We start from the raw sequence: 72,089 nt of genomic DNA, 5'->3' as shown, positions 1-72,089 counted from the left end.
CTCTGCTGACACCTCTGTCCATGTCAGGAATTGTCCAGAGCAGGATAGGTTTGCTAAGGGGATTTGCTCCTGCTCTGGACAGTTCCTGACATGGACAGAGGTGTCAGCAGAGAGCACTTTGGTCAGACAGAAAAGAACAACTCCTCTCCGTCTGTAGCATACAGCAGCTGATAAGTACTAGACGGATTAAGATCTTTTAATAGAAGTAACTTACAAATCTGGAGCCAATTGATATCGAAAAAAATGTTTTCCACTTGAGTACCCCTTTAACCCCTTAAGGACCGGGGTTTTTTCCGTTTTTGCATTTTCGTTTTTTGCTCCTTGCCTTTAAAAAATCATAACTCTTTCAATTTTGCACCTAAAAATCCATATGATGGCTTATTTTTTGCGCCACCAATTCTAATTTGTAATGACGTCAGTCATTTTGCCCAAAAATCTATGGTGAAACGGAAAAAAAAATCATTGTGCGACAAAATTGAAAAAAAAACGCAGTTTTGTAACTTTTGGGGGCTTCCGTTTCTACGTAGTACATTTTTCGGAAAAATTACACCTTATCTTTATTCTGTAGGTCCATACGATTAAAATGATACCCTACTTATATAGATTTGATTTTTTCGGACTTCTGGAAAAAATCATAACTACATGCAGGAAAATTAATACGTTTAAAATTGTCATCTTCTGACCCCTATAACTTTTTTATTTTTCCGTGTATGTGGCGGTATGAGGGCTCATTTTTAGCGCCGTGATCTGAAGTTTTTAACGGTACAATTTTTGCATTGATAGGACTTATTGATCGCTTTTTATTCATTTTTAAATGATATAAAAAGTGACCAAAAATGCACTATTTTGGACTTTGGAATTTTTTTGCGCGCACGCCATTGACCGAGCGGTTTAATTAATGATATATTTTTATAATTCGGACATTTCCGCACGCGGTGATACCATATATGTTCATATTTCTTTTTATTTACACTGTGTTTTTTTTTTATTGGAAAAGGGGGGTGATTCAAACTTTTAATAGGGGAGGAGTTAAATGATCTTTATTCACTTTTTTTTTTCACTTTTTTTTTGCAGTGTTATAGGTCCCATAGGGACCTATAACACTGCACACACTGATCTTCATTATTGATCACTGGTTTCTCATAAGAAACCAGTGATCAACGATTCTGCCGCATGACTGCTCATGCCTGGATCTCAGGCACTGAGCAGTCATTCGGCGATCGGACAGCGAGGAGGCAGGTAGGGGCCCTCCCGCTGTCCTGTCAGCTGTTCGGGATGCCGCCATTAGCCGCGGCTATCCCGAACAGCCCGACTGAGCTAGCCGGACACTTTCGGTTTCACTTTTAGCCGCGCGGCTCAGCTCTGAGTGCGCGGCTAAAGGGTTAATAGCGCGCGGTGCCTCGATCGGCACTGCGCGCTATTAGAGGCGGGTCCCGGCTTCACTATGACGCCGGGCCCGCCGTGATATGACGTGGGGTTACTGTGTAACCCCGCGTTATATCAGGAGAGCAGGTCCAAGGGCGTACCTGTACGCCCTTGGTCCTTAAGGGGTTAACCCCTTCCCGACCTATGGTATACGGGTACATCATGACTGGGAAGGTGTTCCCGACCTATGGCATACCTGTACGTCATGAAGATACCCGCCGCTATTTGCGGCACCGCTCTGGTCCCGGTAAGATGGTGGCTATCCCTGATAGCCAGCCACCTAACCTCGGAACCCAGGGGGCTTTCGTAGCCCCCCCCTCACCACAATCGCTGCCATCAGCTAGTCAAATCTGACAAGCTGATGGCAGCATTTCGCGCGGAAAATCCCGTTACCCTGCCCGGTAACAGGGATCATCGGTGGTGTTAGGTGCTGTAGATCACAGCACCAATCACCACCGATGTTTACATTACAAGTTTCTGTTGCGGTCCGGCTGCGATTGGCTGGACTGGAGGGACCGCACCAATCGCAGCCAAACCACCTAATGTAAATACTAAACACCGCTCTGCTCAGCTTCATTCTGTTTCCCCTTGTTGAGCAGGGCGGTGTTATCTGTGAGAAAAGCGTCCTCCAGTGTGCTCCAGTATCCCCCAGTAGCCCCCAGTGTCCTACCGGAGTCCCCCGTCCTGCCTGTGGATCTCCGGCAGTTTGCTCTCCTTCCTGTGTTCTTCCGTGTAGTGAAGAACATAAAAAAAAAAAAAGTCCAGCGTTTGCTGTTTAGCTGTTATAACAGCTCCCCCTACAGGTCAAAGTCTGCAACTACAGTCTCCCTGTAGTGCAGCTTCAGATTTTTTTTTTCTGTAAAAAAAAAAGTTTCAAAAAAAGTTAAAAATAACAAAAGTAACAAAAAAATAAAAATAAAATAAATATATAACAAAAAAAAAGTTGTTAAGTTGTTAGGAGTTTAGGTTCCTGTGTATAGGCAGGTTGTTAGGGTAGCCGACGTCTAGGTTAGGCGCATAGGAGTCGGGATCCGTTTTTTTTTTTTTTTCCCATAAATTCATCTTAGTAGTTAGGAGTTTAGGTTCCTGTGGATAGGTAGGTTGTTAGGGTGGCGGACGTCTTGGTTAGGCGCATAGGAGTCGGCGTCCGTTTTTTTCCCCCCCATAAATCCATCTTAGTAGTTAGGAGTTTAGGTTCCTGTGGATAGGCAGGTTGTTAGGGTGGCGGATGTCTAGGTTAGGCGCATAGGAGTCGGCGTCCGTTTTTTTTTCTCCCCATAAATCCATCTTAGTAGTTAGGAGTTTAGGTTCCTGTGGATAGGCAGGTTGTTAGGGTGGCGGACGTCTAGGTTAGGCGCATAGGAGTTGGTGTCCATTTTTTTTTCTTCTTCATAAATTCATCTTAGTTTATTAGTTTAGGTTCCAATTATAGGCAGTTAGGGTGACAACGTTTAGTCTACGTGATAGGAATTGGCGTTGTCTGTTTTAAAAAATAAATAAATAAATAAATTAGTTTAGTTTGGGTTCTTATTTTAGGTAGGGCATTAGGGACATTTAGCTAAAAAAGCTCTTATATTTTTCACATCCCCCACACGTGTTAAATCACCACATACACCCCTACCTGACATACCCCCCACACGTGTAAAAAAGCATTACATACCCCCCATCCCAAATTTGAAAAGCCCACCCTATATAATGTCCCAACCAACCCGGTCAGCGCAAAGGGTGTTTACAGTGGCAGAGGCGTACAACATTCTTGCCTCTGAAACGGAAACGGACTATGATTCAGAAGAGGAATATGCCCCATTCCTCTTGCCGTCCTCCTCCTCCTCTAGTAGTGATGAGGAACCAAGACAAAGGCGCCGCAGGACACTGCCTGAGCCTGCACCACAACCAAGTGAACCTGTTTGGACCCCAGTCCCTGAAAGTAATGAGGCCCAGATTCCTGATTTTGTGGCCAGCTCAGGTATCCAATTCAATACGGATGGCCTTACTGAAATAGATTATTTCAAATTTTTTTTTTCGGATGAATTGGTCAACTTGATTGTAGAACAGACCAATTTATACGCGCAACAATTTTTGGCCCAGAATACCACGTCATCATTTTCAAACTGGACCCCCGTCACTTCTAATGAAATGCTGAAGTTTTGGGGCCTTGTGCTCCATATGGGCATAGTGAAAAAGCCGGAAACTAGGCAGTATTGGAGCGCGGACATGCTGTACCACACCCCACTGTACAGCAACACTATGCTTCGCAAAAGATTGGAGGCAATCCTTAAATTCCTCCACTATAAACACCAGCGATGCCCGGTAACAGGGATCATCGGTGGTGTTAGGTGCTGTAAATCACAGCACCAATCACCACCGATGTTTACATTACAAGTTTCTGTTGCGGTCCGGCTGCGATTGGCTGGACTGGAGGGACCGCACCAATCACAGCCAAACCACCTAATGTAAATACTAAACACCGCTCTGCTCAGCTTCATTCTGTTTCCCCTTGTTGAGCAGGGTGGTGTTATCTGTGAGAAAGGCGTCCTCCAGTGTGCTCCAGTATCCCCCAGTAGCCCCCAGTGTCCTACCGGAGTCCCCCGTCCTGCCTGTGGAGCTCCGGCAGTTTGCTCTCCTTCCTGTGTTCTTCCGTGTAGTGAAGAACATAAAAAAAAAAAAAGTCCAGCGTTTGCTGTTTAGCTGTTATAACAGCTCCCCCTACAGGTCAAAGTCTGCAACTACAGTCTCCCTGTAGTGCAACTTCAGATTTTTTTTCTGTAAAAAAAAAAAAGTTTCAAAAAAAGTAAAAAATAAAAAAGGAGTTTAGGTTCCTGTGTATAGGCAGGTTGTTAGGGTAGCGGACGTCTAGGTTAGGCGCATAGGAGTCGGCGTCCATTTTTTTCCCCCCATAAATCCATCTTAGTAGTTAGGAGTTTAGGTTCCTGTGGATAGGCAGGTTGTTAGGGTGGCGGACGTCTAAGTTAGGCGCATAGGAGTTGGCGTCCGTTTTTTTCCCCCCCCATAAATCCATCTTAGTAGTTAGGAGTTTAGGTTCCTGTGGATAGGCAAGTTGTTAGGGTGGCGGACGTCTAGGTTAGGAGCATAGGAGTCGGCGTCCGTTTTTTTTTTTTCCATAAATCCATCTTAGTAGTTAGGAGTTTAGGTTCCTGTGGATAGGCAGGTTGTTAGGGTGGCGGACGTCTAGGTTAGGCGCATAGGAGTTGGCGTCCGTTTTTTTTTCTTCATAAATTCATCTTAGTTTAGGAGTTTAGGTTCCTGTGTATAGGCAGGTTGTTAGGGTAGCGGATGTCTAGGTTAGGCGCATAGGAGTCGGCGTCCGTTTTTTTTTCTCCCCATAAATCCATCTTAGTAGTTAGGAGTTTAGGTTCCTGTGGATAGGCAGGTTGTTAGGGTGGCGGACGTCTAGGTTAGGCGCATAGGAGTTGGTGTCCATTTTTTTTTCTTCTTCATAAATTCATCTTAGTTTATTAGTTTAGGTTCCAGTTATAGGCAGTTAGGGTGACAACGTTTAGTCTACGTGATAGGAATTGGCGTTGTCTGTTTTAAAAAATAAATAAATAAATAAATTAGTTTAGTTTGGGTTCTTATTTTAGGTAGGGCATTAGGGACATTTAGCTGAAAAAGCTCTTATATTTTTCACATCCCCCACACGTGTTAAATCACCACATACACCCCTACCGGACATACCCCCCACACGTGTAAAAAAGCATTACATACCCCCATCCCAAATTTGAAAAACCCACCCTATATAATGTCCCAACCAACCCGGTCAGCGCAAAGGGTGTTTACAGTGGCAGAGGCGTACAACATTCTTGCCTCTGAAACGGAGACAGACTATGATTCAGAAGAGGAATATGCCCCATTCCTCTTGCCGTCCTCCTCCTCCTCCAGTAGTGATGAGAAACCAAGACAAAGGCGCCGCAGGACACTGCCTGAGCCTGCACCACAACCAAGTGAACCTGTTTGGACCCCAGTCCCTGAAAGTAATGAGGCCCAGATTCCTGATTTTGTGGCCAGCTCAGGTATCCAATTCAATACGGATGGCCTTACTGAAATAGATTATTTCACTTTTTTTTTTCCGGATGAATTGGTCAACTTGATTGTAGAACAGACCAATTTATACGCGCAACAATTTTTGGCCCAGAATACCACGTCATCATTTTCAAACTGGACCCCCGTCACTTCTAATGAAATGCTGAAGTTTTGGGGCCTTGTGTTCCATATGGGCATAGTGAAAAAGCCAGAAACTAGGCAGTATTGGAGCGTGGACATGCTGTACCACACCCCACTGTACAGCAACACTATGCTTCGCAAAAGATTTGAGGCAATCCTTAAATTCCTCCACTATAAACACCAGCGATGCCCGGTAACAGGGATCATCGGTGGTGTTAGGTGCTGTAAATCACAGCACCAATCACCACCGATGTTTACATTACAAGTTTCTGTTGCGGTCCGGCTGCGATTGGCTGGACTGGAGGGACCGCACCAATCACAGCCAAACCACCTAATGTAAATACTAAACATCGCTCTGCTCAGCTTCATTCTGTTTCCCCTTGTTGAGCAGGGCGGTGTTATCTGTGAGAAAGGCGTCCTCCAGTGTGCTCCAGTATCCCCCAGTAGCCCCCAGTGTCCTACCGGAGTCCCCCGTCCTGCCTGTGGAGCTCCGGCAGTTTGCTCTCCTTCCTGTGTTCTTCCGTGTAGTGAAGAACATAAAAAAAAAAAAAAGTTCAGCGTTTGCTGTTTAGCTGTTATAACAGCTCCCCCTACAGGTCAAAGTCTGCAACTACAGTCTCCCTGTAGTGCAACTTCAGATTTTTTTTCTGTAAAAAAAAAAAAGTTTCAAAAAAAGTAAAAAATAAAAAAGGAGTTTAGGTTCCTGTGTATAGGCAGGTTGTTAGGGTAGCGGACGTCTAGGTTAGGTGCATAGGAGTCGGCGTCCATTTTTTTCCCCCCATAAATCCATCTTAGTAGTTAGGAGTTTAGGTTCCTGTGGATAGGCAGGTTGTTAGGGTGGCGGACGTCTAAGTTAGGCGCATAGGAGTTGGCGTCCGTTTTTTTTCCCCCCCATAAATCCATCTTAGTAGTTAGGAGTTTAGGTTCCTGTGGATAGGCAAGTTGTTAGGGTGGCGGACGTCTAGGTTAGGCGCATAGGAGTTGGCGTCCGTTTTTTTTTCTTCATAAATTCATCTTAGTTTAGGAGTTTAGGTTCCTGTGTATAGGCAGGTTGTTAGGGTAGCGGATGTCTAGGTTAGGCGCATAGGAGTCGGCGTCCGTTTTTTTTTCTCCCCATAAATCCATCTTAGTAGTTAGGAGTTTAGGTTCCTGTGGATAGGCAGGTTGTTAGGGTGGCGGACGTCTAGGTTAGGCGCATAGGAGTTGGTGTCCATTTTTTTTTCTTCTTCATAAATTCATCTTAGTTTATTAGTTTAGGTTCCAGTTATAGGCAGTTACGGTGACAACGTTTAGTCTACGTGATAGGAATTGGCGTTGTCTGTTTTAAAAAATAAATAAATAAATAAATTAGTTTAGTTTGGGTTCTTATTTTAGGTAGGGCATTAGGGACATTTAGCTGAAAAAGCTCTTATATTTTTCACATCCCCCACACGTGTTAAATCACCACATACACCCCTACCGGACATACCCCCCACACGTGTAAAAAAGCATTACATACCCCCATCCCAAATTTGAAAAACCCACCCTATATAATGTCCCAACCAACCCGGTCAGCGCAAAGGGTGTTTACAGTGGCAGAGGCGTACAACATTCTTGCCTCTAAAACGGAGACAGACTATGATTCAGAAGAGGAATATGCCCCATTCCTCTTGTCGTCCTCCTCCTCCTCCAGTAGTGATGAGAAACCAAGACAAAGGCGCCGCAGGACACTGCCTGAGCCTGCACCACAACCAAGTGAACCTGTTTGGACCCCAGTCCCTGAAAGTAATGAGGCCCAGATTCCTGATTTTGTGGCCAGCTCAGGTATCCAATTCAATACGGATGGCCTTACTGAAATAGATTATTTCACTTTTTTTTTTCCGGAAGAATTGGTCAACTTGATTGTAGAACAGACCAATTTATACGCGCAACAATTTTTGGCCCAGAATACCACGTCATCATTTTCAAACTGGACCCCCGTCACTTCTAATGAAATGCTGAAGTTTTGGGGCCTTGTGTTCCATATGGGCATAGTGAAAAAGCCGGAAACTAGCCAGTATTGGAGCACAGACATGCTGTACCACACCCCACTGTACAGCAACACTATGCTCCGCAAAAGATTTGAGGCAATCCTTAAATTCCTCCACTATAATGACAATGCCCAATGCCCACCCCCAAATGACCCCCCTTTTGATCGCCTCTATTCTATAAACTTCGGCCAATACTTGACCATTTTGCTGCCAAGTTTTCAGAGGCATACATCCCAGAAAAGAATATTTGTGTGGAAGAATTCCTAGTCCACTTCAAAGGCCGGCTGAAATTCAGTAACTGCCCAATAAAAGGGCGAGGTATGGAATTAAATTATATAAGCTGTGCGAAAGCATATCGGGGTATACTCTTAAATTTAGAGTGTACAAAGGAAAAGACAGCGTTATTGAGCCCCCCGAATGCCCCCCTCTCTTGCAGTAACTGGTAAAATTGTCTGGGACATGGTTTACCCACTTTTGGACAAAGGGTATCACCTTTACATGGACAATTTTTACTCTAGCCTGCCTCTCTTTCAGTGCCTTGCTGCCAGGGCTACGGTCGCCTGTGGCACTATTCACAAGAACCAGCGAGGCCTCCCAAAGACACATATTGCGCAACCACTGCCAAGAGGCGAGAGCAGGGCACTTTGCAGCAATAACATCTTGCTGCTAAAATACAAAGACAAGAGAGATGTCCTTATCTTGACATCCATCCATGGCAGTGGCTCCACCACTGTCCCAGTACGAGGCACAAGTTCCACCGTCTCCAAGCCAGATTGCATTCTGGATTATAGCAAATACATGGGAGGGGTGGACTTATCCGATCAAGTCCTAAAACCGTACAGTGCCATGAGAAAAACGAAGGCCTGGTATAAAAAACTTGTGGTGCACATTGTGCAGATGGCACTGTACAACGCATACGTGCTCTCATGTAATGCAGGTGGGACATGGACATTTCTTGAGTTTCAAGAAACTGTTATTAAGGCCCTCATTTCTGGAGACCAAGAGGAGGAGCGCCCCAGTACTTCATCAGCGGCGTGCAACCATATTGTACCTGGCCAACATTTTCCCAATGTTATCCCCCCTAGCGGAAAAAAAGGAAGGACCCAAAAGAGATGTAGAGTCTGCTACAAAAAAGGCATCAGAAAGCAAACCACTTTCCACTGTGAAACTTGCCCCGATAACCCTGGCCTGTGCATCAAAGATTGTTTCAAAGAGTTTCACAAATCCCTAAATTACAAAATGTTTCTTTTATTAACCCTAATATCACCTTTTTATCCCCATTCCTGCAGTTTCTATATATCCCCACATCTAAAATCCAACCTCAATTTGGCACCCATAACCCATTCCGTAATCATTTTAATTTTACCCCAAAACCATTCCAGCAAAATCTGCGGTACAGTGTGCCATAAGTTCTCATTATACCCCAAAACCATTCCAGCAAAATTTGTGTTACAGTGTGCCGTAAGTTCTCATTATACCCCAAAACCATTCCAGCAAAATCTGCGGTACAGTATGCCGTAAGTTCTCATTATACCCCAAAACCATTCCAGCAAAATCTGCGGTACAGTATGCCGTAAGTTCTCATTATACCCCAAAACCATTTCAGCAAAATCTGCGGTACAGTATGCCACAAATTTTCTTATTGTACCCCAAAACCATTCCAGCAAAATCTGCAGTACTGTATGCCGCAATTTTTACAGTTTTTCCACTGTACTGGTACCACAGTGGGAATACAGCTGGTGTGAGAAAATATATTTTGCAAAATCCTCATCCAAAATGCAAAAAAGGCGCTGCATTGCTTTTGTGCCCTGCTGTGTGCCCAAAAAGCAGTTTATGATGACATAAGGGGTACCGCCACATTCAGGAGAAGTTGGGTAATAAAATACTGGGTGCTATTATTCCCGTGTTCCTTGTGAAAATGTAAAAAATTGGGTAACCCCAGCATCTTTAGTGTAAAAAAATTAAATTTTTCAATTTATGGCTCACTTTTCAAAAAACCTGTGAGGTATTATTTCCCTCTGTACCTCTTGTTACCTTCCTTGAGGGGTGTAGTTTTGAAATTGTGGTCACTTGCCGGGGTATTTTTTTAATAATTTATGGCAGAACCTCAACCATTGCAGTGCAAAGCACCACTTTAGGCCTCAAATCTCATCGATGCTGTCTCACTCCTAAGGCCCTGTTTTGCACCCACATAGAGCTTTACAGCCTTATATGGGGTATTTTCTTATTCTGGAGAAATTGGGCTTAAAATTTTGGGGGGTATTTTCTGCTATTACCCTTTTTAAAAATGTAAAATTTTTGGGAAACCAAGCATTTTAGGTAAAATTTTTTTTTCTTTTTTACATATGCAAAAGTCGTGAAACCCCTGTGGGGTATTAAGGTTCACTTTACCCCTTGTTACGTTCCCCAAGGGGTCTAGTTTCCAAAATGGTATGCCATGTGTTTTTTTTTTTTTGCTGTCCTGGCACCATAGGGGCTTCCTAAATGCGGCATGCCCCCAGAGCAAAATTTGCTTCCAAAAAGCCAAATGTGACTACTTCTCTTCTGAGACCTGTAGTGCCCCAGCAGAGCACTTTTCACTCCCATATAGGGTGTTTTCTGAATCAGGAGAAATTGGGCTTCAAATTTTAGGGGGGGGGGGGGTATTTTCTGCTTTAACTCTTTGTAAAAATGTAAAATTTTTGGGAAACCAAGCATTTTAGGTCAAATTTTTTTTTTTACATATGCAAAAGTCGTGAAACCCCTGTGGGGTATTGAGGTTCACTTTACCCCTTGTTACGTTCCCCGAGGGGTCTAGTTTCCAAAATGTACTGCCATGTGTTTTTTTTTTTTTGCTATCCTGGCACCATAGGGCCTTCCTAAATGCGGCATGCCCCCAGAGCAAAATTTGCTTCCAAAAAGCCAAATGTGACTACTTCTCTTCTGAGACCTGTAGTGTGCCAGCAGAGCACTTTTCACCCCCATATAGGGTGTTTTCTGAATCAGGAGAAATTGGGCTTCATATTTTGGGGGGTATTTTCTGATTTAACCCTTTGTAAAAATGAAAAATTTTTGGAAAACCAAGCATTTTAGGTACATTTATATATTTTTTTTACATATGCAAAAGTCGTGAAACCCCTGTGGGGTATTTAGGTTCACTTTACCCCTTGTTGCGTTCCCCAAGGGGTCTAGTTTACAAAATGTAATTCCATGTGTTTTTTTTTTGCTGTCCTGGGACAATAGGGGCTTCCTAAATGCGGCATGCCCCCAGAGCAAAATTTGCTTCCAAAAAGCCAAATGTGACTCCTTCTCTTCTGAGACCTGTAGTGTGCCAGCAGAGCACTTTTCACCCCCATATAGGGTGTTTTCTGAATCGGAAGAAATTGTGCTTCAAATATTGGGGGGTATTTTCTGCTTTAACCCTTTGTAAAAATGTAAAATTTTTGGGAAACCAAGCATTTTTGGTAAAAAATTTTTTTTTACATATGCAAAAGTCGTGAAACCCCTGTGGGGTATTAAGGTTCACTTTACCCCTTGTTACGTTCCCCGAGGGGTCTAGTTTCCAAAATTTAATGCCATGTGGGGGGTTTTCTGCTGTCCTGGCACCATAGGGGCTTCCTAAATGCGGCATTCCCCCAGAGCAAAATTTGCTTCCAAAAAGCCAAATGTGACTCCTTCTTTTCTGAGACCTGTAGTGCGCCAGCAGAGCACTTTTCATCCCCATATGGGATGTTTTCTGAATCGGGAGAAATTGGGCTTCAAATTTTGGGGGTATTTTCTTTTATTACCCTTTTTAAAAATGTAAATTTTGGGGGAAACCAAGCATTTTAGGTAAATATTTTTTTTTTTTTTTTACATATGCATAAGTCGTGAAACACCTGTGGGGTATTAAGGATCACTTTATTCCTTGCTACATTCCTCGAGGGGTCTAGTTTCCAAAATAGTATGCCATGTGTTTTTTTTTTTTTTTTGCTGTTCTGGCACCATAGGGGCTTCCTAAAGGTGACATGCCCCCCAAAAACCATTTCAGAAAAATGCTCTCTACAAAATCCCCTTGTCGCTCCTTCCCTTCTGAGCCCTCTACTGCGCCCGCCGAACACATTACATAGACATATGAGGTATGTGCTTACTCGAGAGAAATAGGGTTACAAATACAAGTAAAAATTTTCTCCTTTTACCCCTTGCAAAAATTCAAAAATTGGGTCTACAAGAACATACGAGTGTAAAAAATGAAGATTTTGAATTTTCTCCTTCACTTTGCTTCTATTCCTGTGAAACACCTAAAGGGTTAAAACACTTACTGAATGTCATTTTGAATACTTTGGGGGGTGCAATTTTTATAATGGGGTCATTTGTGGGGTATTTCTAATATGAAGACCCTTCAAATCCACTTCAAAACTGAACTGGTCCCTGAAAAATAGCGAGTTTGAAAATTTTGTGAAAAATTGGAAAATTGCTGCTGAACTTTGAAGCCCTCTGATGTCTTCCAAAAGTAAAAACACGTCAATTTTATGATGCAAACATAAAGTAAACATATTTTATATGTGAACCAAAATTTTTTTATTTTGAATATCCATTTTCCTTACAAGCAGAGAGCTTCAAAGTTAGAAAAATGCTAAATTTTCAAATTTTTCATTAAATTTTGGGATTGTTCACCAAGAAAGGATGCAAGTTACCACAAAAACTTACCATTATGTTAAAGTAGAATATGTCACGAAAAAACAATCTCGGAATCAGAATGCTAAGTAAAAGCATTCCAGAGTTATTAATGTTTAAAGTGACAGTGGTCAGATGTTCAAAAAATGGTCGGGTCCTAAGGTGTAAAATGGGCTGGGTCATGAAGGGGTTAAGCAGTGGTGACAGATGCACTATTGCCCCCTTTCTGTTACCTCCTTCTCTTCTTACATTTCACACGCTCCTCCTATGGTATCCCATGGCATTACCTGAGAGCTCCTCCCATTTCATCAGCCCCACAGATACTTGGGGTCCACTCCTTCCAGCTGGAAGCCAGAAAACCCATATTTTTAGTAGCCAGTGACACCATATGTGTTAGATCTTGACCCCACTTGCTGCAGCCTGCCGGAAAGAAAAATAGAATGGCAAAGCTTACCCCACATACAAGGGATTTTCTGTCTGTGTTCTTTGACAATGTGTGTCATGCCCCTTAGGCCATGGACTTAGCATAACAGAGTGTATATATTTTGCCCAGAATGTTTGAGAGTGGCTACAATTGGGTTTTTAAATTCTAAGGACCATTTTGGAAGGTGTGAAGATTTTTCATGGATTTACCCTTGATTTTGTGTAACTGACATATGTATTATTTATATTATTACTATCAATATCATAATTCATAATGTATTGCAATACATGCACTCTTCAGTGCTCAGATTGGCTACCAGCAGCTGAGCGCTACCAAGTGAGTAATTTAAAGCTCTATGTCCATAAGATTCATGGCAGATGTCCCTGGAGGGCAGCCCAGTCCACAAGCTTGTGCAGCATTTATGGTCCAGTCCTGAGGTTCATTAAAAGGCCTCTCTGAAAAAATACTTAAAGGGGTACTCCGCTCCTAGACATCTTATCCTCTATTCAAAGGCCAGACCACCAGGGGCCAGACCTCCTGCGATCTACGGGCTGGCACCATGGCATTCTGAACATGGAAGCTTGGGGCTTCTATGTTTGTGATGTCACGCCCTCCATTCATGTCTATGGGAGGGGGCGAGACAGCTAGTACACAGCCATTATGCTCCCTTCCATAGACATGAATGGAGGGGGGTATTGTGACGTCACAAACATGGAAGCCCCAACCTTCCATTTTTCAGAACACCATGGTGCCGGCCCGGAGATTGCAGGGGGACCCTCCGCTGTGCAGTTGTAATGAATACACACATAGAAGCCAAATTTACATTAATCTAGTAACAGGAGAAACACAATGGAATTTCCATGTGGAATTCTGCTTTGAAATTCTGCTTGACAATTCTGGTGCATTGCCTGGAAAATCTCCTGGAAAAATTCCGCTCTGCAGACATTGCAGTCTATAGGTTTCCACCGCCCGCACTCTGAATCTCCAGACGGATTTTGTCCTGAGATTCTGCAGTGTGAACCTGTCCTAAGGATATGTTCACACAACAGAATGTCTGTGCAAAATTCCGAATTAATATTCTCTGCAGCACAATGTTTAGAACTGCTAAAAAATGCACTAAATGGTATCTGGCGGGTACTTTTTTTGTTTGTTTTTTTAATTTATTTTTTCTTTAAATCAACTGGTGCCATAACATTAAACAGATTTGTTCGCTAACCATATGGGTGATTGGACCTATTCTGAATGTTTGCAAGCCGAGGTTGTAAATACAACCTCGGCTTGCAAACATTCAGAATAGGTCCAATCACCCATACGGTTAGCAAACTTATTACGTGTAAGTCAAAAAATTTTGTTTACGTAATATTCTGCCCATGTGGCTTCTACTATATAGTGAAGACAATTAGACAAATGTGCGCTAGAATAAGAGAGCACTTCTACTCTCTGCGTACTAGAAAGGGGGCTCCCAGGTTTATTTCCCATGTAGTGGAAGCCCACGGAGGAAGCCACGAATCTTTAAAATTCGCAGGAACAGAAAAAGTTGCTGCACGACCAGGACTTAGATCTGATAAACACCTCCATAGAAGAGAGACGCAATGGATAATTGCTACTGATGCAACAGGAGTCTTATGACTTAATGATAAAGTTGACGTCTCAGTTTGCTTCTAGGAAGGTTTTAAAGGTACCAGTCTTAACAGTCTGAACAACGAGCTAGATCGAAGTAGGAGCAAGCTTAATAAAGCAACCTCCCCTCCTTCTTTTAACGTCACAAGGTGTGTCTATTGGTGATAGGTCCAATTACTAAGCTCACCTGTATAAGAAGATGACACATTCCGGTGTAGAGTCAGGCCCATTGGAGCACTACTAAGTGCGAAACACCGGTGTCGCCTCTCTGTGGTACCCCCCCTTTGTTACCATCCGTCGTCTCCCCTAGAACTGTACTTTTGGCTGTGAGTATTGTGCAATAAAACCTGCTGAATTGGAAATCCGGTGAGTGACGACCTTTCATTCTTCTTCTTATGCATATTTGTAAATTACTTCTATTTAAAAATGTTAACCCTTCCAGCAGTGGCGTACCAAGGGGGGGGGCGGGGGGCATCCCGCCCCGGGTGCCACTCACAAGGGGGGTGCCAGGGGCAGACTGACCTGCTGCCGCCGCTACTGAGGTCCGAGACACTCGTCCCAGATCCCCAGCAGACAGCGGTGCCTTCTCCTGTATGTGCAATACACGCACATACAGGAGAAGGCGTCCCCTCTGTGTGAGCCGCATCTGCAGCTTACACAGAGGAGACGTGACCTCCGCCCCCACGCAGCCCGCAGTACAGGCGCTGGTGATGTCACTCATCCGGCGCCTGTACTGTGGAGGGGAGAACACGCGGGCCCCTGCTGCTGAGGGGAAGAGGGGGGTTACTCTGCATATACCTATGGGGAAGAGGGGGGTTACTCTGCATATACCTATGGGGAAGAGGGGGGGGGGGGTTACTCTGCATATACCTATGGGGAAGAGGGGGGGTTACTCTGCACATACCTATGGGGAAGAGGGGGGGGTTGCTCTGCATATACCTATGGGGAAGAGGGGGTGTTACTCTGCATATACCTATGGGGAAGAGGGGGGAGGGGGGTTACTCTGCACATACCTATGGGGAAGAGGGGGGGAGGGGGGGTTACTCTGCATATACCTGTGGGGAAGAGGGGGGGTTACTCTGCATATACCTATGGGGAAGAGGGGGGGTTACTCTGCATATACCTATGGGGAAGAGGGGGGGGTTACTCTGCATATACCTATGGGGAAAGGGGGGGTTACTCTGCAGAGTACTATGCAGAGTCTGACATGTTTTTCCTGCAGATGTTAAGAGATCGACATGGCGGTCTTATCCGGACGGAGAAGAAAAGGAAAGAGGACGCCGCTGATCAGAAAAGACGTAATTGTGAGTCCCAAAATGTAACTGTAATCGTGGTTTTATTCAGTACAGTATGGCAGTATTATCCAGTTATTGAGTGGTGGTATATATTTCCTCCCTGTATACCAGTATTATTGGTTATGGAAATGTACCTACGTTTAAAGTGTTTCTTACATACATAAATTTTAGTTTATTGTGTGTGTGGATTTGGGTGGAATAGGTGCGTGGCAGAAGATTGACAAGCTGCCGAGCCTAACAAGGGCCCTTGCTTTTTTTTTGGTCCGAGGGCCCCGAGTGTTGTCAATCCGCCCCTGGGGGAAGGGGAGGGAGGGGGTGTAATTAAGGGGGGGAGGAGGGGGTGTAATTAAAGGGGGGAAGGGTGGGGGGGTGTAATTAAGGGAGGGTGGGGGTGTAATTAAAGGGGGGTGTGGTGGGGGGTGCCAAACAAAGGGTCCAACCCGGGTGCCAAATGCTCTAGGTACGCCCATTCCTTCCAGTACTCATCAGCTGCTGCATGCTTCACAGGAAGTTCTTTTCTTTTTACATTTATTTTCTGTCTGACCACAGTGCTCTCTGCTGACACCTCTCTGGAACTGTTCAGAGCAGGATATGTTTGCTATGGGGATTTGCTCCTACTCTGAACAAAAAATAAATTTAAAAAGAAAAGAACTTCCTGTGGAGCAAGCAGCAGCTGATAAGTACTGGAAGGGTTAAGATTTTTAAAAAGAAGTAATTTACAAATCTGTTTAACATTCTGGCACCAGTTGATTTAAAAAAAAAATTTTTGTGGGAGTATCCCTTTAAGACAATTTATGTGTAAGTGTGTTGTGATCCTTTATGACAGAAATTGTCTAAATTTTATGAATTCGGGAAGTCATCCAGATTGGAATGCCTATGAAGAGGAAATCAATAACAGGTGGTAAAGATGGGAGAAAAAAAAGATTACAGTTACTGTCCTTTTTTACCAAATAGATTCACTGGCAGAATGCAGGAATGTCTATTTTATTGTCTGCAAGTCCTAAGTTACATTAATGTGTAATTTTAGTTTCTCAAATTTGCATAAATAAAAAGGGATGATTAGGCTGATTCATTAGAAGAAAACACATTTTAACTTCAGGTGTCATGTATATAGCAGGAGTACAACTCAGATGTCACACTGGGTAGGGAAAAGTGTGGCCCTGAACTGAGTCACACCCTCTGTCCCTGCTTTGTTTGGGTGCACACCACCTTAATAGAGTGGCCCCAACCACAGTGCCGTTCCCCAAACTACAACGGTGCAGGGTATATCAATATAGATACACAGGCCACAGGATATAGCAAAAACCAGAGCCAGGGACAGGGAAGAATCCTTTATCTCAGGCAAGTGTCTGGTAGCAGAGTGCAAATCATATAAACCAACTAAAGTGAGGTTGCTAAGGCAGGACACAATTGGCTAATCATCCACTTCTCCTGATTGACCCGGGCATCATCTCAACAACAGGTGACACTGTCACAGCAAGATAATATACACAGTTTTCAATCAGAGAATGTCCACCTAAAATTAGTCCAACATACTACTGTATTTTATTGTCTTTTTTCTCTTTCAGCAGAATAATGCACCATGCTAAACTGCAAAAATTGTTTCAGAATGGTTCATGAAACAAGACATAATGGTGTTGACTTTATGTTCCCAAGCCTCTACGTTCCCAAGATGTCAGTTTAATTACGTATCTGTAGGATATCCTGGAAAAACCATGGAGCATCTTAAATGACTTGAAGCCTTGAAGTATTTGCTAATGTCTTGGTGCCACCATAGGACACCATCAGCGATCTTGAGGAATCCATGCTTCAACAGGTCAGAGCTGGCAGAATGAGGAAGATCAGCTTGATATTAGGCAGGTGGTTTTAATTTTATGGATGATCATTGTATATTAGGCTGCTTTCACACTATAGAATTCTCCGTTTTAAAGATCCGTTATAATGACCCATTAACAAAACCATTTAAAACATCCATTAAACGACCGTTACAAAATTCCATTCTAGTCTACGGGATTTTTACATTACCCGTTTTAATCCGTCATAGCCCGTTATTATTAACTGACGCTATATTGTGACGTGAGAAAGTAACTGAAGAAATAATGCATGCTAGTTATGAAGGGTTAAAACGGGTAATGAAAAAATCCCATATACTACAATGGGATTTTGTAATGTCCGTTTTTAATGGTTTTGTTAACGGGTCATTATAACTTTAAAACTGAGAATTCTATGGTGTGAAAGCAACCTTACTTATAATTTTCATGATTTAGAAAAATTCAGGTTGGCTACAAAAAAACAATTATTATAATGTATTTCAGCGCTCAAAATAGAACTTACCTTAAATGTATATATTATGATTTACTAGAATGTCAGTATATAGAGTATAAAATATATGACGAAGCAGTGTGCAAAAACGTACGTTCGGGGTGGAGGTGAGAGGTATCCAGAGTAGGTGCACGTTCATTGCTCTTTATGCTTTCTGTGCTATATGCTTTAATTTTGTACCTGTGCATTTGTACCATGTTTGCCTTGTATCTCTGTAGTTCCCCATGTGGCTAATTGTTTTTCATACTTGGCTAACCCCATATTGTTTACCATCTGTATGCTATGCCTTATCTGCACATCTCTCTTGGATATATTGCTCCTCTCGTCCTCCCATCTTTTTCCTGTGCCACCATTTTGCCATCCTCTACATGTTTTTTATGTGTTTTTATATGTCATGTTTTCAATAAAGTTATACTCGTTTTTCTAAATTTATACTTTGGTCTTTGATATTTTGGTTTTGAAAAAATATATGTACTTACAATTTTTGTGAGATAATTCTATGACTGTAGTTCATGTGGTTCATGTACCGTGCTGGTGAGCGTAACTGAGAATGAATGAATAAATAAATGAATGAAATAGAGAAATAGAAAAACATGCACTTGCTTTCCTTGTATTCACTCTATAGAAAGTATATATATCGCTATATTGTGCAATTAAGATACACTCACATATTTCAGTTGTTCCAGTATTATAAGTTTTGAGGTTCAATCTCTGTTGGATTTTTACATTAATGAATTACGCCGTGTAATCTGCTCTTCTGATACATCGTCACTCTGCTAGAAAAAGGTATAAACCTAAATCCTACTGTTATGAGACCATAATACCCTTAACCCCTTAAGGACTCAGGGTTTTTCCGTTTTTGCACTTTCGTTTTTTCCTCCTTACCTTTTAAAAATCATAACCCTTTCAATTTTCCACGTAAAAATCCATATTATGGCTTATTTTTTGCGTCACCAATTCTACTTTGCAGTGACACCAGTCATTTTACCCAAAAATTCACGACGAAACGGAAAAAAAAATCATTGTGCGACAAAATCAAAGAAAAAACGCAATTTTGTAACTTTTGGGGGCTTCCGTTTCTACGCAGTGCATATTTAGGTAAAAATGACACCTTATCATTATTCTGTAGGTCCATACGGTTAAAATGATACCCTACTTATATAGGTTTGATTTTGTCGTACTTCTAGAAAAAAATCATAACTACATGCAGGAAATGTCCCCCTATAACTTTTTTATTTTTATTTTTCCATGTACAGGGCGGTATGAGGGCTCATTTTTTGCGCTGTGATCTGAAGTTTTTATTGGTATGATTTTTGTTTTGATCTGACTTTTTGATCACTTTTTATAAATTTTTTAATGGTATAAAAAGTGACCAAAATACGCTTTTTTGGACTTTTGAATTTTTTTGCGCGCACGCCATTGACTGTGTGGTTTAATTAACAATACATTTTTATAGTTCGGACATTTGCGCACGCGGCGATACTACATATGTTTATTTTTATTTACACTGTTTTATTTTTTTTATGGGAAAAGGGGGGTGATTCAAACTTTAATTAGGGAAGGGGTTAAATGACCTTTATTAACACTTTTTTTTTACTCTTTTTTTGCAGTGTTATAGGTCCCATAGGGACCTATAACACTGCACACACTAATCTCCTATGCTGATCACTGGCGTGTATTAACACGCCTGTGATCAGCGTTATCGGAGCTTGACTGCTCCTGCCTGGATCTCAGGCACGGAGCAGTCATTTGTCGATCGGACACCGAGGAGGCAGGTAAGGGCCCTCCCGGTGTCCTGCAAGCTGTTCGGGACGCCGTGATTTCACCGCGGCGGTCCCGAACAGCCCGACTGACTAGCCGGGATACTTTCACTTTCGCTTTAGAAGCGGCGGTCAAAGCTTCTAAAGGGTTAATACCGCGATCTGCGATGTGTGGTATTAGCCGCCGGTCCCGGCCGTTGACGAGCGCCGGGACCGACGCGATGTGATGCAGGGTCGCAGCGCGACCCCGCTTCATATCCCGGGAGCCGGCGCAGGACGTAAATATACGTCCTGCGTCGTTAAAGGGTTAAACTGACTGTTATAGGGTATAATACCTTTTCTCCCTTACGACACGCTCAAAAGGTAAGAATCCTCGTAATGTCCGGGGTATTCCTACTTGTAGTCCGGGTCCTGTGATGTTCCAATCGTCCGGGGAGTTGCTGTTTGTAATCCGGATCCTGTGGGTGTAATGTTCGGGGCAGGAGAAACACCAGGTGAGTGACGGACTGGAGCTCGCATGCGGGCGCATCCCGCGATGCTAGTCCCAGCCCCGCCAGCAGCAGCAGGTAATGGGACCATGCGCTTACGGCCAGCGTGTGCGGCCGGAGCGCATAACGTAACATTACCCCCCCCCCCTTGGTCTCCCCCTCCTTTTATGAGTCAGAAAACTCCTGAGAAGGTCACGGTATTCTCCTGATATTCTCCTCAGGCTCCTAAGATCTCTCCTCCGTAACCCTCCCAGTCGACCAAAAAAAAATGTTTAGCTCTCATGGTTTTTGTAGCAAGAATCTCTTTAACCATGAAGATGCCACAAGAGCCAGAGACAGGTGTGGGAACAAGATTCTTCTGAGAAAACCCGGTTTATGACAAGAGGCTTGAGGAGAGAGATGTGGAAGGAATTGGGAAGACGTAACGTAGCAGGTAGACAGGGTTTGTAGGAGATAGGGTTGATTTTTTGTACAATCTGGAAGGGACCAAGGTAGCGAGGACCAAGCTTGTAACAGGGGATCTTGAAGCGGATGTATTTGGATGAAAGCCACACCATGTCACCAGGAGAGAAGAACGGAGGAGGTCTTCTACTTTTCTCAGCTTGTGCCTTCATACATGAATAAGCCTGAAATAAAGACTGTTGGGTCTGTTGCCAGATGGGGGAGAAGTCACGGACCAGCTCATTAACACCAGGCACACCGGAGGAAACTGGGAGAGGAGGACGGAGATGGAATCCGTAGACAACAAAAAAGGGAGATGACCTTGTGGACTCAGAATCCTTATGATTATAAAAAAATTCAGCCCAGGGAAGACAGTCGACCCAATCGTCTTGGCTAGCTGAAACAAAATGCCGAAGATAAGTCTCAAGGATTTGATTAACCCTCTCCACCTGACAGTTGGATTGAGGATGGTAGACTGAGGAGAAGTCCAGCTTGATGTCCAGACGGCTACAAAGGGCTCGCCAGAACTTATAGACAAACTGCACACCACGATCCGAACGATATGCTGAGGAAGACCATGTAAACAAAAGACATGCAGCAAGAAGTACTTTGCCAGCTGTGGAGCAGAAGGAAGACCTGGTAGAGGAATGAAATGAGCCATCTTGGAAAACCAATCTACAACGACCCAAATGACAGTGTTATTATGAGATGGTGGAAAATCTGTGATGAAATCCATGGCAATTTGGGACCAGGGAATCTCCGGAATGGTTAATGGCTGTAAGAGTCCTGTAGGTATCTGTCGGGGGGTTGTGTCACGGGCACAATTTTCACGGGAATGAAAAAAATCTGAAACATCACGTTCAAGATGGGGCCACCAGTAATGGAGATTAGAAGTATAGTCTTGCGTATTATAGGATGTCCTGCTGTCAAGCAAGAATGAACCCATTTCAGTACCTTGCGTCTCAATCTGGCGGGCACAAAGGATTTTCCCGGAGGAACTTGCTGAATTTCGGCAGGAGCGGCAGGAATCAAACGGTCAGGAGGAATAATATGCTAGGCGTGGAGTCCAAACCAATGACATCAGAGGACCTGGAGAGAGCATCTGCTCTGATGTTCTTGTCTGCTGGAGGGAAGTGGATGAAGAAGTTGAACCTAGAAAAGAACAGTGACCACCTTGCCTGGCGGGGGTTCAAATGCTGAGCAGACTGAAGGTATAGAAGATTCTTATGGTCGGAGTAGATGCTGATCGGATGAGAAGAACCTTCCAATAAATGTCGTCATTCCTCCAAAGCTAGCTTGATAGCGAGGAGTTCACGATCTCCAATGGAGTAATGTCACGATGCCGGCTGGCAGGAGGTGGATCCTCTGTGCCAGATAGGGATTGGCGTCGACCGTGCTAGTGGACCGGTTCTAAGTCACTACTGGTTTTCACCAGAGCCCGCCGCAAAGCGGGATGGTCTTGCTGCGGCGGTAGTGACCAGGTCGTATCCACTAGCAACGGCTCAACCTCTCTGACTGCTGAAGATAGGCGCGGTACAAGGGAGTAGACAGAAGCAAGGTCGGACGTAGCAGAAGGTCGGGGCAGGCAGCAAGGATCGTAGTCAGGGGCAACGGCAGGAGGTCTGGAACACAGGCTAGGAACACACAAGGAAACGCTTTCACTGGCACGATGGCAACAAGATCCGGCGAGGGAGTGCAGGGGAAGTGAGGTATACATAGGGAGTGCACAGGTGAACACACTAATTAGAACCACTTGCGCCAATCAGCGGCGCAGTGGCCCTTTAAATCGCAGAGACCCGGCGCGCGCGCGCCCTAGGGAGCGGGGCCGCGCGCCGGGACAGGACCGACGGAGAGCAAGTCAGGTACGGGAGCCGGGGTGCGCATCGCGAGCGGGCGCCACCCGCATCGCGAATCGCATCCCGGCTGGAGGCGGTATCGCAGCGCACCAGGTCAGTGGATCTGACCGGAGCGCTGCAGTAGCGAGAGTGTAGCGAGCGCTCCGGGGAGGAGCGGGGACCCGGAGCGGTCGGCGTAACAGTACCCCCCCCCTTGGGTCTCCCCCTCTTCTTAGAGCCTGAGAACCTGAGGAGCAGACTTTTGTCTAGGATATTGTCCTCAGGTTCCCAGGATCTCTCTTCAGGACCACAACCCTCCCAATCGACCAAAAAAAAAGTTTTCCCTCTGACCTTCTTGGAGGCCAGTATCTCCTTTACGGAGAAGATGTCCGAGGAGCCGGAAACAGGAGTGGGAGAAACAAGTTTGGGAGAGAAACGGTTGATGATGAGTGGTTTAAGAAGAGAAACGTGAAAGGCATTAGGAATACGAAGAGAAGGAGGAAGAAGAAGTTTGTAAGAGACAGGATTAATCTGGCACAAAATTTTGAAAGGACCAAGATAGCGTGGTCCCAATTTGTAGCTAGGGACACGGAAGCGGACATATTTAGCGGAGAGCCATACCTTGTCTCCAGGAGAAAAAATGGGGGGAGCTCTTCTTTTCTTATCAGCAAACTTCTTCATGCGTGATGAAGCCTGTAAGAGAGAATTTTGGGTCTCTTTCCATATGGTGGAAAGATCACGAGATATTTCATCCACAGCGGGCAAACCAGAGGGCAAGGGAGTAGGGAGGGGGGGAAGAGGGTGACGGCCGTACACCACGAAAAATGGGGATTTGGAGGAAGATTCAGAGACTCTGAAGTTATACGAGAATTCGGCCCATGGTAGAAGATCTGCCCAGTCATCCTGGCGGGAGGAAACAAAATGCCGTAAATAATCACCCAGGACCTGGTTAATTCTTTCTACTTGCCCATTGGATTGAGGATGATAGGCAGAAGAAAAGTTTAATTTAATCTTGAGTTGTTTACAGAGAGCCCTCCAGAATTTTGACACGAATTGGACGCCTCTATCCGAGACGATCTGCGTGGGCAACCCGTGAAGACGAAAAATGTGTACAAAAAATTGTTTTGCCAACTGAGGCGCTGAAGGAAGACCAGGAAGAGGGATGAAATGTGCCATCTTGGAGAATCGATCAACGACCACCCAAACAACAGTGTTGCCACGGGATGGGGGTAAGTCTGTAATAAAGTCCATACCAATCAGAGACCAAGGCTGTTCGGGGACAGGCAGAGGATGAAGAAGACCAGCGGGCTTCTGGCGAGGAGTCTTATCCCGGGCACAGACAGTGCAGGCTCGCACAAAATCCACAACATCCGTCTCCAGAGTCGGCCACCAATAGAAACGAGAGATGAGTTGCACGGATTTCTTGATGCCCGCATGACCTGCGAGATGGGAGGAGTGACCCCATTTGAGGATTCCGATGCGTTGGCGTGGAGAGACGAAGGTCTTCCCTGGAGGAGTTTGCCTGATGGAGGCTGGAGAAGTGGAGATCAGGCAGTCAGGAGGAATGATGTGTTGCGGAGAGAGCTCTACTTCCGAGGCATCCGAGGAACGAGAGAGAGCATCGGCCCTAATGTTCTTATCGGCAGGCCGAAAGTGAATTTCAAAATTAAATCGGGCAAAGAACAGAGACCACCTGGCCTGGCGAGGATTCAGCCGTTGGGCAGACTGGAGATAGGAGAGGTTCTTGTGATCGGTGTAAATAATAACTGGAAATCTTGATCCCTCCAGCAGATGCCTCCATTCCTCAAGTGCTAATTTAATGGCTAGTAGCTCTCGATCCCCGATGGAGTAGTTCCTCTCCGCCGGAGAGAAGGTCCTAGAAAAAAAACCACAAGTAACAGCATGCCCGGAAGAATTTTTTTGTAGAAGGACTGCTCCAGCTCCTACTGAGGAGGCATCAACCTCCAATAGGAAGGGTTTAGATGGGTCAGGTCTGGAGAGCACGAGAGCCGAAGAAAAGGCAGACTTGAGCTGTTTAAAGGCGTCTTCCGCTTGAGGAGGCCATGACTTAGGATTGGCATTCTTTTTTGTTAAAGCCACGATAGGAGCCACAATGGTAGAAAAATGTGGAATAAATTGTCTGTAATAATTGGCGAACCCCAAAAAACGTTGGATAGCACGGAGTCCGGAGGGGCGTGGCCAATCTAAGACGGCAGAGAGTTTGTCTGGATCCATTTGTAGTCCCTGGCCAGAGACCAAGTATCCTAGGAAAGGAAGAGATTGAGATTCAAACAGACATTTCTCCATTTTGGCATAAAGTTGATTGTCACGAAGTCTCTGAAGAACCATGCGGACATGTTGGCGGTGTTCTTCTAGGTTGGCAGAAAAAATCAGGATATCGTCCAGATACACAACAACACAGGAATATAAGAGATCACGAAAAATTTCATTAACAAAGTCTTGGAAGACGGCAGGGGCGTTGCACAGGCCAAAGGGCATGACCAGATACTCAAAGTGTCCATCTCTAGTGTTAAATGCCGTTTTCCATTCATCCCCCTCTCTGATGCGGATGAGATTATAAGCACCTCTTAAGTCCAGTTTGGTAAAGATGTGGGCACCTTGGAGGCGATCAAAGAGTTCAGAGATGAGAGGTAGGGGGTAGCGGTTCTTTACCGTGATTTTATTAAGACCACGGTAGTCAATGCAAGGACGTAGGGAGCCATCTTTTTTGGACACAAAGAAAAATCCGGCTCCGGCAGGAGAGGAGGATTTGCGGATAAAGCCCTTTTTTAAATTTTCCTGGACGTACTCAGACATAGCAAGAGTCTCTGGGGCAGAGAGAGGATAAATTCTGCCCCGGGGTGGAGTAGTGCCCGGGAGGAGGTCAATAGGACAGTCATAAGGCCTGTGAGGAGGTAGAGTCTCAGCTTGTTTTTTGCAAAAAACATCCGCAAAGTCCATATAGGCCTTAGGGAGACCGGTTACAGGGGGAACCACAGGGTCACGGCAAGGAGAACTGGGAACCGGTTTAAGGCAGTCCTTGAAACAAGAGGGACCCCAACTCTTGATCTCCCCAGTGGACCAATCCAGGGTTGGGGAATGGTGTTGAAGCCAGGGTAGTCCAAGGAGAATTTCGGAAGTGCAATTGGGGAGGACCAAAAACTCAATTTTCTCGTGATGAGGTCCGATGCACATTAGGAGGGGCTCCGTGCGGAAACGTATGGTACAGTCCAATCTTTCATTGTTAACACAATTGATGTAGAGGGGTCTGGCGAGACTGGTCACCGGGATGTTGAACCTGTTGATGAGAGAGGCCAAAATAAAATTTCCTGCAGATCCGGAATCCAAGAAGGCCATAGTAGAGAAGGAGAAGGTAGAGGCAGATATCCGCACAGGCACAGTAAGACGTGGAGAAGCAGAGTTGACATCAAGGACTGTCTCACCTTTGTGCGGAGTCAGCGTACGTCTTTCCAGGCGGGGAGGACGGATAGGACAATCCTTCAGGAAGTGTTCGGTACCGGCACAGTACAGGCAGAGATTCTCCATGCGGCGTCGTGTCCTCTCTTGAGGTGTCAGGCGAGACCGGTCGACCTGCATAGCCTCCACGGCGGGAGGCACAGGAACGGATTGCAGGGGACCAGAGGAGAGAGGAGCCGGGGAGAAGGAGAAGGTAGAGGCAGATATCCGCACAGGCACAGTAAGACGTGGAGAAGCAGAGTTGACATCAAGGACTGTCTCACCTTTGTGCGGAGTCAGCGTACGTCTTTCCAGGCGGGGAGGACGGATAGGACAATCCTTCAGGAAGTGTTCGGTACCGGCACAGTACAGGCAGAGATTCTCCATGCGGCGTCGTGTCCTCTCTTGAGGTGTCAGGCGAGACCGGTCGACCTGCATAGCCTCCACGGCGGGAGGCACAGGAACGGATTGCAGGGGACCAGAGGAGAGAGGAGCCGGGGAGAAAAAACGCCTCGTGCGAACAAAGTCCATATCCTGGCGGAGCTCCTGACGCCTTTCGGAAAAACGCATGTCAATGCGAGTGGCTAGATGAATGAGTTCATGTAGGTTAGCAGGGATTTCTCGTGCGGCCAGAACATCTTTAATGTTGCTGGATAGGCCTTTTTTAAAGGTCGCGCAGAGGGCCTCATTATTCCAGGATAGTTCAGAAGCAAGAGTACGGAATTGTACGGCGTACTCGCCAACGGAAGAATTACCCTGGACCAGGTTCAACAGGGCAGTCTCAGCAGAAGAGGCTCGGGCAGGTTCCTCAAAGACACTTCGAATTTCCGAGAAGAAGAAGTGTACAGAGGCAGTGACGGGGTCATTGCGGTCCCAGAGCGGTGTGGCCCATGACAGAGCTTTTCCAGACAGAAGGCTGACTACGAAAGCCACCTTAGACCTTTCAGTAGGAAACTGGTCCGACATCATCTCCAAGTGCAGGGAACATTGAGAAAGAAAGCCACGGCAAAATTTAGAGTCCCTATCAAATTTATCCGGCAAGGATAGTCGTAGGCCTGAAGCGGCCACTCGCTGCGGAGGAGGTGCAGGAGCTGGCGGAGGAGATGATTGCTGAAGCTGTGGTAGTAGCTGCTGTAGCATCACGGTCAGTTGAGACAGCTGGTGGCCTTGTTGCGCTATCTGTTGTGACTGCTGGGCGACCACCGTGGTGAGGTCGGCGACAACTGGCAGAGGAACTTCAGCGGGATCCATGGCCGGATCTACTGTCACGATGCCGGCTGGCAGGAGGTGGATCCTCTGTGCCAGAGAGGGATTGGCGTGGACCGTGCTAGTGGACCGGTTCTAAGTCACTACTGGTTTTCACCAGAGCCCGCCGCAAAGCGGGATGGTCTTGCTGCGGCGGTAGTGACCAGGTCGTATCCACTAGCAACAGCTCAACCTCTCTGACTGCTGAAGATAGGCGCGGTACAAGGGAGTAGACAGAAGCAAGGTCGGACGTAGCAGAAGGTCGGGGCAGGCAGCAAGGATCGTAGTCAGGGGCAACGGCAGGAGGTCTGGAACACAGGCTAGGAACACACAAGGAAACGCTTTCACTGGCACAATGGCAACAAGATCCGGCGAGGGAGTGCAGGGGAAGTGAGGTATACATAGGGAGTGCACAGGTGAACACACTAATTAGAACCACTTGCGCCAATCAGCGGCGCAGTGGCCCTTTATATCGCAGAGACCCGGTGCGTGCGCGCCCTAGGGAGCGGGGCCGCGCGCGCCGGGACAGGACCGATGGAGAGCGAGTCAGGTACGGGAGCCGGGGTGCGCATCGCGAGCGGGCGCCACCCGCATCGCGAATCGCATCCCGGCTGGAGGCGGTATCGCAGCGCACCGGGTCAGTGGATCTGACCGGAGCGCTGCAGTAGCGAGAGTGTAGCGAGCGCTCCGGGGAGGAGCGGGGACCCGGAGCGCTCGGCGTAACAAGTAATTCCTCTCAGCAGGAGAAAATGTCTTGGTGAAGAACCCACAAGTTACAGTCTTGCCCTTGACATTTTTCTGAGTAAGAACGGCACCCGCTCCAATAGATGAAGCATCAACCTCCAAAGCAAAGGGCCTCTCCAGCTCAGGTCTTGTAAGCACGGGAGCAAAGGCAAATGCAGACTTTAAACGGGAGAAGGCCTCTTCAGCCTCTTGAGGCAAAGACTTAGGATTAGAAGCTACTTAGTTTCCCTCCTTACCTAAGTAAGGGTAAGGAGAGAAATGTTGCCGTATAATTCTGTAATGACCCCAATCACTGGAAAACCGAATTTTCCCCCAAGCAGAGGAGATCTAGTATTTAGACAGTGGATCGAGGGGGGTAAGTTTAGAGTGGGTCATTTGAGACGATGTAATACACAAAAGGAATGGGTGGTGGAAATGGATAGGGCAGAGTCGTTATCATTGGGGTATTGGAGAAGTATACAGCTGAAACATTACTTAAGCAAGTTACCATGTCCTGACTATTATTTGGTAAAGGCAACGTAGTTTGAGGAACTTTGTGACTCAGTGGAACCAGTAAACCGCGCTATGTCTAAGATTTACAGAATGTGGCTTTCATATTACCAGAGATCAGCAGCCATCTTTTGTCGAGAAGTGGGAACGGGACATAGGAATGCAGTTAGAAGAGGGACAATGGTGTAAGATCTTCACACTGACACACTCAGCAGCAGTAAGTGTACGACAGCAAATGGCAAATTATAAGATGGTGTCAATGTGGTACAAAGTTCTGGGAATAATGCGAGCTAGGGAAAACCCAGAAGTGGAAGGTAAATGTTGGAGATGTGGGGAAGGCAGGTGAGATCTTATGCACATCTTTTGGTCATGTCCGAAATTAAGAAGTTTTTGGGAGAGGGTACATGAGTTAATAATGAAAATAACTGAAGAGGAGGTTGTTTTTACCCCTGCCGTTTTTCTATTACAACATACCGACATTCCTTTAAAACAATATAAAAATTCTTTATTAGGGCATTTAATACTGACAGCTAGGAATTGCATTAAGATACTGCGGAGGCAGGAGAAGGCACCCACAGTATCATTATGGCTTAATAAAGTTAGGGAGGTGTTCCTGATAGAAAATCTACGGTCAGGGCGACAAAATACTAATACTGAATTTTTTTGTACATGGAGGAAATGGGTTCTTTTTCAAGAGTTCGAAGGCTATGATGATGCAATGCGAGTAGTGGTGGAGCATTAGAGCAGAGGATAGGAGGAGAGAGAGGGAGAAGTGGGAGGGAGGGATAAGGGGGGGGGGTTAAGAAGTAGGGAAATTGAAAAGGGTGAGTAAGGAGCTTTATCCCGCCGAGACATGATGACATTTGTTTGAGGGGGTAAAAAGCTTAAGGGGAGTAAATAAGATATTATTTGTGGGGGGAATTGCACCAGAGTAGAAGTTTAGTTCGGGTTTTTTTTTATGTTGAAAATATGTTGATGATATAGTGAATGTTTTAATTCTTCTGTATACTGGTGCAAACAAAATAAATAAAGAATACAAATTAAAAAAAGAAGCCTACTTAGTTAGAGCCACACTTGGAGCAACCAAGGACGAAAATGTGGGATAAATTGACGATAATAGTTAGCGAGTCCCAGAAAGCGTTGAATAGCACATAGGCTCGAAGGACAAGGCCAATCCAACACTGCAGACAATTTATCTGGATCCATCTGCAGGCCCCGATGAGAGACAATGTAGCCAAGAAACGGAAGACTGGACTTCTCAGAGATTTCTCCAGTTTGGCAAAGAGATGATTCTTCCTTAGTCGCTGAAGAACCAGATGAACATTAGTACAATGCTCCTCAAAGTTGGAAGAGAAGATCAGGATGTCATCTAGGTATACGACAACACAGGTGTAGAGAAGATCACGGAAGATATCATTGACAAACTCTTGAAAAAGGGCTGGAGCATTGCAGAGACCAAAAGGAATTACGAGATACTCAAAATGTCCATGACCTTGGCACCATGTAGACGGTCAAAAGGTTCTGAGATAAGAGGTAGTGGGTAACGGTTCTTGACCGTGATTTTGTTAAGTCCCCTGTAGTCAATGCATGGACGGAGTGAGCCATCCTTCTTTCCTTCAAAGAAACTTACGGATAAATCCCTTTTGGAGATTTTCCTGGATATACTCAGCCATAGCTTTGCTCTCAGGAATCGATAGAGGGTATATCCTTCCACAAGGAGGAGTAGTACCAGGCAAAAGATCTATAGGGAAGTCGTAAGGACGATGTGGAGGCAAAGACTCAGCCCGTTTCTTGCAGAATACGTCAGAGAAATCTTGGTAAGGTGGAGGCAGACCCGGCAAAGGAGGAGGACGAGAAACAATTTTAGGCTGGACTGGACTGAGACAAAGATTTTGCCAGAACTGTCCCCAGCAAATAATTTCTCCAGTTCTCCAATCTAGTTGTGGATAGGGACGTCGGAGCAGAGCAAGGCCAAGAAGAAGCTCAGAAGTACAGTGAGGCAGTACATAGAATTCTATCTTTTCTTTATGCAAGACACCCACTTGCATGACGAGAGGCTCAGTACGGAATAGCACCTTACAGTCTAAATTTTTTCCATTAACAGAGGAGATGAACAAAGGCTTGGCAAGCCGAGTAACAGGAAGATGATATTTGTGGACGAAAGAAGCAACAATAAAGTCCCCTGCAAATCCAGAATCCAAAAATGCTGTAGCGCTAAAGGAAGACTTGGCAGAAGCGAAGACCAACAGAACAGTCTTTCAGGAAGTGCTCCGGGCTAGCCCAATACAAACCTAAATTCTCACTGCGTCGTTGTGATCTCTCCTGTAGTGTCAGACGGGAACAATCCACTTGCATAGCCTCTTCGGCAAGAGGCGCAGGAAACTGTAGAGGTGGACCTTGAAACACGGGTGCCAGGCAAGGAGATCTCCGAGTTCGAACAGATTCCCTCTCTAAGTGCAGTTCTTCCTGCCTCTCAGCAAAACGCACATCAATATGTGTGGCCAGGTGGATAAGTTCAGTCAGAGAAGAAGGAGGATTACGTGCAGCCAGGGCATCTTTAATCCTGCTAGACAGTCCTTTTTTGAATGATGCACATAAGGCCTCATCATTCCATGCTAGTTCTTAGGCAAGAGTGCGGAATTGAACCACGCAGTCACTGACAAGAGAATTCCCTTGACATAGGTTCAGCATAAGAGGCACGTGCGGGTTCCTCAAAGAAACAGTGAAATTCTGCCAGAAAAGCCATCAGAAGACAGGAACTCAGGTGCATGTGGATCCGCTGGACCTGTGTGGCAGATGGCTCGGACCGTACCAGGGAGCGGAGTCTAAGGTGCCGCTGGTTTTCACCAGAGACCGCCGCAAAGCGGGATGGACTTGCTGTGGCAGGCGGCACCCAGGTCGCTACCCTTGGCACAGCTCGACCACACAGGTGGCTGAGGAGATGCAAGGCACAGGAGGGATAAGGCAGCTTGTAGTCAGGATAGCAGAAGCTCAAGGCAGGAGGCACAGTAGCGTAGTCAGGACGTAGCGCGAGGTCAGTAGGCAGGCGGCAGAGGAGCAAGGTCAAGTCACAAAGCAAAGGATCAAATACATGGCAAGACAATACTCAGGAATGCTTTCTCTCAGGCACAAGGCAACAAAGATCTGGCAGGGGAGTGAGGAGGGTGGAGGAATTGATCAATGAGCCACAGGTGAATTACACTAATGAGCGCACTGGCCCTTTAAATCGTAAAGCTCCTGCGCGTGCCCTAGGGGACGGGGAAATGCGCGCCAGAGCAGAGAGGCAGAGGCTGGAGCAGGAGAAGCACCAGGTGAATGACGGACTGGAGCTCGCATGCAGGCGCGTCCCGCGATGCGAGTCCCAGCCCTGCCGGCAGCAGCAGGTAATGGGACCATGCTCTTACAGCCAGTGTGTGCGGTCAGAGTACACAACGTAAAAAGTGCTTTAACAATTTATTTTTTTTAAGTCACAAAACTCAATCAGGCAAAAACATGCTACCAATCAGGCATGCCATCACATAAAGGAGACCCAATTCAAGCAAATAAAAAAAAATTTACAATAAAAAACTAAAAGAACAAAGCAAAAACAAAGCTTAAATTGGGACAAAACATAACGGTGCAAATGCTTTTGTCAGGCGCAGGAAAATTAGACAAAAAGTGGCAATAAATTGAACAAAATGGGGCAAACATGAATTATACACAGGCTCCATAGTGTTTGTGGGGTAAAAGAATCAGTCATTTGCAGCCTTTTTCACACTTATTAGCTGCAAATCAAAAGGGAAAAAGAAAATAATGAAAACTCAAGGCCAAGATGGGCCATATACTAGGTGTAGCATTTTTTCAGGCAATTTAAAGTGTTTTTTTCTTATATTGGACATGCTTGTGTTAATGTGTGTTGTGTTTTATTGGGGTTTTGTGTAATTTTAACATTGCAAATCCTAACTTTAAAAAATAAATAAATAAAAGGTATTAAAATCGCAATTTTTAAAATGTATTTATATATTTTTAAAAGCATCAACAAAAACTAAAGTTTGTTCATTAAAACTGCTGTCATTTTAACATTTACTTTAGGCCTAAAAATAAAAAAAGGGATTGTGAAGATAGATAGCTAAATGTTTGTTAAACTAGGAAATATCTGGGGTAGTTGAATTTAGAAAAAATATGCTTAAATCTAGTATTTTGTGTGTGTTTTCTCTTTAAAATAAACCAAAGGGATTAAAAGTCCAGGACAACAAGGATGTCCATTTGTGATTATGTTAATTGGATTAGCAGCAAAGTCATCATGTAAATTGTTATGTAGGACATTGGGCACTGAAGATCAGTGAAGCGGACATCTGTGCTATCACTCAAGAACAAAAGGTTTTATATATTATTTTTATATACTGAATTCTTTAGAATAAGAGCACAGGCTGTTTTGTGTTACTGTTAATAAGACAATGTTGCAATAGGGAGGAGTGTGGCTAATTGGCTTTACATTGTAAATGTTCATTATTTTTACGATTTGGTATATTATAAACGAAACAAGCACTGATTTATTTGCAGTTTTCCTTGTAGCCTATTACTGTACAGTTTACGCTTGGCTCTGTTCACACCTCACACATGGCGTATATTCACATATAATCCATGAAATTCTTTCAGTGGCAGAGAAATATGCAGTAACAAACTAGATTAGGTCTCTAGACATGCCTGGAGGAACACATGGTACATACTACACTGTAAGGCTGGGTTTACACTAGCCTAAAAAGGACGTATTTTTATGCGGACGTATATTTTTTTTACAGAAAGATTTGCACAAGTTTTTATACCCTTTGTTTTGTACCCATTGCTGGTTTTGGTAAAAATACCAGCCAAAATAATGCTCAAAATAATATGGGGGGAATTTATCAAGGGTGGTGTAGGTCCACATTTTCTGCCTGTTTAATTTGTATGGTGGCAATGTGAACACGCGCCAAGTTTATTAAATGGTTTCATGGCATGTGATAAATATGGTGCTAGTAGACACTTGTTTGTGTGATGTCCCAGTACAGGACATGGTCCTGTACTACCCTTAGGCCCTGTCAGGTTGAGTCCCACAGTGACCTGGGGGCTCCCCTGCAAGGTCTCCCCCTGCTGGTTTTATAAAGGTATGTGTCACTTTGATGCCTAGACAGGATCCCTATGTTTAGGTAGTACAAAGGACCTGTGTAAGTCTGTCACATGTTATGTTATGCAGTCACATAATTTGTTGTCACATGTTCTCCCAGAGAGCACCAGCTAAACCTATGACCCGCAGCTTGACCAATGGGCTTTAGTCCAGCCCCCCACTATATAAAGAGGCGGCCATTACAATTCTGTCTCTTGGCTACCAGCTCTTCTGCTGCAAGCAGCTCTTCTCTTCCATCTAAGTCTTTGCTGAGACAGCAACCACCAGAGATCTCAGTGCAAGTGATCAGCATCTGGAAGACCCCAAAAGCTACAGTCTCTCCAGTAAGTCTCAAGTCTATGTCTGCTGTCACTGAAACTAGTCAAGTCCTGCACATAGTCAAGTCTAATTTCAAGTTAAGTTAACTACAAGCATATTGGTCCAGCAAGCTGCAAGGTCCTGTAGGTCCTGGCCATCTCTCTGGTAATGCTGGCCTTAGCTGTGAAGATAAGTACACCTGTCTGCTACTCAGTAAAGCCTCCGTTTGACCATAACTGGTTGTGGACTCTCATTTCACTTCTAGCAATTGGGATAGCAGAGAATCCGGGAGTGTGATGTTCCGGAACCCGAAAACCACAATGGCGTCACGAACACTAGGGGTTAATACCATCCAGCCCTGGGGTTAATACCATTTGATCCCACCACTACACCCGTGGTCCCGCCATTTCACCCGGTGGTCCACCACATTTGTAATTACACTTCAGTACACCACTTTATATGGTTACTCCTCTTTTCAACCCATTGTGCCAAAATGTGTGTCTTTGTTACAAATGCTGTCCACAGCCAGTTTTGTAAGCCAGGTCTGGGCTGGTATTGATTTGTGACAAATTTAAAAAAAGGTTCTAAAGCAAAAGTTTCAAAGAAAAGCAACTGCAACAAATCAACACCACAAAGATAGGGTAAAAGCAATGATAAATTCCCCCCTATGTGTGCACAAAGCCTTAAAGTGTACATCTAGTGACAGACTTAAAAACTTTTTGAGGATATACACCTTAGGCTGCTCTTACACTACCATTTTTGCCCGGTAGGTGACGTCCATTAGGAAGATAGCGGGAGAAAAGTTTGTGTATTACATGCCTTTTTCTCCCGCTATATTCAGCCGCAATAACGGGAGTTATAGCGGACGTTAGAGGAATCCTCTTTGCCTGTTATCCCATTAGGCTCCGTTACAATAAAAGACGTAAAGGGAGGTCAAAGTAGAAGAAAAGAAAAAAGCCCTTAACGTCCATTTGTAAGGAACCTACACTATAGTGTGAAAGTAGCCTTAGTAGCAGAGCAACAGTTTGACAACAGTGAGGAGTGGTGAAATGAGGAGGAAGGGTTATGTGAGTGCGCAGGAATGTGACTAGACTGCAGCTCCACTGAACCTTAACATGGCAGCAATGATTAAAACTTTGTGATGGTTTTGGTATTCACTGGAGGTACACTTTAACATATTCTTCTCAGTGGTGAGAAATGTGTATATGTTCCCATTGCATTATTTGCACTGATCCTAAATGTTAGCCTGTATTATGGTCCATTGTTCAATTCAGACCACACTAGAATAAAGACTGTGTTAGACGGCCTCTGCCACCCTGTAAATGAGCACCGATCCTGTGAGTCATGCTGGGAGGGCCACATAATTGAGATCTGGATCATTCGTTTGGCTCTTTGTGGCAATCAGTGGTCACATGCACATCCCCTTTTATATGGAGAGATGTGCATCGAAAGATGATCATTTTTAGTAAGTCAAAATGACTTGATCAGCAGACGAACATGCACTGGCTCTTTCACAGCCGATCTTTGGTCCTTATACACAGGGCGTTAGTGGCCTGTTTATCCAATAATCGCCCCATGTAATAGGGCCACCAGAAAGACAAATAAGAGAGAGAATAGTTGTTATGAAATATGACTTATCAACTATAACACGGAACGTGAGACAGCTAGACTACTATGTAGCATAATACGTAGTAATAGAATTGAAAGTTCTGTAAATATATGGCAGCCAATATAGAGCAGATGTAAGCATACTATATAGTAAATAAAGCTGAAGAAGGTGGATGATGGTTAGACCAATGTTGATCACAAGACATCAGATTTTTGTCTGTTTCTACAGGGAGAATATGAAATACTTAATTGTGTTGATAATATATCTACTTTGTTTAAAATACCAGCAAAGTGCACCAACATCTACAGACTTAGAGGACATTTCTCTCAGCAAGAAAGTGAAAGGTAATAGTTGTTCTTATCGTTCTTATTCCACAGGCACCAGGATGATTGTTCATGTTGAAATTTTAACTGAGAAGCCTGATAAGTTGATAAGCTTGTTGCATCAGATATAGAAGTGTTTTGGCTCCCACTATATGTTTAAAGGGGTGCCACAAATTTACACAGATTTGTAATTACTATTTAAAAATCTTAATCCAGTACTTATCTGCTTCTGTATGCCACAGAGGAAGTTGTATTTCCTTCTGTAGTTCTTTTCAGTTCTTTTCAGTATGACCACAGTGCTCTCTGCTGACACCTCTGTCCTTATCAGGAATTGTCCAGAGCAGGAGAGGTTTGCTTTGGGGATTTGCTTCTACTCTGGACAGTTCCTGGCATGGACAGAGGTGTCAGCAGAAAGCACTGTGGTCAGACTGAAAAGAATTCCAGAAAGAAATACAACTTCCTGTGAAGCATACAACAGCTGATAAGAACTGGAAGGATTAAGATTTTCAAATAAAAGTAATTAACAAATCTGTTTAACTTTCTGGCACCAGTTGATTTAAAAAAAAAAAAATAGTTTTCCACTGGAGTAACCCTTTAATTCCCCTAGTAGCCCTCTTCCTACTTAGGTGAACGTATGCTAGTGTGTTTTGGTAATTTTAAAGTCTAAAGCCTGTGCTATGTAGTTAAACAAATACAAAAATGAACAAATAGCCAGCCTAAATACAGTAAGGCTAGGTTTTGACTACGGAAAATTTGTAAAATTTCCGTCCGAAATTCCGCTTGCTAAAATGTCTAGTGTAGTGAATGGGTTTCCGTTCACAAATTCACACTTCGGAATTTGTGAAGCGGAAAATCCGCTTAGAAAATCCGCATAGAAATTTCCGCCTGAAGAAAGGCGTTGCTCTTTCTTCAGGTGGAAATCCGCGCGGATCACATTGCAGTCTATTGGAGACTGCAGTTTTCGTGCGGTCCTAGCGCTGACTGATTCGGCCGGCGCTGGCCGCACTCGGAATCTCCGGGCGAAAATTTTCTGCCTGGAGATTCCGTAGTCTGAACCTAGCCTAAAAGCTTACAAGCCTATATGTGTGGCCTGTGCTTAGCCCCAAAAGATACCATTATTTTGTCCAGCAGACATAGAGGTCTTTCTTGTATCAAACCATATACCTGGGAGAATATATGATTAGACATCTAGGACAGATTTATATCCCCAGGAAGTAAACAATGAAGGTTTCTGTAAAACTACAGACTAGAAAACTGTGAGGAATTGATACAGAAAATTACAAAATTATATTTTATTATATTATATCTTACTATATAATGAATAAACTTTTTTTTCTAAAACCATAATAACTCTTTACATTGTTTGTTCTTTGTTTAGCACTTTCCAAACTTGGAGAGGAGCTTGTAGTAGATGAGATAAGAAAAGCCTTAATGGGTATAAAACACATGAAGAAGATTATAGAAAGAAACGAGGCAAAACATGAAAATATACTGAAATCTCTGAAGAAAACCAAAGAAGAAAGCCAGGTAAAGAACATAACATAAGTGTCATGCATGTACAGTATAATGGAAAATGAAAGTTACATAGGTGCATGGGTACATTACATATGTGGGTGATAAGCTTGAAAAAAAAACACAAGTCCATAAAGTCAAAGATCTAATCTACTGTGTTGATCCAGAGGCAGATGTCAGTTATCACATACTACGGCTCAGCATCCTATGTCCAGATCTAGTACCCGTAAGTTGTAAAACTGTATTTTTTTCAAGAAAGGCATCTAGACCCTATTTGTACTTGTTCAGTGAGAGAATTATCACAACAATTTTGGCAGTCTCCCTGTTTTTATATTAAAGAATCCCCATCTATGATGATGGTGAAATCTTCTTTCTGCTAAATGTAGAACACTGCTCCCAACCTATGGCTCTTCAGATGTTGCTGAACTAAAACTCCCATCATGCCACCATGTCAGATGGCTGTCCAGGCATGATAGGAATTGTTATTCTGCAACAGCTAGAGAGCCACAGGGTAAGAAATACTGATGAAAAGAATGCCCCCTGTCATGGTTACAGGCTTAGGTTTGGAAAGATCAATAGACAAATCTGTATAATATCCATTCATATATTTGTACTTCTGAATGCATCCAGAAATCAATAACCTGTCTTAGGCTACATTCACACTACCATTGCGCCCCGTCAAACGGCCATCAAACTCTTTTTTTTATTTTTTTTATTTGATGACCATCATTTTGACGAAGTGCAATAGGCAACAACGGGTCCCAATGGACCCCATTATAGTCAATGGGGTCAATCAGGCGCCACTGTTTTTCAGTGAGAATACCGGGAGAAAAAGGCAGTGCAAGCAGTATTTTTTCTCCCGCTATTCTCGCAGGTGGTCCCGATGGCCCGTGTCATAACAGCAGTGTGAAAGGGTGTGGTAGCGGGGTGTGTGGTGCAGGGCAGATGTTGTTACCCTAGGGGCAGATGGCATTAACCTATTGTATTTGTGACACCAGGGCGTGGTTTAGCCTATAACCACCCGATATACCGCCGGATCCTGGGCTAGGCACAAGGGCAATAAAGACTCTGACGCCAAGTTACGGACAACGGTAGCTTTACTGAGGGTAGACTGTTGGTAAAGTCTATACGGTTCTGCCAGGGCCCAAGAAGGTGACCAGTGACGCAGAGACCTTAAGAGCTTGCTGGGACTTGTAGCAGGATTGGACAATTGAATGCAGTCCATGAAGACTTGACAGGGACTGACTTGACTCATAAAGCTGTGAATTTAGATTACTTGCACCCTTAAAATAATATTTGGTTGCACACCCTTTGGAAAAAATAACTGAAATCAGTTGCTTCCTATAACCATCAATAAGCTTCTTACACCTCTCAGCCGGAACGTTGGACCACTCTTCCTTTGCAAACTGCTTCAGGTCTCTCTTATTGGAAGGGCGCCTTTTCCCAACAGCAATTTTAAGATCTCTCCACAGGTGTTCAATCGGATTTAGATCTGGACTCATTGCTGGCCACTTCAGAACTCTCCAGAGCTTTGCTGCCATCCATTTCTGAATGCTTTTTGATGTATGTTTTGGGTCATTGTCCTGCTGGAAGACCCAAGATCTCGGACGCAAACCCAGCTTTCTGAAACTGGGCTGTAGATTTTGACTCAAAATCCGTTGGTAAACCTCAGATTTCCTGATGCCTTGCACACATTCAAGGCACCCAGTGCCAGAGGCAGCAAAACAACCCCAAAACATTATTGAACCACCACTCCACCCCATTTCACTGTAGGTTCAGTGTTCTTTTCTTTGTAGGTCTCATTCAGATTTTGGTAAACAGTAGAATCATGTGCTTTACCAAAAAGCTTTATCTTGGTCTCATCTGTCCACAAGAAAGATTTCCCAGAAGGATTTTGGCTTACTCAAGTTCATTTTGGCAAAATGTGGTCTTGCTTTTTAATGTCTCTGTGTCAGCAGTGGGGTCCTCCTGGATCTCCTGCCATAGCATTTCATTTCAATTAAATGTCGATGGATAGTCCGTGCTGACACTGATGCTCCCTGAGCCTGCAGGACAGCTTGAATATCTTTGGAACTTGTTTGGGGCTGCTTATCCACCATCAAGACTATCCTGCGTTGACACCTTTCATCAATTTTTCTCTTTCATCCATGCCCAGGGAGATTAACCACAGTGCCATGGTTGCAAACTTTTTGATAATGTTGCGCACTGTGGACAAGGGCAAATCTAGATCTCTGGAAATGGACTTGTAACCTTGAGATTGTTGATATTTTTCCACAATGTTGGTTCTCAAGTCCTCAGACAGTTCTCTTCTCCTCTTTCTGTTGTCCATGTTTAGTGTGGCACACACAGACACACAATGCAAAGACTAAGTGAACTTCTCTCCTTTTTATTTGCTTTCAGGTGTGATTTTTATATTGCTCACACCTGTTAGTTGCCCAAGGTGAGTTTAAAGGAGCATCACATGCTTGAAACAATCTTATTCTTCCACAAATTTGAAAGGGTGCCAATAATTTTGTCCAGCCCATTTTTGGAGTTTGGTGTGACATTATGTCCAATTTACTTTTTTCCTCCCTTTTTTTTGGTTAGTTCCAATAGACACAAAGGGAATAAACATGTGTATAGCAAAACATGTGTTACTGCAATCCTTTTCTGTGATAAATACTTCATTTTCTAGAAAAATTTCAGGGGTGCCAACATTTACGGCCATGATTGTATGGGGGAGACTAGCAGAGAGCCCATGGGTCACTCTTGGGATCACCTGGTCACTGGTACCTCCTGGGTAACAATCACATGACATATCACATGGTATAACTCTTAAAGCAACATTACATTTTATAAGACTTTACATAGTAAAACATATTTACAATGGGGAAACAAGTGCAGGAGGCCTTGGGGACACTGAAGGAGGCTGCCTGACAGGACAGCAGGAGCATGGGGTAACACCTCCCGTCCTGGGCCATCACAAGGGGCTTTAGTACAGAAGTCCACACTTTCCTGTAATTCCCTTGGTTGCACTTTTCTGGCCCTGCTCTAGTTTAGCCATGTCCCTCTTATATAATGGTGCCCAACCCAATATTCCAAATGTGATTTGACAAGTGATGACTAACCATGATAACATTTTTCAGTAGACCATTAAATATTTTACTCACAATAAAAGGTTGAACTTACATTATCTGCAATCATCTTTGATAGAATTTACCTGTGTAAATTCAGTAGAGTAGAAGACATTCAAAGGGAACCTGTACGGTCCCTTGGGCCTCAAACCCTGGCCCTCGGACCTAACAGGTCGGGAGAACGGCATTCCAGTGCTGTTCTCCTATGCTCTCTGTGATGCTGCATATTGTTGAAAACTACATTTAATTGCCACCGGCCGTAACTGGTTATAAAGTCACAGCAAGTGGTTGCAGTAAGCTCTTCATGCCCCCTGCAGCCAGTCAGGACTGATTGACAGCCAGAGTGCTGGGTTTCTCCCTGTACTAAGGATGTCAGTTACCATTGTCTAGGCAGGAGGGGACACGTCAAGTATGAGTATGACTTTATAAACAGTCACAGCAATTAAACTTAGTTCTCAGCTTTGTGCAGCAAAGCTTGTCTGTAAGGACCCAGGGACCTGACAAGTTCCCTATAATACATTGGGCTTTTCCTTATTTTCCTCCATTATGTCACACATATTATATATCTTTCACCTTTACATTTTTTATGTCTTTGAAGAAAATGTTATAGTTGTTTGCAATGGGGTATTCCATGATTTTTTTTTTTTGACTGCGCTACAGAAGCTGTAAAGTTAGTGTAGACCATAATATGGGCCCAGATTTATCAAACTGTGAGAGAAAAAGTGGAGAGATTTTCCCACAGCAACCAATCACAGCGCAGCTAACGAGCTCCGGTAAAGTGAAAATTGAGCTGTGATTGGTTGCTGTGGGAAAATCTCTCCACTATTTCTCTCACACAGTTTGATAAATCTGGGCCATAGTGTCTTTACCTGTGTTTGATGGCTGGTCTCACAATTCTTATGTGATCAAAATTTGTGTTGTCTCAGGCCTTTTCCAGGTTGCAGTATGACCCAAAACAATGCATCACTAGTCAGGTGTTGAAAGGGAGCATGTCTGTGCTTCAATGGGTGGAGCAACCACTGAGAATTTTCCATAGGGCTGCTGGGTGCTGTAGTTTTAGGCACAGCACGCATGGGAAGAAGCCTAGCTGTGCTGCAATGGGTGGGGTGGTAGATGTGTCGAAGGGCAATAAGTACCCTCCCATCTAGAAACAAAGGATCCTGAGTATTGTAGTTGGAGGGAGGGCACATAAAGAGTAAATAGCCACTTCACACAAACAAGCCAACAGTGTGATGAGGGACACAGAACATGGCCATTTACCACCACCACAAGCACAGGTCCTTGGGAAGCATGTCCATTGTTGGCTGACTGGTAATTAGTAAATCACCTTATGTTGCATAACCCCTTTATTGTCACTACCTTCTTCTTCAAATAGAAATGCTGTCTTATTAACACTTGTCTTGTCCCTAACAATTTTTTTTAACCACATAGGTTTCTACTGTTCTTCTGGAGGGGATGTATCATAACCTGTGCAGAGGAAAAGCGGACTAGTTGCCCATACCAACCAATCAGATTGCTTCTTTTATTTAAAAAAATAAATAAAAGAAATAGGCCTCTGAAAAATTAAAGAAGCAATCTGATTGGATGCTATGAGCAACCGGTCAGTTTTTCATATGTATAAGTTTTGATAACTCTCCCCCTTGTATTTATTACAATAAGGTATATATTATTCACAAAACCTGTTTATGGTACGTTCCCACGTACGCAGATTTGATGCGCTGGATTTGATGCACAGGATTTTCTGCTGCAGATTTCAATGTAAACTAAATGACTGAGCACAGCTTCTAATCTGCAGTTACAAATCCTGCGCATCAAATCTGTGCAGGATTCTGTATGTGTGAATGTACCCTTAAAGGGGTACTCCGGTCCTAATACATCTTATCCCCTATCCAAAGGATAGGGGATAAGATGTCTGATCGTAGGGGTCCCGCTGCTGGGGACCCCCACAATATGTCATTCAGGAGCCTCCAGCACGGCGATCGACGGCAAGTGGCGATGACATGCTGCTCCCTGGTGCGGCGATCCTACGGAAGCCAGTGTGTTTTTGACTAGCAATATCAGGGGGCTACAGTTTGGAGACCACTATACAGTGGTCTATAAACTTTAGCCCTCCAGATGTTGCAAAACTACAACTCCCAGTATGCCCAGACAGCTGTTTGGGTATGCTGGGATTTGTAGTTTTGCAAGATTTAGTGGGCTATCGTTTGGAGATCACTGTGCACTGGTCTTTAAACTGTGGCCCTCTAGATCTTGCAAAACTACAACTCCCAGCATGCCCACACAGCAGTTTACAGCGGTTCTGTGACCCGATTTTGGAAACTACACCCCTCAAGGCACGTAACAAGGGGTACAGTGAGCCTTAACACCCCACAGGTGTTTGACGAATTTGACAAACAGTTGGATGGGAAAATGAAAAAAATATATATTTTTTTTTACTAAAATGCTGGTGTTACCCTAAATTTTTCATTTTCACAAGGGAAAATAGGGAAAAAAGCCCCCAAAATTTGTAAACCCATTTCTTCTGCGTGAGAACATATCTGGATGTAAAGTGCTCTGCGGGGGAACTACAATGCTCAGAAGAGAAGGTGCGCTATTGGGCTTATGGAGAGAAAATTTTTCCAGAATTGAAGGCCACTTGTGTTTACAAAGCCCCCATAGTGCCAGAACAATGCACCCCCCCACATGTGACCCCATCTTGGAAATTACATCCCTCACGGAAAGTAATAAGGGGTGCAGTGAGCATTTACACCCCATAGGTGTCTGACAGATTTTTGGAACAGTGGTCCGTGAAAAAGAAAAAGAAATAAAATGTTTCATTTGCACAGCCCACTGTTGCAAAGCTCTGTCAAATGCCAGTGGGGTGTAAATGCTCACTGCACCCCTTATTAAATTCTGTGAGGGGTTTAGTTCCAAAATGGGCTCACATGTGGGGGGGGGTCCACTGTTTTGGCACCACGGGGGGCTTTGTAAACGCACATGGCCCATGACTCCTATTCCAACCAAATTCTCTCTTCAAAAGCTCAATGGCGCTCCTTCTCTTCTGAGCATTGTAGTTCGCCCGCAGTGCACTTTACATCCACATATGGGGTATTTCCATAATCAGAAGAAATGGGGTTACAAATTTTGGGGGGCATTTTCCCCTATTACCCCTTTTAAAAATGTAACATTTGGGGGGGGAAATGCATTTTAGGGAAAAAAAAAAATTTCATTTACACATCCGACTTTAACAAAAAAGTCGTCAAACACCTGTGGGGTGTTAAGGCTCACTTTACCCCTTGTTACATTCCTTGAGGGGTGTAGTTTCCAAAATAGTGCGCCATGTGGGGTGTTTTTGCTGTTATGGTACCTTAGGGGCTTCCTAAATGCGACATGCCCCCCAAAAACAATTTCAGTAAAATTCTCTCTCCAAAAGCCAAATGTGACGTCCACATATGGGATATTTCCATACACAGAAGAAATGGGGTTACAAATTTTGGGAGGCATTTTCTCCTATTACCTCTTGTAAAAATTGTAAATTTGGGACAGAAAAAAACTGCACCTTAGTGAAAATTCTTTTTTTTCATTTATACATCCGACTTTACCGAAAAGTCGTCAAACACCTGTGGGTGTTAAGGCTCACTGGACCCCTTGTTACGTGCCTTGAGGGGTTTCATTTCCAAAAATAGTATGCCATGTGTTTTGTTTTTTTTAACTTTTTGCTGTTATGGCACCATAGGGGCTTCCTAAATGCGACATGCCCCCAAAAAATCATTTCAGCAAAATTCCTTTTCCAAAATCCCATTGTTGCTCCTTCCCTTCTGAGCCCTCTAGTGCACCCACAGAACACTTTACATTCACATATGAGGTATTTCCTTACTCGAGAGAAATGGGGTAATACATTTTGGGGGGCTTTTTCTCCTTTTACCCAGTGTAAAAAAAAAAAACTGGGTCTCAAGGAAAATTGCGGCTGAACTTTGAAGCCCTCTGATGTCTTCTAAAAGTAAAAACATGTCAACTTTATGATGCCAACATTAATAGACATATTTTGAATGTGAATTAATATAGAATTTATTTGGTAGTCCTATTTTCCTTGCAAGCAGAGAGCTTCGAAGTTGGAAAAATGGCAAATTTTCTAATTTTTCATGAAATTTGGGAATTTTTTTAACAAGAAATGAAGCCCTGGGGTCTCCTCATGCTTCAGCCAACTACAGGCTGTTTCATTCAGGCAATATATGGTTTACTGATGCTGCTAAGCCTGGGTCTGGGAATAAAAATTTTGTTATGGTAGCACTAGCTACCCAACATCTTCGGTTTAAATTTCAGAATTCATGTTATAATCTTAGGGATTGTGAAGGCATAGTGTCTACACATGCTGCTGCCAATTCCTGGCTGTGCCATTCAGACACTATATGGTCTCCTCATGCTTCAGCCAACTCCAGACTGTGTCATTCAGGCAATACATGGTTTACTGATGCTGCTGGGCTTGGGTCTGGGAATAAAAATTTTGTTATGGTAGCACTAGCTACCCAAAATCTTCGGTTTAAATTTCAGAATTCATTTTATAATCTTAGGGATTGTGAAGGCATAGTGTTTACTCATGCTACTGCCAACTACTGGCTTTGCCATTCAGCCACTATATGGTCTCCTCATGCTGCCAACACCTCCCCACTGTGTCATTCAGCCACTATATGGTCTCCTCCTGCTTCAGCCTCATCCAAGCTGTGTCATTCAGCCACTATATGGTCTCCTCATGCTGCCAACACCTCCACGCTGTATGATTCAGCCACTATATGGTCTCCTCATGCTGCCAACACCTCCACGATGTGTCATTCAGCCACTATATGGTCTCCTCATGCTGCTAACACCTCCATGCTGTGTCATTCAGCCACTATATGGTCTCCTTCTGCTGCCAACACCGCCACACTGTGCCATTCAGCCGCTATATGGTCTCCTCATGCTGCTGACACCTCCACGCTGTGTCATTCAGCCACTATATGGTCTCCTCATGCTGCTAACACCTCCATGCTGTGTCTTTAGCCACTATATGGTCTCCTCATGCTTCAGCCTCATCCAAGCTGTGTCATTCAGCCACTATATGGTCTCCTCATGCTGCCAACACCGCCACGCTGTCATTCAGTCACTATATGTCTCCTCATACTGATGCCACCTCCAGGCTCTGTCATTGTGCTTCTCTGCGGCAGTGATTCTAAAAGCGATGCCAGTAATCTGCATGTCATTCTGAATAATAGTATTATTTCACTACCCTAGCACACTCCATATACGTGTTAGAACACAGCAAAGTGTTCTACATGTCTATTGAGGCTCTCTGGAGGCCAGAAATAGCTGTTTTTAATATAGATTTGGCGCAAATAAATTCAGATCGAAACAAATTTTTCGTCCGAATCAAATTTTTCAAAATTAGTTCGCTCATCAATAATGTTAACTGTTCCAGTTTATACTACATATTATACGAGGTGAAAACAGGCCTTTTTGAAGTTTTGAACAATTAGGTTCACACTGCACAAATTAGGCGGACTGCTCGGAAATGTGCAGTCTGCACTGCAATGCATTTTCGAGCTGATTAATTCTCATTTTTTAATGTTCATTCTTTCTTCGGACACAGGAATCAAAATTTCTGATGCGGAAACATCTGCCGCAGAAATATCGCTGTGTGTACGGTGCAGCAGAATCCCATTGTTTTCTTCTGCCCCTGAATTTCCAACAGGGATATTTTCACCAGATACCACAGACCAAATTCTGTCGTGTAAACATGGCCTTAAGTGGATGCAGCTGAAATTCCCCTTAGGCTAAGTTTCTACTTGGTTTTTTGTGAAGCGTTTTTTGGGTAGAAAAAAACGCATGAAAAAACGCATGTAAAACGCCAGTGCAATTTCCTGCGTCTGGTGTTTTTTCTGGCGTATTTTTCATTTGTGTGGAAATTGCACCTTGGCAGTTTTTTTGTGGTACCCAAAAATTGTTGGGTACCAAAAACAAAAAACAAAAAAAAAGATGCAGCAGTGATGGAAAACATTTTATTAAACAAAATGTATATATTTTATAAAAAAAATTTTATTATTTTTTAATAAAGTGTGTGTCTTTTTTTTCTAAAATGTTTTAATTTTTTTAGGTAGTACTACTACTCCCAGAATGGAACAGACTGTTCCATGATGGGAGTAGTAGTACATGTACTATAGACATATCGCCCCGGCCAAACTGAAAAATGCCAAGTGAATCTGTCATTTTGCAGTTTACTATTGAATTGCAGCTAACATCTGGACGCAGCGTTTTTTTTGCTGAAAATTGGAAAACTGGCGTTTTTATGGCGTTTTTGCAAAATAAAAAACTGGAATTCCAGCCTTACCATAGCTTGTCAGAGAAAGGCAAAATTGGCTTTACCCATTAAAGGGGTACTCCGGTGGAAAACTTTTATTTATTTATTTATTTTTTTAATCAACTGGTGCCAGAAAGTTAAACAGATTTGTAAATTACTTCTACAAAAAAATCTTAATCCTTCTAGTACTTATTAGCTGCTGAATTTTACAGAGGAAATTCTTTTCTTTTTGGAACACATATCTCTCTGCTGACATCATGACCATAGTGCTCTCTGCTGTCCTTTAAGAACTGTCCAGAGTAGGAGAAAATCCCCATAGAAAACATATGCTGCTCTGGACAGTTACTAAAATGGACAGAGATGTCAGCAGAGAGCACTGTGGTCATGATGTCAGCAGAGAGCACTGTGTTCAAAAAGTAACGAATTTCCTCTGTAGTATTCAGCAGCTAATAAGTAAGTACTGGAAGGATTAAAATTTTTTTTTATAGAAGTACTTTACAAATCTGTTTAACTTTCTGTCACCAGTTGATATAAAAAAAAAAAAAAGTTTTCCACCGGAGTACCCCTTTAAGGATACGTTCACACGAGCAGACCCACAGCGTATTTTACGGTGCAGATACGCCGCTGAAGGAATGCTGTATGGTGGCTTTACATGTGCCTGCTTGGAACAGACACATTGCGATGTGCGAGTTGCCACGCATGCGCAGTGTACTTGCACACATCGCGGCCACTACCCCTGCTCCATGAGCTAGGCTGAGAGCTGAAGCGATGTGCGAGTATACTCTGCATTTGAGCTCCGACTCACACATCGCAGTGTGTCTGCTCGTAGCGGCGTATTGCCACTCCGAGCAGGCACATGTAAAGCCACCATGCAGGGGTCCTTCAGCGGCTGATCTTCAGCGTAAAATACGCTGTGGGTCCGCTCGTGTGAACGTACACTACGGGTCAGTTCACAAAGCCTTATTTTTTGCTGCAGACTTGCTGCAGCAGATTTTGCTACCTATTGAAGTCAATGGGCAGCAAATCTGCAGCCCAAAAAGGACATGTGAACTGACCCTAAAAAACACATTTTCTACAATGGGATTTCTGATATTTTGAACAATTTTGACGACTACTGCTTGGCAACTACTGCTGATTGTCCAGCACATTTTTGTATGCCAGTTAGTTGGCTTTTTGTTGGGTAATTCGTTGGTCTCATCTTAATACAATTTGTTAACCCATGTGAACACTCCTCAGGTGTGTTGGACAGAAGAACCTGAGAGAAGGTGTAGGGAAACGCTCTGTTTCAAGGCAGTCACCCTAGGTTTAACATAATAATTGTCCAATGAACAATCATTCATTCAATATTCCTGTTTTACCCAAGTCCCAGCTGTACAGGGAAATACTGATTGGTAAAGTAACGTAAAGGAGGAAAATAGTGTTCTTTTTGATCCATAAAGCGGGACCACTGTGATCAGCTGACTGTCACAGGACCCACTCCCAGCTAATTTTAACGTGAGAAGCCTTGTTTGGCCCAAGATTTTCCCTTGTATTGGTTACTACAGAGTGAGGGTGCGTTCCCACCTGGTGTATACGCAGCATATTTCACGCTGCGCAAAATTTGCGGCAGCAGCAGGAAGTACGCTGCGGATTCCTCGCTCACTATAGACACAGGGCTTTCCAGCGGCAGCCCTATGCGTGTAGTGAGTTTTGGAGGTGGGGCCGTGTGCTGGCGTGACTATGACGCGCGCCTCCAAAACTCACTGCACACATAGGGCTTCCACCGGAAAGCCCTGTGTGTATAGTGAGTGAGGAATACGCAGCGTATTTCCTGCTGCTACTGCAAATTTTGCGCAGCGGGAAATACGTTGCATATACACCAGGCGGGAACGCACCTTAAAGGTAGAATAACATGGAGATCGTATACCCTGTCTGTGATGCCCATATTCTTTGGACAAGGCAATTGGTCAGGGGTTGACTTTGTGGACAACCCCTATTGGACCTTAGTTATATCACATATCAAAAGATCATTCAGTAAGAACAATATGTAAAAGAGGTTTCAATTTAAAAGGTTGAGTTATTACATTATTCAGAACATAATGAGAAGCATGAGCAGAGGGACTGGAATCTATTAGATATTTAGAAAATCTGCTTATCAGGTATCTAAATCAAGAAAACAACTACTTTTCTGAATAAATGTTCCATTCACTGCAAAATGTACACTTAGTAAGCAATGACCCTGCTGGATTTTAACTTACTTGTATGTAAATGTCATAGGAAATGGAATGTTTATTTACTAGCTGACTTTGCGATCACGAGAGTTCTTCTACCAGGTGGCTCGTGAGACTTTCAGTATGGTTTTGTTTGGAACAGATTCTATTTAAATAGGTAACACAGTCGACTGCTTTAAACTCTCATATTTTGATCATACTTCCAGTGTAGATGATTAAAGTAAACAACCATTAAATGAGAACATTCCCAATGGGGTGTATTCTTAACTAAAACATTAAATTAACAGAACTATCCTAACACGTCAATTTTTACTCTTCCCCTACAGCTGCTCACTACAGGGATTATTCTGGAATACACCACAACCCCCTGCGTGTCTCTCTAGTGGCCTCATTATATTTACTTGCATAATGTGAAAATTTTGAAATATTTGCGTATTTTATATCAGAATTATTGCACCACATTGCATACTGATAGTGTGTAATAGCAAAAACAAATAAAAGAATTGGGACTTTATAGAAACATCTGTTCACAATACTAAAATTATAAGAAAAATGGAGGCGGAGGGTCTCCTTACCTGCTGCTGGATGGGCACTCCAATTATGAAGCCTGGCTCAGCCAGGCTGTATCATTGGAGTGTAATTACACTGTATAATGCTATCCAATAAGCATAGCATTATACAATGAGTGCAATATAATGATTGCATAGAAAAGGGTAAAATAAAAAATAAAAAAATGTTTTAAATGATATAAAAGACCCTCCCTTAGTAAAAAAATAAAATCACCCTTCTTTTCCCATTGTACAAATAAAAACAATTTGTAATAAATATATTTCATATCGTCACATATAAAATTGTCTGAACTATTAAAATGTATTATTTATCCAGCATAAATGTAAAAAATGCCAAATGTCCAAAATGCAGATTTTTGGTCACATCATATATGAGAAAAAAAAAATAATAAAAATGAAGAAAAAAAAAAAAACGTTATAGGGATAAGGAGGACAATTTTAAGCGTGCTGATAGTTAAAAAAAAAAAAGTTTTTAAAGTAGTACAGAAATAATAAAAAAAACTATATAAATTGGGTAATTTTATTAATCACATTGATCTACAGAATGAGGAGAAAATGTCAGTTTTACCATGAAGTGCTCTTATTAAAAACAAAACGTTCTTAAAAGGCAAGGAGAAAAAGAAAACACAAAAAATTGAAAACTGGCTGTGGCCAAGGACGTTGTAACAGATGCTCCCAAAAATAAAGGAAAAATATTGTTTTGCATTGGCGCTGCTGATCCCATTGATCAGTGGCGCCCTGATAGGACTGGAGAAATTGCTGATGAGGCGGAGTGCACTAATAAGAACAGGACTGGGGCCTCCTCTAGACTGGGTAAGCATGATGCCTGATCCCTTAAAGGGCTAGCGGAGGTTGTCCCAGCCCTAGTGCCCCGTGATGCCGAGGCAAAACGGACTGAAAATTCATCATCATCATCATCTGCTGCTGCCGGTTTAACTGTTTCTTGTCCAGCCAGTATGAATGAGAAGGTAAATGGGGGTGCGGGGTGTATGACTGGGGAGAGGATGGAAGTATATGTTACCAGGGAAAACGTTTTTGGGGGAGGTGATGGTGTTGCTCTTGTTGGAGGTGATGGTGAGGGGGCTAGATATTTTTTTGTTGGGAACCATGTTATTGGGGTTGGTGCTAAGGTTGTTGTTTGGGTCGGTGGGGATCTTGTCATTGGGGTGGTGATATGCTTAGAGATAATGTTATTGGGGGTGGTGGTAATGTGACTGGGTATGAGGGTATTATAAAAAATAGTGGTGTAGGGTCTGGTCCGGTTGTCCCCCAGCAGTGACAGACCCTAGGAGTTATGCAAATGTCACTGCTGGGGGAAGTAGGATACTTTCCTCGTCTCCTGACTCTAGGGTCTGTTTATTTCAACGACGTCTCCTGGAAGCTCTGAAAAAGGGGGAAAGGTCGATCAATGTAGAAGGTAGCGCAGTTGATCTGTCATTCTGGATAGAGAGGCGTGGTCTCTCTGCCTTCGGAGAGGAAAGAGGGGGATACTGTGTGGTCCCTCCCAACAGCCGGGCAAGGTAGTAACCATCGGAATGTGGTTCGTCTTCGGTGGCAGGACCAAAGTGGTTGAGCTCTTGCTAAAGATGGGCTTCAAGGCAGTTGATATCTATGCCTTGATACATCCCTATGGTTCTCCTGAATTCGATATCAGTTTTGTTTGGCCAGAGGGGCTTGAGCTTTTCTGGTCGAACTATGAATTGGTAAAGAATGAGCCCGGCTGGCGAGACTTTGCTGTGCAGGCATTGTCTCATCAAAAAGAAATCAAGACAGCGACCTTTTTGACCCGTAACGAATCACTCTCTTATCACCTGGTTAGGATGGTATGGTGAGGTTATGGAGGTTCCCCAGAAGAACAGGGACAAGTTTGGCATCTGGTCAGGAGCCCCGACGTTTTTGGTAAAACTTAAGCGTTCAGGAAATACATTTTACCCATATTCCATCCTCTGCCTTTCTTGGTAGGGATCGTATCCAGATTTTCTACTGGGGTCAACCAAAGCTCTCTCACAGGTGTGGTGACCCCAAACACTTCAGTGCAAACTGTACGGTACAGAAATGTGCCTTGTGTGGGGTTGTAGGCCATCTTCCCGCATCTTGTGCAGAGATTGGGTGTCACCTGTGTGGAGACTTAGGTCACCTATTCAGTCGTTCTCCTCGTTCATTCGCTAATGTGGTCTTGGCCCCAGCGGATGAAGAGCCGGAATCTGCTGGGGAGGGGACTAGCAGAGGTGGGGGAACTGAGGGGTGAGTGAGGAACAGCAAGAAAAAGACACCAGCCCAACTAAGACGTCTTGATAAGTGCCAAAGGGATAGGGTGATGGGGAAAGCCCGGCTTACCGGGACGACCTATAATCCTGTCCCAGAGGCTAACCTTGCTGCTGAGACCCTGAGGATTGATGAGCTAGTAAGGAGGTCAGGAGGATCCAGCATGAGGAAGGTGCCATCTCCTCAGATAGCATGGAGGAGGATGATGAGGGATGGCAGAAGGAGACACGAAAGCGTAGTACAAGTAGAAAAAGGGGAGATTTAAGATCTTCTCCCACCCTATTGCAGGTGCCAAAGGAAGGCAAAACTGACTCCCCTCTGATTGGCCTTTCCAATTGATTCCGACCCCTCGGTAGAGATGTCGCGAATTGTTCACCGGCGAACAGTTCCCGGCGAATTTAGCATGTTTGCATCGCCGGCGAACATATGTGAAGTTCGATCCGCCCCCTATACTTTAACATTGCAGTAAACTTTGACCCTGGGAGTCAGAGTCAGCAGACACATTACAGCCAATCAGCAGCAGTCCCTCCCTTCCAGACCCTCCTACCTCTTGCACGGACGCCATTTTACCCTCATTCAGCATGCTGCAGTCTTAGGAAGTGGTAGGTCAGAGAAGCTGCTCCTGCTGTATAGGGAAAGCGATAGCTAGGTTGCTTCTAGGTGGTGTATTCAGGGTCCAGTTTACTTCTAAAGCACTAGTGTAACATCTGCTTTAAGGACAGCACCCAAAAAAGCCCTTTTTAGGGCTGAAAGAAATCAGTCCATGTGTCTTGCAACAGCTGGAGGCACCCTGTTTGGGAGGGAACCGCTGGTTAAAAGGGGCACTCCAGAATCAAATTTAAGTTCCTTCAAGCAACTAACTACTACAGTATTCAAAGGGCTGAAAGATATCAGTCCGTGTGTTTTGCAACAGCTGGAGGCACCCTGGTTGGGGACCACTGCTTAAAAGGGGAACTCCACTGGCAAGCTTTTTTGCTCATTGTCAGACCAGGGCAAATCACAATTGGTGTGACAGTTGTGCAAATAAAAAAAAAACCTTTTTTGGCTGTTAAATAAAACCAGTCGTCACTGTCCGTACAGTCACAGTTGCCAGTTTTTTTGCCTGCAGGGCAAATTGTGTCACCCTAGTGCAAATCACATTAGGTGTGACAGTTGTGCAAATAAAAAACAAAAAACAAAACCTTTTTTGGCTGTTAAATAAAACCAGTCATCACTGTCAGTTCACTTCACAGTTGCCAGTTTTTTTTGCCTGCAGGGCAAATTGTGTCACCCTAGTGCAAATCACATTTGGTGTGACACTTGTGCAAATTTAACCAAAAAATTACAGGCAGAGGAAGGCCACCCCACAGGGGCCATCGTGGTGCTGGGATTCCCTTTGGCCCTAGAATGGCCAGTGTTCAGAGACCACATACCCTGAACCCCCAAAGTTCTGAGGATGTTGACTGGCTATCACAAGACACCCAATCTACTACAGCTTCCGCTCGGAACCTTGACGCACCATCCTTCTCCTCCTCTAGCTTAGCTTCGGGCACCTCTAATGCTACCACTTGCCCGCCTGCCGCCACCACCAACACTAGCACCACAGCAGCTTTACTTGATCCGTCAGAGGAGTTATTTACACATCAGTTTGAAGACATGAGTGATACGGAACCATTATTGCCAGAGGATGTAGTTAACAGGGATATGTCTCAGCCAGGCAGAATTACACACATGGACGTACGGTGTGACGATGATGTACCCGCTGCTGCTTCCTTTCTTGAGGTGTCAGATAGCATTATAGAGTATTATATCCTGCATTATAGAGTCTTCTGGACTTTATGATAATTTAAACTTGAATTTTCAAGAGTACTAACCATTACACAAAGGAACGCTTGTTGCGTGTGATTTTTTAACTTAAATTTTCAAAAGTAAAATACAGAGAGGGAAGAACTCTGTTTCTTTATTTGATGAAAAATGTTATTTAGAAAATAATTTCTTTGTCTGTTTCTCCGTCCTGCATTATAGAGTCTTCTGGACTCTTGGATATGCTCTTGTTCTTATATTTCAGCCATGTGTACATGCCTAATTTTTCTGGCCTCTGGTGCTGCACTTTTTCTGCTGCTGCAATTTTTCTGGCCGCTGCTTTCATCTTGATTTGATGAAAAATTTTATTTTGAAAAGGATTTCTCTGTGATTTTCACCATCCTGCATCATAGAGTCTTCTGGACTTTCTGATAATTTAAACTTGAATTTTCCAGAGTACTAACCATTACACCAAGGAACGCTTGTTGAGCTTATTTAGGAAAGAATTTCTTTGTGTGTTTCTCCGTCCTGCATTATAGAGTCTTCTGGACTCTCGGATATGCGCTTGTTCTTATTTTTCAGCCATGTGTACATGCCTAATTTTTCTGGCCTCTGGTGCTGCACTTTTTAATGCTGCCGCAATTTTTCTGGGCGCTGCTACAGCTGCGGCTGCAACAATACCACATTTTTGAGCCATGTGTACATGCCTACATTTTCTGGTACTCTCTGCTGACATCTCTGTCCATTTTAGCAACCGTGCATATTAGATGTATGGTAAGGGTAGCATGGTGGCTCAGAGGTTAGCACTGCTGACTTGCAGCACTGGGGCCTTGGGTTCAAATCCCAACATCTGAGTTCTACAAGACCTTTAAGGACACTTTGGTTCCCCTCTTGACCAAGGTATTTAATGAGTGTCTATCCTCGGGCACTCTGCCGAAGTCAATGAGGAGGTCAGCACTGATCATCTTTTCAAAGGGTAAAGACCCATCCCTCATTGAGAATTGGCATCCCATAGCGCTTCTCAATACGGACAGAAATATTCTGGCTAAAGTGCTGTTTAATCGGCTGGTGGAGTTTGCACCCCGACTCCTTTCAGGGGCTCAGCATTGCTCTGTTCCGGGCCGCAGTACATTTAGTGCTGTGCTCAGTGTACGAGAGGCTGTAGAGCAGGGTATGGCTTGCCACTGGAAGGGGTACTTGCTGTCCTTGGATCAGGCAAAAGCATTTGATCGAGTTTACCATGAGTACCTCTGGTCTGTTCTTCTGAGATATGGCCTGCCGGGGGGTTTTGTTTATTGGCTTAAGACCTTGTATGTAGGGGCAGAGAGTTTCCCGCTTGTGAATGGTTGGATTGGCCGCTCTTTTGAGGTTGGGTCTGGCATCCGTCAGGGTTGTCCTTTGAGCCCGTTGCTGTACGTGTTTGCAGTTGATTCTTTCCTTAGGATAATGGATTGTGGACCTTTGGCGGGTGTGAGAATGGACCTGGCGGTGCTGGATTCGGCTCTGAGGGTGGTAGCATATGCTGATGATGTCACCGTGTTTGTCTCCTCACAAGAGGAAGGCCAATGGGTGATGTCAGAGGTAGACCTCTACCCGGAAGTATCTGGGTCCAAGATCAATCAGGATAAGTGTGAGAGTCTCTGGCTGGGAGTTGGAGATCCTGGTTTTGATCTCCCGGACGCCCTTCCAGAGCCCCAGGAATCAGCAAAAGTCCTCGGCATCGAATTTGGCCAAGGGGATTACCCCAAACAAAACTTGGACAGCAGGCTTAAGATCGCCGCTCAGAAGGTGGTCCAGTGGAAGGGTTGGTCATTGACCCTCTGGGAAAGGGTTAACCTGATCAAAACTTTCCTGCTCCCTTTGCTGTTATATCTGGGAAGTGTATGAATGTTGCCAGAACCTCTCTGGACCCGGGTCTACAGTGTGTTCTTTGAAATGTTATGGGGGAATAGACTGAACCTAGTGAAGAGGGAGGTTACTTTCTGTACGAGGAGACTAGGTGGGTTGTGTATGGTCAACCCCATGATATTCTTAGTGAACACCTTTCTTAAGACCAATATTGCAAACCTCTGGAAAGAGAGGGCTCCTCCGTGTGTATCCTCCTGTAGGGGATGGTTTTGGCCTTTCTTCCAGGAATGGGAGACAGGAGGGCAAGTGAAGGATCTTCACACCACACGGGGATCTCCCGGCTTATGCTACCCCGGTTCTGAAGGTTATTCGTCGGTGGGGTCTGGGGATGTGGGAGATTAGGACTCTCTGTCAAGGAAATTCCTTGACAAGAGAGTCCTGTCTTCTCATTTCCAGAGGCCATTGGCACTCAAGGATTGCCCAAGTCGGGATCTGGAGGTTGGTTTAGGGCTTTTGAATTCTATCAGGATCCCCTTGAAGTTTTGGGACTTGACTTGGCGGTTCTTCCGTGGGAAACTGTGTGTGAGGGACAATCTGAAGTGCAAGAGCTCTGAGGACCAGGGATGTCCCCGTGAAGAGTGTGGAAGCATGCTGGAAAGCATGGAGCATTTTTTGCTTCATTGTCCCTTTAACACAGAGGTTTACAACAGGGAGGGCTCTTCCATTGGTTGGCCTAGGCTGGCAGAATGGGCCTATGGGGCATTCAGAAACCTTGGAGGCTTGGACAGGTGCATTTATTCCTCGTTAGCTCAGTGGTCAGGTACTACACGTGGAACGCACAGTGTTTAGTGTCGATGCAGCGTAAAATCCTCCCTGTGGGTGAGGTGGTTAGGAACATACTGGGTGACCTGGTGAAGGTGCGTTCTCTGGAGAACGAGAGGCTGGGTGCTGGCAGGGCTTCTCTTCTGTGGAGGGGCTCTGCCTTTAAAGTGCCTTAGCCTGTTGTCTCCCCTGGTGGTGGGCTGATGCTGACATTATTCTTTTTGTTTTGTGCTGTAGGTATATGGTAATATAGGGCTTGTAGGCACTGAACTTGGGCTTTGTGTGGCTGCCTCATTGTTGTTTGTATAGTTTGTACTATTTTTGTATATATTTCTGTTTGAGTATTTATATATTTAGTGTTTGTATATATTAGCATATTATTTTCTTTCTATGAGCTGGTTTACTACATTGTGTTGGGGTTCAATTTAGGTTGGGTGTTGGGAAAAAGGGGGAGGGGGGCATCTTATCATGTACTGGAGGGCATGGGATGCGGGACCAGCTCAGGGCAAGAAAAAAAAAATTTTATTTTACGTTTATGGTGTTTGGAGGTTTGTGACACACATTAATAATTTATTTATGTGAGGTGAGAGAAATGAAACCTGGCCAGGGGTTTTAGTTTAATTTTTTGTATTAACCCCCTTAAGGACCCAGCCAATTTTCAGTGTAGGACCCGGCCATTTTTTGCACATCTGACCACTGTCACTTTAAGCATTAATAACTCTGGGATGCTTTTACCTTTCATTCTGATTCCGAGATTTTTTTTTCGTGATATATTATACTTTATGTTAGTGGTAAAATCTCTTGGTGAAAAATTCCCAAATATTATGAAGAAATTGGAAATTTAGCTTTTTTTTTAAACTTTGAAGTTCTCTGCTTATAAGGAAAATGAATATTCCAAATAAATGATATATTGATTCATATATACAATATGTCTACTTTATGTTTGCATCATAAAGTTGACATGTTTTTACTTTTGGAAGACATCAGAGGGCTTCAAAGTATAGCAGCAATTTTCCAATTTTTCACAACATTTTCAAAATCAAAATTTTTTTGAGACCAGTTCAACTTTGATGTGGATTGGAAGGGCCTTCTTATTAGAAATACCCTATAAATGACCCCATTATAAAATAAAATGATTTTTTTTTTCACTAAAATGCTAGTCTTCCTCCAAATTTTACATTTTTACAAGGGGTAATAGGAGAAAATGCCCCTAGCAATTTGTAACCCCATCTCTTCTGAGTATGGAAATACCCCATGTGGGGATGTCAAGTGCTCTGCTGGTGCACTACAATGCTCAGAAGAGAAGGAATCACATTTGGCTTTTGGAAAGCAAATTTTCCTGAACTGTTTTTGGTGGCATGTCGTATTTACGAAGCCCCTGTGGTGCCAGAACAGCAAAAAAAAACTACATGGCATACTATTTTGGAAACTACACCCCTCAAGGAACGTAACAAGGGGTAAGGTGAGCCTTAACACCCCACAGGTGTTTGACAACTTTTTGTTAAAGTTGGATGGGTAAATGAAAAAAAAAATGTTTTTACTAAAATGCATTTTTCCCCCTAAATTTTACATTTTTACAAGGGGTAATAGTAGAAAATGGCCAACAAAACTTTTTACCCCATTTCTTCTGAGTATGGAAATACCCCATGTGTGGACATCAAGTACTCTGCTGGCGAACTACAATGCTCAGAAGAGAAGGAGCGCCATTGAGCTTTTGGAGAGTGAATTTGTTTGGAATGGAAAGCAGGGGCCATGTGCGTTTACAAAGTCCCCCGTGGTGCCAGAACAGTGGACCCCCCCCCCACATGTGACCCCATTTTGGAAACTACACCCCTCACAGAATTTAATAAGGGGTGCAGTGAGTATTTACACGCCACTGGCGTTTGACAGATCTTTGGAACAGTGGGCTGTGCAAATGAAAAATTTAATTTTTCATTTTCACGGACCACTGTTCCAAAAATCTGTCAGACACCTGTGGGGCGTAAATGCTCACTGTACCCCTTATTACATTACATGAGGGGTGTAGTTTCCAAAATGGGATCACATGTGTGGGGGGGGTCCATTGTTCTGGCACCAGGGGGGCTTTGTAAACACACGTGGCCTTCAATTCCGGACAAATTTTCTCTTCAAAAGCCCAATGGCGCTCCTTCTCTTCTGAGCATTGTAGTTCGCCCGCAGAGCACTTTACATCCACATCTGGGGTATGTTTTTACTCAGAAGAAATGGGGTTACAAATTTTGGGGGTCTTTTTTCCTATTTTCCCTTGTGAAAATGAAAAATTTTGGGTAACACCGTGCGGCGGGGACCGGAATTCTCCATGACTTACGCGTACGCCCTGGGTCCTTAAGTATCAGGGTGTCATGACGTACGCGTACATCAAGGGTCCTTAAGGGGTTAAGGATTATAATTATTATTTGTTATTATTATTAAGTAGTGTTTAGTAGTTTACATTTGTGGGGTTGGTATTATAGTGGTGTGTGTGGTGAGAATGTGGCGGGAACAGGAAATACCTTGATGAACATTTAAGGACTTATATGGACTCATTACTTGTATATATTGTATGTTGTTTGTATTATTGTTATGGTGTTGTTTATAATTATTGTAATGTTTTATATTTTTAAATAAAAGATCTACAGGATATAACTCAGGATCAGTACAGGATAAGTAATGTAATGTATGTACACAGTGATGCCACCAGCAGAATAGTGAGTGCAGCTATGGAGCATAATACAGGATATAACTCAGGATCAGTACAGGACATTACTTATCCTATACTGATCATGAGTTATATCCTGTATTATACTCCAGAGCTGTACTCACTATTCTGCTGGTGGGGTCACTGTGTACATAATGTAATGTATGTACACAGTGACTCCATCAGCAGAATAGTGAGTACTGCTCTGGAGTATAATACAGGATATAACTCATGATCAGTATAGTATAAGTAATGTAATGTTTGTACACAGTGACCTCACCAGCAGAATAGTGAGTGCAGATGTATATACTGTATATCAGTGTCTTCCAACCAGGGTGCCTCCAGCATGCTGGGAGTTGTAGTTTTGCAACAGCTGGAGGCACTCTGGTTGGGAAACACTGATCTATACAGTGACTTCACAACACAGATTGCAGGACTCACAGGCACTCTCTTCTTTACTGGCTGCTCCGGATAACATGATATTTAGCTCCACCCCACAAGTCACATGATCGTGATATCACCATAGGTCCTCAAAGACATCACCCCCTCCAGCATTCAAAATGTCATAGAAGGTCCTGGTCGGTCAGTTATGTTGTGTGTGGAGATTGCTCCTTCTTTGTGACTGCCGACCAGGACCTGCCTGATGCAGGGGAAGATTTAGGATTTTAAATGATGGCAGCTGCGGGCCCCCACTGAGGAACGGGCCCTAGGGCTGTGCCCGACCTATCAATCCGCCCCTGATTTGGATGGTCAATTGCACAGTGGAGAGGGTCTGGTGCTGTTCTTCTACTTCTACCTTATGTTTATTCAACAGTCCTCATTGCACCTGAGGCTACTACTAATACCCCCTGAATTGTTCCAGTGCACCTCCTGCTCTAGAAGGAAAAAACTGTTTTTCTAGTACTACCTATAGAGAGTTACCTTTCAATGTCAACCCAATACCAAAGCACTGAAACATGACTAGGGTTATTAGTCTAACCAGAAGAGCATCTGTAGACAGCAGTTTTTCTTTTCTTTTTTAACTAAGAACGTGCTATATCACCCAACTTTCTAAAAAAGTGCAGTGGGCCCCATAAACAATTCCTTTTACCTCTGGGCCAGAAGGCTCTTGCAAGGGTCAGGGATTAATGCCCCCCCTTTGATGAAGTAAAAAGAGAGCTCATCTTTCTCCTGGTTTTGGCTGGAATACCACCCCAGTGATTATCAAAGACCACAAAATACTGTTTGGCCTCCCCATATGGAGAGTTGCAGGAGGGTGAGGACCCTGATGGCCACACACACCTCCCCCAGACCTTCCAGAGGGACTTAGAAAAAGGACAACTACATCCTGGTAAGATCTGTGAACACACATTGACATGGACTGTGAACACACAGAGACATGCAAATTAAATTACATAAATAAAGATGTGCACTGTGAAGATAGCCTGGGCATCTGGATCTATGAAAATTCCTTGCATGAGCTCAGCCAGGTGGGTAGGCTGTTTTTAGTGTTCTTGCTCCTGGTCAACAAAGAACAAAATACTGGTTGGCTAGATGAGATACCTTACGTAGATTTTGGAGATAGTGGTTTGATTGAAGAGATCCAGCTGAGGGTATGATCTCTTAGAGGCAATGCTCTATGGAAAAAATATGAAAATGAGCTTTCATTGAAATGTAATCAAATGTAATCCTAATACCTAAATATGACGTCTTGCAGATGTTTCATTTAAACTGTCCAACAATAGCAAAGTTGTATCACTAATAAGACAATGAATTAATAACAGGAAGCTGTGAGGCTCCTTCAGGATATTAATGAAAAGCTGAATGAAGCAGAATCACAATGTAAACAATCCCTCAAAGCTGAGTGGGAAGCATGTGAAGCTTGTCTTGATGGGTCTTGCATCAAATTCTTCATAAACAGCTGTTCCCAGCAGGATTTGGAGACATTTGTTGTTAAGGTAAGACCAATGTATGCTCCGCTTCACTAGCAGTTTAACTTTCCTCAAAAAAGAAAACTGCAACTGGTCGCATATTACTTGTCCATTAAAAGTATACAACTCTTATGTTTTATTCAGTCAAAATAAAATTATTATTTAGTAAAAAATGAATATTTTGTCCTACTACAAAATGACTGGTTATAAACATTAATATCCCATTATATTTTATACCCCTGATTTTTTTCTGGAAAATTAAGTATTTCTCACAGAAAAAGATTGCAGTAACACATGTTTTGCTATACATATGTTTATTCCCTTTGTGTGTATTGGAACTAAACCAAAAAAGGGAGGAAAAAAAGCTAATTGGATATAATGTCACATCAAACTTCAAAAATGGGCTCGACAAAATTATTAACACCCTTTCAAAATTGTGGAAAAATAAGATTGTTTCAAGCATGTGATGCTTCTTTAAACTCACCTGGGGCAAGTAACAGGTGTGAGCAATATAAAAAATCACACCTGAAAGCAGATAAAAAGGAGAGAAGTTCCCTTAGTCTTTGCATTGTGTGTCTGTGCCACACAAAGCATGGACAACAGAAAGAGGAGAGGAGAACTGTGAGGACTTGAGAACCAAAATTGTGAAAAATATGAACAATCTCAAAGTTACAATTCCATCTCCAGAGATCTAGATTTGCCTTTGTCCACAGTGCGCAACATTATCAAGAAGTTTACAACCCATGGCACTGTAGCTAATCTCACTGGGCGTGGACGGAAGACAAAAATTGATGAAAGGTGTCAACGCAGGATAGTCCGGATGTGGATAAGCAGCCCCAAATAAGTTCCAAAGATATTCAAGCTGTCCTGCAGGCTCAGGGAGCATCAATGTCAGCGTGAACTATCCGTCAACATTTAAATGAAATGAAACGCTATGGCAGGAGACCCAGGTGGACCCCACTGCTGACACAGAGACATAAAAAAGCAAGACTACATTTTGCCAATGAACTTGAGTAAGCCAAAATCCTTCTGGGAAAACGTCTTGTGGACAGATGAGACCAAGATAGAGCTTTTTGGTAAAGCACATCATTCTACTGTTTACCGAAAACAAAATGAGGCTTACAAAGAAAAGAACACAGTACCTACAGTGAAATATGGCGGAGGTTCAATGATGTTTTGGGGCTGTTTTGCTGCCTCTGGCACTGGGTGCCTTGAATGTGTGCAAGGCATCATGAAATCTGAGGATTACCAACAGATTTTGGGTCGCACTGTACAGCCCATTGTCAGAAAGCTGGGTTTGCATCCAAGATTTAGGGTCTTCCAGCAGGACAATGGGGGAGATTTATCAAAACCTGTGCAGAGGAAAAGTTGCCCAGTTGCCCATAGCAACCAAACAGATTGCTTCTTTCATTTTGCAGAGGCCTTGTTAAAAATGAAAGAAGCGATCTGATTGGTTGCTATGGGCAACTGGGCAACTTTTCCTCTGCACAGGTTTTGATAAATCTCCCCCAATGACCCCAAACATATGTCAAAAAGCCCCCAGAAATGGATGGCAACAAAGCGTGGAGAGTTCTGAAGTGGCCAGCAATGAGTCCAGATCTAAATCTCATTGAACACCTGTGGAGAGATCTTAAAATTGCTGTTGGGAAAAGGCGTCTTCCAATAAGAGAGACCTGAAGCAGTTTGCAAAGGAAGAATGGTCCAACATTCTGGCTGAGAGGTGTTAGGCTAAGATTCCACTTGTTTTTTTCCCAGTGTTTTTTTTCATGGGCAAAAATGACAGATAAAAACGCCAGTGCAATTTCCTGCATCTGGCGTTTTTGCATTTGAGTTGAAATTGCATTTGTGGCCCCTTTGGTGTTTTTTTTTTTTAAATGTGTTGGGTACCAAAAAATAAAAAATAAAAAAAAGGATGCAGTAAGGATGGGAAAAAATGTAATAATTTAAAGCTAAATGTTGTTAAATACAATTTTTTCCAGCACTACTGTATCTTTTTTTTATAATTTTTTTTTTAATGGTACCTTACAAAATGTTATGTAAAAAAGGTCTCTCTTTTTTGGATCGCTGAAGTCTGAAAAAGAATAAAAATCGCCGGCAAAAATGCCAAGGTTAAAACCCACATGTCGTTTTTCTTGGCGTTTTTTACTACCAAAGACTTCTATGGGAGAAAAACGCCACGATTTCAGGGGAAAAAACGCCATAGGCTCAACATGCTGCGCTTTTGCAAAACCACCAAGGAGCTGAAAAACGCCAAAAGGATGAAAAAAACGCCAAAAAAAGTCAAGTGGAAAAAGAGTTTTGCGATTTCTCATTGCTTTATAGCTAACATCTGGCCACAGCATTTTTTTGCCGAAAAACCGCCATGTGGCAGAATTGGGATTATTCTTGGCGTTTCTCCCCCCCCCAAAAAAACAAGTGGAATTCCAGCCTAAGAAGCTTCTTGAGGGTTATAGGAAGAGACTGATGACCGTTATTTTTTCCAAAGGGTGTGCAACCAAATATTAAGTTAAGGGTGCCAATAATTTTGTACAGCCCATTTTTGGAGTTTGGTGTGACATTATGTCCAATTTTGCTTTATTTCTCCTCCCTTTTTTGGTTTAGTTCCAGAACACACAAAGGGAATAAACGGGCATGTGTGCAGCATAACATGTGTTACTGCAATCCTTTTCTTGAAAAATTTCAGGGGTGCCAACATTAACGGCCATGACTGTGTACTCTAAGACTGGGACACAAAACGGGTTGTTTTGTTATACCTATTTACGGCCATTTTTTTTCTTTTTCTATTTCATTTTACACTGTGGGAACCCAGACTAAAATGTTGTTTAGATTGCCAAATGCTATAAAATTTGTCAAAAAAGAGAAAGGGTTACCAAAAAACTAAAAGGCTAGGTTTCCACACAGTTTTTTTCTGTGATTTTTTTTTTTTTATACAAACTGACACTGCAGTTTGTAAGCCAAAGTAAGAAGTGGCTCCCGTAGGAAGGTGAAATGTAAGTCCGTCCTTTATATTTCCCATTCCTTTTGAATACACTTTTGGCTTTAGCTCAAAAACTGCAGTGGTAGATATCCAAAAAACATCTGAATAAAACCTGTGTGGAAACCTAGCCAAACTTTAGGGACCTTCTGGAAGAAGCTAGAACTTAAAGGGGTACTGGGGACCCCCTTGATCTTGCACACGGCACCCCGTTTGTAATCAGTCCCTGGAGCGTATTCGCGTGTGATGTCACGCCTCCGCTCCCATGTGGCCTCACGCTCTGCCCCTCAATGCAAGTCTATCACTTGCTGTCACGCCCCCTCCCCTAGGCTTGCATTGAGGGGCGGAGCGTGACATCACACGGGGGCGGAGGCGTGACGTCACACGCCGCCGGCCCTGTGGTCGCCAGTAATGAGATAGCTGTCACGCCCCCTCCCATAGACTTGCATTGAGGGGCGGAGCGTGAGGTCACACGGGGGCAGAGGCATGACATCACATGCTGCCGGCCCCATGATCGACAGTAATCAGACCCGAAGCGAACACGCTCCGGGGAATGATTACAAACGGGGTGCCACGTGCAAGATCACGGGGGACCCCAGCGACAGGACTCCCGCGATCAGGCATCTTATCCCCTAACCTTTGGATGGGGGATAAGATGTCTAAGTACCGGAGAACCTCTTTAATTTTAGGCAAGCCTCTCTTCAGAAGAAAGTCAGAAGGCAGTTAGGTGTACTGTTCACTGACTAGTCATATGAGCAAACCTTTATTTCAAAATGGGGTGTGAATGCTGTGCTCAAGGGGGGAGATTTATCAAAGGATTTAGACTGGTTTTTCTTGTCTAAATTTGTCGCACAGAAAGTCGCAGTCTAAATCTGTGCGACTTTTCTGCGACTTTTGCTCTAGAGGATTTTTAGAACATGGTGCATGCAAGTCTATTTTAGACTGAAATGCATTGAAAAATGCATTGGTGCTGAATTTATCAAAAGCGACTTTTCAGCGACAAGTCGCATAGGCTGAAAGTACGCCGGAATGTCAGACCATGTTGGAGCAGGTTTAAATATAGACTAAAGCATAGATCATGCAGTCTGTGCACAGAATTTATCAAGAGCCGTGTGCCATTTGATAAATTAGGCGCACAATAGACCGGCCTAACACTCTGTAGTTTGGTCTATATTGATGCAGGACATAGACAACTTTGATAAATATCCCCCAAGGGGTATGAACTTTATAACCACACCTACCCTAAATATGGTTCATGCCCCTTAAGCCTCCTAATCACTCTGCCTGAGCTAAGCTTTCACAACTTATTTTGCAATGAAGCTCCCACCCATCTTACAATTTAGTAAAAAGTACTATAGATAACTAAATAGTAAAACCCCTATATGCTGGGTTAAGGGGGTAGGGGTGGATAACCAGAAACTAAAAACACAGTTGTGATTAAGGCACCCAAGGCTACAAGGGGATATAGAATACATGTTTATTTTCTACTGTACTGTTTATTTTCTAACTGTACTGTTTATTTTCTAACTGTACTCAAAATGTCATACACGTGTTTTCAAAATTTTTATCTAATTGTTCATTTCCATACAGCTGCAACTGATGGCACCATGGGCACAGTTTTCTTTTATCTCAGCTGCAAGACAATTAATTACTTCTAGGTTTTCTGTCATGACCGGCTGCAGGGACAGGGAGAGTGAGCCCTAAAATGACCCTAAAAACATTCTCCCTGCCTACTTGCCCATCCATCCTAAATGATGGATGACAACTTGGAACCAGTCCCTCCCTGTGCTACAGTGCAGTGGCGTAACAACAAATAAATACATACATAGTCGGTCACATGACAAATACATAAACAGAAAAATGACCAGACAAGATAAACCAGACAGGATACAATTACTAGCAGGGCAGAATGTAAACAGGCAAACTGATCGGGAACATAGGACACTGTTCAAACAGATACAAGTACAAAGGACAATGATCAGATCAACCAAACAGGATATAAATATAGAACACTGTTCACACTGGGACACAAAATAAACAAAGTAGACACCCCACTTCAAAAAGGAGTAGCCAATATAATAAAGCCAAATAGACTACTGGCAAGCGGGCATACTCCACCGTGTGAACAGGATACTGACCCAGTAGGAAACAAAAATATAATACATGAAACTTTATAAAAACGGATACAAGAAAACCAAACTCTATAACGGAGAGGAACTCTGGTCAGGATACTGGACAAGATATATTTCAAGATACAAGACAGGATAAATTCAAAACCAACCTCCACTAAGAGGAGAAATGCAGGACAGGATTCTCAGTGTGAACACAGACCAAACACGTCAGAACAGACAAATTAATCCTAAAACCGACTAATGTAACAAGACTAAAAACTACAATGAGCATGCTATTTAACCATGGCTAAAACCCAGATAAATATCACAAGATAAATACAAAGATAAATGCTCAAGCAGAAATAGTAGCATTAGGGTACGTTCACACTATGGAATTCCCGTGGAATTCCCCGGGCAAAATTCTGCGGTGTGAACTTAACATTAGTGTGAATGGGTCTCCACAAGACCCGTTCACACTGCGGAATTCCGCCGCCGAAATTGTTCAGCGCAAAGAAAGAACATGTTCATTCTTTGAGTGGATTCCGCGAGCACTGCATAGCCATCAATGGTGACTGCTCAGTGCCCCACGGCCCTAGTGCCAAAGTATTTTCAGCGGCGGCCATCAGACTGAATCTCCGCTCGCTGAATTCAGCAAGCGGAGATTCCGCAGTGTAAACACAACCTTATAAAACAAACAGACAAAGAGTATTGCACTAAGAACTTCATAGCAGCATGTATGCACAGACAGATATCATAGTAGCAACAGGTCAATCACTAGCAACTAGAATACAGACTGAGCTGGAGTTATATAGCTACACCTGCCTAGCATATGGGTGAAAGGCTTAACTCTTCCACGCTTGGAAGAAAAGCACAGAAACAGATAATGAATGAAAAACAAGGTCTGAACAGGGCCTAAAATGGGAAAATGCAAAAACAAATAAACAAACATTACATTTGCATAGTTTTTTTTATGGGGCTCTTACACCTAGTAAAGATATTTGAAGAACTTCTTGACCATCAGTGTGTTTATCTTTTTAGTGGTCTTTTTCCATAGAACCTGTCACATGCATTGTTAGTAGTAAGGGCACTGCCCAAACTTTATGCCCAGTCTGATTTTGTGATTTTACAAAATCATAAATTTACAAAGGACATTTGAAATATGAATAAATAAAATCTCACTGCAACAACACAGCCATACTGTTGGGAATTACACACATATATCAATACATATGTATGTATTTAGTTGTGAAATAATACAAATACAACATTTTATTGAGCATCTCTAATCATATTTTTGTTTAAAACAGGAATTATCTAAAGAGCCATCACCAATGAGTCTAATATCTGGAAGCACTGAAGAAGAATATAAAAGTAAACACTACATGGCTGCTCAGCTCAGCAAGAAAGAGAGCCTGTTCAGTCAGCTGATGTCAGAGGCCCGGACCCTATTTAATCAAAGCATTGCATTTTTTAAAAACTTCCATAATGGGTTTAATGAATCATTTCCGATTTTTTTTCTTTCCGATTTCAATACGTTAAATGTCAGCACACCTTACAAGGATCCTGTAATCATTTCAGATTATTTTGAACACTGGGATTTCTCAGGCTTGCTTCAAAGTGTATATGAATTTGGACAGTCAGTTTTTGAAATGATGACAGATGTTTTTGTCACGATGTACAAAAAGTTTAGTGGTGATCTCAAAGATGGCTACTTACCACTTCAAGGTAAGTTCTATTAAGTTAGATTGCACATTAATACATACATCAAAGTTTGTAAATAAAATGACATGTAAATATAAAGTTAAAGCGCTATTGCCACTAGGAATTACCTTGTAAAACTATGTCCAGTAAAAGCTGTTGCCTGCATGGTGCTAAAAACATTTTTGTCCGGATTCAGCAACAGTTGCATATATGTGGCCAGAGGTCTGCAATGCCTCCAAGCCACCAGGCCGATCTCCTTTACTTCAGCGCTGGGACCGCTGTGGGATTGACCTGTGTAACAATCACACAGCGGGGTCCCATTGCTGAAGTAAAGGACAGAGGTGTGGGGACCCAGAGGCATTGTGGACCCTTGACCACATCTATCCGACTGTTGGACAAAAGTGTTTTTTTAAACATCATAAAGGCACAGATAAAGCAACCAAAGGTATGCCTGCATTACACAACTAAACAGCTTTTACACACTGGGCATAGTTTTAGGAGGTAATTACTTGTGACAGTTGCGCTTTAATATATGTATTTTAATATACCGGTAATGTATTTAGCCATTTATCTTTATTCTTTTACTGTAAAAAAAATGGTATATAACAACTGCTTTTTCAGCTGCTGTGGTGGTTATCATTGAGCTACCCGATACTTGTGAATGGCGGCAAAAAAATTTACAAACCACATGATGCCCATAACAACCAATCAGATCGCTTCTTTCATTTTTAAAAGGCCATTGATCTGATTGGTTGCTCCGGGGACTGATTCTAACGGGGTGCGGCGTGCAAGATCACGCAGGTCCCAAGTGGCGGGACCCCCGCGATCAGGCATCTTATCCCCTATCCTTTGGATAGAGGATAAAATGTCTAAAAGCCGGAGTACCCCTTTAAGGCCCTACATTTATATTTATTTTCCACAGAACCCCCTTACAAAACTTGGACATATTTGGATCAAGAAAATGTTAACAATTAGTTTTTGCAAAACAATTTAACAACTTTTATATAGTGACTTTACATGTTCTCTAAATGCTATGAACATGTGTTGTAGAGTCGCCAGTTCATCTCCGTTCCATGCCAAGCAAAATATTGTGCAATGAACTTCAAAATGCTTCAGAATGCCTGCTGTTTCAGAAGACATGTCAGCAATGCTACGAATCTGTGATGAAAGGTATAGTAATTTATTAATGTTTATTAATGTTCTAGTGCAATTTTTTTCTTAGCCAGTTCCAAATTGGTCTACAAAGGAGGAATTAGAGCTCATAAATCAGAGCTAGACAGCTGTACTAGAAAGTAGAATTAAACTGGAAGAAAGTGAGATTTTAAACTAAAACTAAGCTCAGTAAATGCTGTCTCCAAACACTGGCTTGTAAAAGGAGTACCTATCAAAGTAGCTTAGCTGAGAGATGTGTCCTTTCTGTTTTGCTTGGCTCTGCTCAGAAACAAAGTTATTGGTGTATTGATTCATAGAAATTCAGAAATGAAGAGGCACAATGCTCAGTTAGTGCCCTTTAAAGAAACACCAAAGACTTTGTTGATAGAACAAATTACATGTCTTCACACAACAATGGCACAATACACTTAATGGTTTCGGTCCACACTGAGAGGCACAACAAGTTTGATGGGTATCATATACAATAGGCGGCATGAATTAGCTTGATGGTTGGTCGTCCCCTTTGATGGATCAATAAGCTTGCACGTAGTAAAATTGAAACATAACAACTTTGCAGCATGATAGCCTGAGTAATGTGATGTATAGCCGAGAGAAAGTATCAGATAACATGTGACATCTCGAACCCCCCCCCTTAGGAAGATACATTATATGTATTAATTGTCACATTTTGGCACTCATGAGAGAGAAAAAAAGTAAATGTACATTAAAATATCCCATTTTACGAGCCATCAGGTAGCTGTAAAGTTCTGAGAGAACTTTTCAGGGTCTTGAAATTATACCATGTTGTAGACTGGATGGGCGAACAATATCATCAATCTCAAAATGAGTCATGATAAAAGTGTGCCACTTTATGAAAAATCTCTCTAATCCTGGGCCTCTGGGCCTCTCTATGCCAAGCCTATCCACTACTAGAAACAGTTTCAATTGAGACACCAGAATGGTCAATTATGGGGCATCTAGTCATTGTGTAAAAAGACAGTGTAACGCCGCCAGTAGTACCACATGAACAAATTGGGGTACCCTTAGGGTTTAGGGCTTAAGCGAGTATTGGACTTTCCAGTGGTTCTGAATGTATTTTGTCACTGACTGCCAAATTGGTGACCGTGTGGAAGCCTTCACAGACCCCATGATAGAGATTTGTGATCCTACATTTGGGACAGTGCTTTATCCTATTCGGGAAGATTGGGAAAGGAAGAATATTAATGCCATACAATACTGTGTGAGCCATATCAGAGTCGTCTGTCCATAAAGTGCATGCCATTTTAAAGTGCACATCATTTTTCTGAAAATTGAACACATAATTGGAGGTACACTTCAAAAACAGCACGTTTGTCCTCCTTTACATATATGTATGTGGTACACATCCTTTATCCCTGCCCGTACTCGGATCACTGAGAGAGAGCCTGGAATGTCCATCCGCCACAGTGCTGTGCCTGCTGTAGTATAATTGGAAATAGCTGGGGATTGCCTGCTGTTCAGTGTCTTTTCTGACTCTCTCTCTGCCTCTGACAGGAGAGGTAAAGCACTATGGTGGATGGACTTTTCCAGCTCTCTGGTGCAAGCAAGGGCGGAGACGATGGAGGTGCAGTTGCACATCCATGGTGCTGTCGGCTTGGGGGCACACCAGTTAAAAAACGTTGCTTTAAAAAAACACTGCTTTAAATCATATCTCTAAATGATGTGCAGAAGGAAGCTCAGTGTGACACATTCCCCTTAAGATCTACACCTTGAGGGTACGTTTGCATGCTAGTTACTAGCAACGGGTTTCCCGCTGCGGGAAACACGCTGCGAGTTACGCTACCATTCATTTGAATGGGATTGCGGGCTGTCTGTGGACCCATTTAAATCATTGGTAATGTAACTCGCAGCGGGATTCCCACAGTGGGCAACCCGCTGCTAGTAATAGCATGTGAACGCACCCTTAGAGGTCTGACGCTCCTGCATTGACAAAAGTAACAAATAGATCCTTAACCTAGATTTCATAATGCTTGGCTAATTGAGAAAACCTACTACCGTACTTCCTCTCTTAGAAATGGCACAGATGCTTATTTTAACATAGTTTTATAGCATGTTTATTAAATGTAAAATGTAAAAACACACTTATCTATGCTTCCTCCGATACTTTCAAGACTGCGCTGATGTGATAGAGCTGCATTTTAAGTCTGAAGCAGCCTTCAAGTTGGTTAATGTATCACAAGAGCAATATGAAGATATAGCACGGCTTATGCAGCAGCACACTGATGAAATGTTTAACTTAGTGAGTCAAATGAAAGACGAATATGGATGGGTCACTGAACACAACAATGTAACTTCTGGCTCAGACACCATCTTCAGCATAGAAAGGGTAAGACATACAAAATATATATAATGATTACAGATAAGAAAAATGGCAATTTAGTAATTTACTAATACAATGTAAAATAGTTTGGCACATTTGACTGCTGAGCCCCCTTTGTAAAAGGACCTAAAGAATGCCTTATTTGACCCTTAAAGTTGGTATTTCACCTACTTTTCTATAACTGCTCCCCGCTGTTACCTAAACCTTAACATCACTATGTCACAGATCTCTAAATAACAGATCTCTTTTTAAAAACGTGAATTAATCATTTTAAAAGCATAATGCCAAAATCTGAAGGCATGTGCGGGAACAGTGTGAAGAAAGAGATGGTCCATATTACCCACCTATCCTGCTTAGGCTAGCAATGAGCATTAAACTGGGTCCGCTATGCCACAGTAAAATAGTACCTCTAGTCTTCACTATCTTCATGGATAGTACATGCTTAAAATATTACTTCATTAAGCTCCTTTTGCTGGCCTTTGTCTTGTAGGCTTTTCTATATTGTTGGTGAATCTGATGATATACAGACATACGGTATTCTTTTCTCCTTTTCAGGTGTCACTCAGCCCAAACAAAGACACAATTGTGGAAGCAAGAATATTTTCATCCAATACTTTCATAATAAGGGTCCCGGCAAATACTGAAGTTGATAATCCTCAGTTTATACAATACATTGTGGATAAAGCATTAGAACATCATAAAAACAATTTTTAAAAACAACAGACCTTGCTTACTAAATGGTCACAAAAACATTATAAGATGCTCATTTGAAAGATTTGGAATTAAATAGTAAAATGTGGGTAACTGTGCAGGTCAAAGTGATATTTCTGGCCAAACGAAAGCCTTTCTATGACCCAAATGTGCTGATCCTCCCTCTTAAAGCTGTGTAGTAATGTGCTGTTTTCTTCCTCCGAGTTGACCCTACTGCTCTGCAGCCTTTGCTTGCTCCCCTCCCTTTCAAGGCCAGCACATCACACATTTAAGGCTGGGTTCACACCACGTTTTCTTAAATAC

The 72,089-nt window shown here is 43.3% G+C and overlaps 1 protein-coding gene across 1 annotated transcript; it reads left to right on the top strand.

Annotated features, from left to right (window-relative positions):
- Positions 1 to 35,654: 35,654 nt before the first annotated feature.
- CLUL1 (clusterin like 1) lies at positions 35,655 to 71,842 on the top strand. The gene is made up of 7 exons (XM_056518520.1): positions 35,655 to 35,763; positions 37,121 to 37,269; positions 60,632 to 60,805; positions 67,171 to 67,588; positions 68,615 to 68,734; positions 70,867 to 71,081; positions 71,631 to 71,842. Exons 1-7 carry the CDS (start codon positions 35,655 to 35,657, stop codon positions 71,787 to 71,789), a joined length of 1,344 nt encoding a protein of 447 aa, XP_056374495.1. The 3' UTR covers positions 71,790 to 71,842.
- The last annotated feature ends 247 nt before the right edge of the window (positions 71,843 to 72,089 follow it).

This window comes from Hyla sarda, chromosome 5 (assembly GCF_029499605.1).
Source record: "Hyla sarda isolate aHylSar1 chromosome 5, aHylSar1.hap1, whole genome shotgun sequence".
Taxonomy (NCBI): Eukaryota; Metazoa; Chordata; class Amphibia; order Anura; family Hylidae; genus Hyla; species Hyla sarda.
Note: the sequence above shows the minus strand (reverse complement) of the source record. Positions and strands in the feature narration are given on the sequence as shown.

What these genes read in the sequence shown, in the direction of transcription:
- CLUL1 (XM_056518520.1), top strand. Translation starts at nt 35,655, where the DNA reads ATGAAATACTTAATTGTGTTGATAATATATCTACTTTGTTTAAAATAC. An exon ending in AAACCAAAGAAGAAAGCCAG is followed by an intron (nt 37,270 to 60,631) that starts GTAAAGAACATA and finishes AATTAATAACAG; the next exon opens with GAAGCTGTGAGGCTCCTTCA. An exon ending in CTACGAATCTGTGATGAAAG is followed by an intron (nt 68,735 to 70,866) that starts GTATAGTAATTT and finishes GATACTTTCAAG; the next exon opens with ACTGCGCTGATGTGATAGAG.